Source organism: Rhea pennata, chromosome 25 (assembly GCF_028389875.1).
Source record: "Rhea pennata isolate bPtePen1 chromosome 25, bPtePen1.pri, whole genome shotgun sequence".
In the NCBI taxonomy this organism is placed as follows: Eukaryota; Metazoa; Chordata; class Aves; order Rheiformes; family Rheidae; genus Rhea; species Rhea pennata.
In genome coordinates this window covers 2484324-2548676 of record NC_084687.1, presented here as the reverse complement: position 1 = coordinate 2548676, position 64353 = coordinate 2484324, and the positions used below count along the sequence as shown (strand labels likewise).

Sequence of the window (64353 nt, the reverse complement as noted above, 5' to 3'; positions counted from 1 at the left end):
GCCCGAGGTCCCGCCGCCCCGGCCCCCACTCACGCCTGCCCTCGGCGGGCCGGAAGACACTCTCGGGCAGGATGACGGTGGTCTCCAGGTCGGGGGGCTTCTCCCCCCGCAGGGCCTCGTAGCGGGGCAGCCGGGCGCCCGCGAAGTTCCCCTTGTCCAGCCGCACCACCGACACCACTGCGGGGCGCGGGGCCGCTCAGCGCCCCGCTCGGCGCTGCCCTCCCATCCCCCTGCCGCCCCCCCTCGGTCCCCACCGATGTTGGGGGTGACGATGGTGAAGGGGCTCAGGTAGGTCTGGCGCATGTTCCGCGCCAGGGCGCTGGCGTAGTCCTCGAAGTGCTTCAGCAGCCAGGCGGTGCCCCCCTCCGTCTGCTGGATGAGCTCCCAGTGGCGCTTGTTGCTGGCGTCGAGCAGGGCGCTGCCCACCCGCAGCAGGTTCTGCGAGCGGCGGGCAGGGGTGGGCACGGGCACCCGCTGCTGCTGCCCCCCCCCCCCCCCCGCCTCTGCCCCAACAGCTTCACCGTTGGGGAAGCGGTGCCCGTCACCCCGGCGTCTGGGCAGCCCGCCGCTGGGGCCCCGCTCCGGTTCTCCCCGGTCTCATGCGCCCACGAGGCTCGGCGGACCGGGCAGGGGAGTGGGGGGGGGGGCAGCCCGTCACCCTGGCGTCTGGGCGCCTCGCAGCAGGGACCCCCCCCCCCAATCGAGCACCCGTGCGGCGCAGCCCTCGGCTCTGGGGGCGAGGAGGGAGGGGAGCGGGATGACGCAGGGGCGCCGGGCACGCCGCGTCCGGCTCCCGGGCGCCCGTCACCGTGGCGTCTGGGAGCCTCGCAGCAGGGACCCCCCCCCCCAATCGAGCACCCGTGCGGCGCAGCCCTCGGCTCTGGGGGCGAGGAGGGAGGGGAGCGGGATGACGCAGGGGCGCCGGGCACGCCGCGTCCGGCTCCCGGGCGCCCGTCACCGTGGCGTCGGGTCGGGGGGGAGGGCCGCGGTGTGTGTGTGTGTGTGCGTGGGGGGGGGGGGTCCCCGGCTCACCTCGGTGAAGTGGACGTCCTGGGTGGCGGCGAGGCGGAAGCCGCGCTGGGCGCTCTCGTGCTGCAGCAGGCGGGCGGCGAGCCGGTAGGCGAGGCGCACGTCGCTGCCGAAGTAGGCGGCCGTGCGGCGCGTGGCGTCGTGCAGCTGCAGGGCCACCCGCTGCGACTGCGCCGTGTCCAGCAGCGACTCGTTGCGCGCCAGCCGCTCCGCCTGGCGAGCGCCCCGCCGTCAGCGCCCGCTGCGGCGCCGGCGGTGGGGGGGACGCGGGGGGGACGCGGCGGTGCCCGGCCGACGCGCAGGGCGCACTTACGAAGCCCTTGAGGGCGGCGAAGGGCAGCGAGGTGCAGTTGAAGAGGTTGGGGGGCAGCCAGCCCCGGTGCTCGTCGCAGTGCCGCACGGCCGTGCCTGCGCCGGGGCGGGCAGCGGGCGGGCGTCGGGGGCGCTCCCGCGGGCATCAACCTCCCCGGGGGCATCAACCCCCCCCAGCCCCGAGGGCATCCCTCCCGCTGCCATCACCCCCCATGGGCATCGTTCCCATATGCATCACCCCAGCGGGCATCGCTCTCGTGGGCATCGCTCCTGCAGGCATCAACCCCCCTGCGGGCATCAACCCCCCCGGAGGCATCCCTCCCGCTGCCATCACCCCCACAGGCATCGTTTCTGCAGGCATCACCCCCCGTGGGCATCGCTCCTGCAGGCATCAACCCCCCCGAGGGCTTCCCTCCCGCTGCCATCGCCTCCACGGGCATCACTCCCGTGGGCATCACTCCCACTGCCATCACCCCCACAGGCATCGTTTCTGCAGGCATCACCCCCGTGGGCATCGCTCCCGCGGGCATCAACCCCCCTGCGGGCATCCCTCCCACTGCCATCACCCCTGCAGGCACCATTCCCACGGGCATCATCCCAGCGGGCATCATTCCCGCAGGCATCATCCCCGTGGGCATCGCTCCTGCAGGCATCAACCCCCCCGAGGGCTTCCCTCCCGCTGCCATCGCCCCCACATGCATCGTTCCCACGGGCATCACCCCCACGGGCATCGCTCCCGCGGGCATCAACCCGCCCGAGGGCTTCCCTCCCGCTGCCATCGCCCCCGCGGGCATCATCCCCACGGGCATCGCTTCCACGTGGATCGCTCCCATGGGCCCCGTTCCCACATGCATCACCCCCCAGGGGCACCCCCCCCCGCGGGCACCACCCCCACGGGCGCCGCTCCCCCGCCGCCTCACCGACGGAGCCCTTGGGGCACGGCGCGGCGGCGGGCAGCCCGAAGCGGGTCCGGGGCCACCAGATGTTGGCCTCGACGGCGCGGGGACAGCTGTCGTAGTTGACTGCGAGGCAAAGCGGGCATCGGAGCCGGGCCGCGGCGGGGGGGGGGGGGGCACCTGGCTGGCAGCGTCCGGGCGCCGGCAACCCACCTTCACAGCCGCTGGCCGTCACCTCGGCGAAGGGGTTGTCGCAGCGGTCGCAGCGGCGCCCGATGACGCCGGCTTTGCACTGGCACTGCCCGCTGGCGGCGGCGCACAGGCGGGACAGCGAGCCGGTGGGGTAGCAGTCGCAGAGCAGGCAGGCGTCGCTGCCCGCCGGCCGGTAGTGGTTCTCCTGCGGGCGGAGAGGTGCCCGTGGGAGGGCGGCACGCGCCGGTGGCACCACCGGCGGCACCGGCGGCGGCACCGGCGCCCGCGCGCTCACCTTGCAGCGACACTCGCCCGTGGTCTTGTTGCAATCGGGGTCGAAGCCTTTGGCGACGTCGCAGCTGCAGGGGCCGCACGTCGGCTGGCCCCACCAGCCCCGCGGGCACGGCTGGTCGAACCTGGGCGGGCGACACGGCATGGGGCACGGCCGCCGGCGCCGCCGGCGCCGCCGCGCGCCCGCCGCTGCCACTCACTTGTGCTCGCAGTAGGGCCCGAAGGAGCCGTGGGGGCACTCGCAGGCGTAGCCCCGCGCGGAGCCCGGCTTGCGGGCGCAGGCGGCCGGGTGCTCGCAGGGGTTGAGGGCGCAGGCGCTGACGCAGCCCTCGCCGTAGTAGCCTGCGCGGCGGCGGGCGTGGGAGAGCGGGCACGGCTCGGCACACGCGCCGGGCCCCCTCTCCGTCCCCCCGCCGGCTCCGTCATGGCCCCTCGGGCGTGGGGCACGGGGCAGGTGCCCGGCTGTGCAGCGTTGCTCAAGGGGTGGCAGTGCCCAGGTGACAGTCATGGCAGTGGGGGTGGCAGTGCCCAGGACAGTGGTGGCAGGGGGTGGCACTGGTGCCCGGTGCAGCGTTGCCCAAGGGGTGGCAGTGCCCAATACTGTGGCATTGCTGGGGGGGGGGGTTGGCAGTGCCCAGGTGACCGTGACAAGGGGGTGGCAGCGCCCAGCGCAGTGGTGGCAGGGGGTGGCAGTGCCCAGGGCAGCATTGCCCGAGCGGTGGCAGTGCCAGAGATGGTGACATTGCTGGGGGGGGCAGGGGGAGGAGGGTGCAAGTGCCCAGATGACTATGACAGTCAGGGGGGTGGCAGCGCCCTGGGGGCTCTGCCTGGGGGGGGGGCAGCGCCCAGGGTGGCAGGGGGTGGCAGCGCCCAGAGGGCGGCAGTGCCTGGTGCAGCAGCGCCCAAGCGCTGGCAGCACCGGCGGCGCCGTGGGCACCGCGCCGGCCAGGACAGCGGTGCCGGGGGGGGTGGCAGGGGAGGTGGCAGCGCCGGCGCCCTCACCCGGGTCGCAGCTGCAGGAGAAGCTGTCCCAGTCGTCGCTGCAGTAGCTGTTGCCCGGGCAGGGCCCGGAGTCGCAGGGGTCGGGCACGGCGCAGCCCCGCTCCACGTTCACCCGCGCCGCCTGGTCGGCGTTCAGCGCCACCGCGCTGGCCGCCGTCTCGCCCACGCGCACGCCCTGCCGCCGGGCGCCCGTCACCGCCGTGCCTCGGTTTCCCTCCCCGGCCGCAGGGTTCTGCCCCCGAGCCCGTACGTCCCGCGGCCCTGTGCCCGTACCCACGTCCCCACGCCTACGTCCCCACGCGTGCCCCTATGCCCGTGTCCCTGTGCCTGCGTCCCCTCACCCAGACGACCACATCCCCACGTGCTGTGCCCACACCCGTGTTCCTCTGCCCAAGTGCCATGCCTATGGGCCCAGGTCCGTGTCCTCTTGCCCACACCCATGTCCCCCTGCCCCATACTCTGTGCCCATGTCCCCGTGTCCCTGCACCCACATCCCTGGGCCCTTGCCCTATGCCTACACCCACGTCCCCACACCCACGTCCCTGTGCCCTGGCCCTATGCCCATGCCCACATCCCCACGTCCCCACATCGATGTCCCTGTGCCCTTGTCCTTTGCCCATGCCCAGTCCCCACATCCCCACACCCACGTCTCTGTGCCCTGGCCCTATGCCCATGCCCACGTCCCCACACCCACGTCCCTGTGCCCTGGCCCTATGCCCATGCCCACATCCCCACGTCCCCACATCGACGTCTCTGTGCCCTTGTCCTTTGCCCATGCCCAGTCCCCACATCCCCACACCCACGTCTCTGTGCCCTGGCCCTATGCCCATGCCCACGTCCCCACACCCACGTCTCTGTGCCCTGGCCCTATGCCCATGCCCACATCCCCACGTCCCCACATCGACGTCTCTGTGCCCTTGTCCTTTGCCCATGCCCAGTCCCCACATCCCCACACCCACGTCTCTGTGCCCTGGCCCTATGCCCATGCCCACGTCCCCACGTCCCCGTGCCCATGCCCACCTTCCTGCATCTACATCCCTGTGCCCTTGCCTTATGCCCATGTCCCTGTGCCACCGGCCACATCCCCACGTCCCCGCACCCACATCCCCCTGCCCTTGCGCTGCGCCCGTGCCCAGGTCCCCCCGGCGGAGCGCCCGCCCCGCCGCCGCGCGCCGGTACCTGGAGGCAGCCGCGGAAGCCTTGCTGCACCTCCCCGTCGTCGCCCGCCAGCCCGCCCACGCTCAGCGTCCGCAGCCGCAGCCCCCGCAGCTCGCCGGCCACGTCGGCCACCGCCTGCGGGCACAGCACCCCTGAGCCACCCGCCCCCCCCCCAAAATCCCCCCCCCCCCAGCCCGGCACCCGGCGCTGCCTTGGTTTCCCCAGCGGTTCTCGCTGCCCGCCGCGGGCACCTGGTGCCGGCCGTAGTCGAGGGCCAGGAGGAGCAGGGCGGCGGGCGGGGGGCGGCCGGGGGCCCCCCGCAGCTCCAGCTGGACGTGGTGCCAGTCGCCGTCGTTGACCTTGGCGTGGGGCAGCCGGAGCCAGGCCAGGCGGGTGCCCCCCTGCCACACGTCCGCCTCCGCCTGCCCCTCGCTCAGCTGCCGAGAGAGCCGTCAGGGTGCCCGCGCCCCCCCCTCCAGCCCCAAAACCCGCCCCCCAGGGCACCCTGCACCCACCTGCCAGCCACCCCTGGGGAAACAACCCCCCCCCCCGGGCTGCCTGCAGTGCCCCCCTCCCCCCAAGGAAAATACCCCCCCATAGCAACACCCCTGGGCCACTGCCCCCCACCCCCAGGGAATTACCCCCCCCAGCACTGCCCCCTGCCCCCCAACCCCATGCAACGTTCCACCCCGCCGCAGGTGATACCCCCCCCCCAGCACAGCCCCTGTCCCCCCCCACACACCCTGAGCAAGGCCCCCCACGCCGCGGGCAATGCCCCGGACCCCCATGGACGCTGCCCCATGCAATCCCCCCCCACACCCTGTGCCTGGCAATGCCGCCCCCCCCCCCCCCGTGCCCAGCAATGCCCCCACGCCACGCCGCATCCCCGAGCCCACCTGGAGGGTGACGGTGGCCAGGGCCCCGGCGGTGGCGGTGGCGGCGGTGGCGGCGGTGGCGCGGAGCAGGAGCCCGCGCGGCTGCCGCGTGCGGAACATGAGCGCCAGGTGCCCGGGCGGCGCCGGCGGCAGCGCCAGCCCGCTCCAGGCCGCCAGGCTGCTGCCCAGGAACCGCTGCGGCGTCGCCATCTCTGCGGGGAGCCGGAGCGTCGGCCGGGCGCCGGGACCCCCCCCACCCCCAATACCGCCCCCCTCGCCTCCCCCCCCCCCCCCCAGTACCTTCCTCGCAGGTCTGGCCGCCGAAGCCCAGCGGGCACCGGCAGCTGAAGCCGCCCCACTCGTGCACGCAGGTGCCCCCGTGGCGGCACGTGCCGGCGTCGCAGGCGTTCTTCTTGGCGGGGCAGCCTGGGGGGCGGCGGGGGGGGGCACAGCGAGGTGGGCCCAGCCCCACAGCCCCCAGCCCCACACCTGCCCTGCACAGCAGCACGGAGGCATCGCCCCCCCCCCCCCTCCTTGCAGGCACTGCCCTGGCCCCACATCCAGCCCCATGGACACCCCCCCCCGCCAAGACCCCTACCCAGCCCCACTGCCCTGGCACCTCCACGCACAGGGGCACAGAGACCCCTGGGCACTGCCCTGGCCCCACATCCAGCCCCATGGACACCCCCCCCCCCAAACCCACATCCAGCCCCACGGCTCAGCACTCCCCCAGACGCATATCCCCCAGCCCCACAACCTCATGCACAGAGGCACAGAGACCCTGGGGCACTGCCCTGGCCCCACATCCAGCCCCATGAACACCCCCCCTGCCAAGACCCCTACCCAGCCCCACTGCCCTGGCACCTCCACGCACAGGGGCACAGAGACCCCCGGGCACTGCTCTGGCCCCACATCCAGCCCCAAGAACACCCCTCCCCTCCAGACCCCTACCCAGCCCCACTGCCCTGGCACCTCCACGCACAGGGGCACAGAGACCCCCGGGCACTGCCCTGGCCCCACATCCAGCCCCACGAACACCCCCCCCTCCAGACCCCTACCCAGCCCCACTGCCCTGGCACCTCCATGCGCAGGGGTGCAGAGCCACGGGCCCCCCGCCCCGGGCACCGAGGCCGTGGGGCCGAGCCGCCCGCCCGCCCCGCACCTGGCACGGTGCCGTTGTTGGCGACGAAGGCGGCCAGGTCGACGGGGCGCTCGTCGACGTGCAGGTGCCGCATGCAGCCCACGAAGTGGCGGCTGCGGACGGGGAAGCTCTCGGGCAGGGTGGGCACGCCGCCCAGCAGCAGCGGCCCCGTCAGGTCCAGGGACCTGCGGGCAGGCGGCGTCACGGCGGCCCCCGACCCCCCCCCCCCACCCCACCCACCTCCGCCCGGCCTCACTTCTTGGTGCCCGACTGGGTGCCCTGCGCGGCGCACGAGTAGTTGCCCAGGACGGCGCCGAACTTGAGGGCCATGCCCGTGTCGCAGTCGTCCACCGTCACCACGGCCACCTTCTGCTCCGAGGGGCCCTGCGGCAGCCCCGACTTGCCCAGCACGGGCTGCGGGCGCCGGCGGGCAGGGCTGAGCCTCCGGCCGCTGTCCCCTCCGCGCCTTCGCTTCGCCCCGCCGGCGCCTCCCTCGACCATCCGTCCACCCCTGGGTTCCTCGTCCCAGCCGACCCTCATCCCTCCTTCCCACGCCTCCATGCCTCCCCCCATCCAGCGGCCACCCAACCCTCCATCCACCTGTTCCCCCTTGCTCCGTTCGATTCACGGCTCCATCCCTCCGTCCACACACCCCTCCATTCCTCCATCTACCCCCCCAACCCTCCTTCCAGCCCTCCCTCTGTTCTCCACCCAGACCTCCAACCTCGCTCCTCTCTGCCCCTCCTCTCTCCATCCACCTATCCTCCATCCATCCTTCCATTCCCCCCTTCCCTCCAACTCCCATCCACTCATACCTCCGTCCCTGCTCCTCTCCATGCCTCCTCTCCAGAGGACGCTCTCCCCGTCCCTCTATCCTCCATCCATCCATCCTTCCCTCCCTCCATCCCACATCCATTCACCCCTCCCTCTCTCCATCTACCTTCCCTCTCTCCATTCCCCTATCCTCTCTCCATCCAAACCTCCATCTCTGCTCCCCTCCATCTCTCTCTTCATCCATCTATCCTCCATCTTTCCACCTCTATCCATCCAGACCTCCATCCCTCCCTCTCTCCATCCATCCTCCCTCCATCCAAACCTCCTCCTCTGCTCCTCTCCATCCACGTACCTGTCCCCATTCCTCCCTCCTACTCCCTTCTCCATCCCTCTGCCCACCCACCCTACATCTACCATCTCCATCCCTCCCTGCACCCGTCGCTGCCCCATCCTTCACCTTGTTGTAGTAGTGCAGCTGCACCCGGTGCCACTGCCCGTCGCTCACGCCGCCCGGCACGAAGGGTGACACCGTGGTCGTGGACTCGCCTGCGGGCACCGCGCGCGTGAGGCCACGGCGCCGGCCACAGGGGGGGCCGGGGCAGGGGAGGGGAGCCGGGCGGGGGTACCTGCCGAGAAGGTGAGCTGGATCTGCTCGCCCACGATCTCCAGCGCCACAAAGTCGTGCTTCTCGTTGAAGCGCCCGTTGTAGAGCAGCAGCCCGTCCCGCTCCTTGGTGGCGAACCTGGGGGGCCGGGGCAGGGGGGTGAGGGCCAGCCCCATGGCCTGGTGCGTGGCTGCCCCGCCCCAACGCCCCCAACGCTCGGTTCCAGTTACTCCGTGCCCCGGTGCGCGGCGTCCCCAGGCTTGTCCTGTGCCCCAATACCTCACTGCCCACTGCCCTGTGCCCCCCAAGTGTGCCCTGCTACCCTGTGGCCCCCAAGGCATGCCCCATGCCTTGTAACCCCCCCCAGACTTGCCCCATTACCTCAAGCCCCCTGGGATGCCCCAACCCCCATCACCTCATGTCCCCAGGACACCCCATGGAGCATCACCCCACGCTCCCTGGGACGCCCCATGCCCTATTACCCTGTGCCCATCAGGACATCCCATTACCCCGAGCCCACTGGGATGCCCCGTGTCCCATTACCTTATGCCCCCTGGGATGCCCCGTGCCCACCGGGATGCCCCACGCTCCATTGCCTCAAGTCCCCTGGGATGCCCCACTGCCCCATCACCGTGAGCCCATCGGGATGCCCCGTGCCCCATTGCCTCAAGTCCCCTGGGATGCCCCACTGCCCCATCACCGTGAGCCCACCGGGATGCCCCGTGCCCCATTACCCTGTGCCCTCCAGGACGTCCCATGCCCCATTACCCTGCACCCCCTAGGATGCCCCAAGCCCCCCCAGACACCCTGTGCCCCATGGCCCCAAGCCCCCTGGGACACCCCAAGCCCCCTGGGACGCCCCATCGCTCCATCACCCTGAGCCCTCAGGGGTGCCCTGTGCCCCCTGGGACGCCCCGCGTCCCATCGCCCCAAGCCCCCCGGGCTGCGCCGTGCCCGGCGCCCATCACCGCAGCCCCGGCCGCGCGGGCACTCACGTGAGGCCGAGGGTGAAGTGGAAGCGCTGGCGCAGGCCCCGGAAGGTGACGAAGGAGTGCGGGGGGAAGCTGCGGGTGCTCATGGCGCAGAAGGGCTTCTCGTAGTGCCCGGGGGGGCACTCGCAGCGGAAGCCCCCCACCAGCAGGTTCACGCAGGTGCCCCCGTTGCGGCAGACGCCCGGCGCGCAGCGGCCCAGGCGGGCGCTCAGCTCGCAGTGCTCCCCTGCGCGAGGCATCGCCTGGCACCGGCCCCCGGCATGGGGGCATCCTGCCCCCCCCCCGAGGCATCTCCCCCCACATATTGTCTCCAAAGCTGCTTTATCCCTAGCTCCATCACCGTGGCAACCGCATCCCATTGCCATGGCAACCAAGAAACAACTCTCCTCTGCCCCCCCCCAAATCTGGGGGCCCCCCGAGGCATAAAGCTGAGCCCAGAGGGGCTCAGCGCCCCCCCCCCGGGACAAGGTACCAGGAGGCACCTGGTGTCCCTGCAGCTCCTCCATGGGGGAGCCAGGGCCCAGTGGGGCGTCCCAGTACCCCCCCAGCATCTCAGCACCCTAGGGTGTCCCAAGCCCCACCACAGGGTCTTCAGCACCCCAGGGTGTCCCCAGTCCCCCTGTGATGTCCTTGACACCTCCCAGCATCCTTGGCTCCCCAAGGCATCCCCAAGCTCCCTGGGGTGTCCATGACAGCCCAGGGTTTCCCCAGCACTCCCAGGGTATCTCCAGCCCCCTCAACATCCTCAGCACCCCAGGGTGCCTCCAATCCACCCCATGGTATCTTCAGCACACCAGGGTGTCCCTCAAGCTCTGCCCATACCAAGGTGCCCAATGGTGCCCACCTCTACCGAGACCAGGAGGACAGAGTGATGGGAGGAGACAGGATGGAAGGATGGCAGAGGGATGAAGAGCCAGGGGTGAAACGGATGTGAAGCTGGAAGGACAGAGAGAGAAAGGGACGGAGGGAGGAAGGGATGGGATCAGCAGAGGGATGAAGGGAGGGACAGATGGAGGATAAGGGACGGAGCGGGAAACAGATGGAGAAACGGCGGAGGGAAAGAGGGATAGCAGAGAGCTGGGTGAAGAGCTGATGAAGGAAGGTAGAGACAGAGGGAAGAACGAATGGAGGAAAATAAAAAGGGGAAGGGACGGAGGGAGCGAGAGCAGCAGGATGGGCAGCGGAGGGCCGACGGAGGTACAGCAGAGAGGGAGAGATGACGGAGGGCTGATGGGCTGGACGACGGAGGGACGGCAGAAGGAGGAACGGACGACGGAGAACGGAAGAGGAGCCGGATGAAGGGCTGACGGGAGGGATGGCGGAGGGACAGCACCGGGATGGATAGACGCCGGAGGACCAACAGGGAGCTGGAAGAAGGAAGCGCGGAGAAGGACGGCGCAGGGCCGGCGCGGGAGGGGACGGCCAGCGCCGGCCTCTCACCCGTGAAGTCCTCGTGGCACTCGCACGTGTAGCCGCCCTCGCGGCTCCGGCACCGGCCGTTGCTCCCGCAAGGGCTCGAGTAACAGAGGTCGATCTCGGTCTCGCAGTAGTCGCCGGTGAAGCCGGGCGGGCAGCGGCACCGCAGCCCCGTCACGGGGTGGATGGGCCGGAAGAGGATGGTGTCGGAGGCGAGGAAGGGCGCCGAGCTGTCGAACTTGAGCACGGAGACGCAGCGCATGTAGTTCTCGCAGGGCTCGCGCAGGCAGACGTTGTCGTCGAAGGGCAGCACCCGCTGCGCCGAGACGGCGGCCAGCAGCGAGCGGTTCAGGTAGAGGCGCTCCTGCAGCTCCTCGGAGGAGAAGAAGCGGGCGCCGCGCGCCGAGGCCGGCAGCAGCGCCGAGAGGCTCACGTTGAGGATGCGGGCGGCCCGCACGTCCGTGTCCGTCTGGATGTTGAAGAGGATGACGCGGTGGCGGGGGGCGCCCAGCACCGCCGCCACCCCCTCGAGGAAGAGGCTGAGCAGCGGCGAGAGGAAGCGCTCCTGGGACATGTCGGCCAGGCGCAGCGTGATGCTGTTGCTCAGCATCTCGTCCGTGATCACCGTCACCCGCAGCGTGCACTGGGCCGTCGCGCTGTGGACGCCGTCTGCGGGAGCCCGCGGCGCGTCAGGCGGGCCGGCGGCACCCGCCGCGCGGCCGGGGCGCCCGTCGTGGTCCCCGCCGCCGGGGGCCTCGGCGGGCGGAGGCCATGCCGGGGGACGATGGTGCAGGGAGGAGGAGGAGGAGGAGGAGGAGGAAGGGAGGGGGGGAGGTTGCCATGGTCGTGGGCGCGGGGGCCCGGCTATGGCCGGAGCTTTTGTTTGCCCTCCGGCTCCCTCCCGGCTGCCCCCCACGCTGGCGGGGCGGGTGGAGTGGGGTGGGGGGGGGTCACGCTCCCTCCCACCCTTTGCACCCGGACGCCTGGGCTCCCGCCTGCCCGCTGCGTGCCGGCACCGTCGGAGGGGTCGGGGAAGAGAGGGCTCCCGGCCCAGGGAGGGGGCCCAGGCATCCTGCCCCCTCCCTCCTCCAGCCCCCAGCTCTGCCCCGTGAGCCACGGGGACAGGATTTGAGGAGGGGGAACAGGAGCCCAAGCCTCCTCCCCCTCCCCCCGTCCCCGGTGGTCTCCTGCCAAGTGGGCGCCGCAGCCCCCCATGCCTCCGTTTCCCTCCATGCCCCCTGCTCCCATGTCACCCCCAGGGGCACCGAGAGGGGACGTGCCAATGACCCCCCCCCCAAAAAATAGCAGCGCTGGGTCCTGGGCCCTCCTGAACACATGCATTGGGGTGCCACCCCCCCCCCCAAAATGCACTGCAGTGGGTCCTCCCCCCCCTCGATCCAAGAAAAACACACACTGGGGTCTTGTCCTCCCCCCTACCCAACAAACGCCTCCAAGCCATGGATGGGGATGAGGAAGGAGAGGGGGCTGCTGGGGACCCCGATTATCCCCATCCAGGATTTCTAGGCTGGGGGGGGGCAGGAAGAGGGGTAAACGTCCCCATGGCCTTCCCAGATGGGCACCGACATGGGTGCCCCAAAGGGCTGAGCCCCCCACCCGTATCAGCACCACCGTATGGAGGTGGTGGGACCCCAAAATCAAGTATCTACCACACATGCACACCAGACCCATATGGAGCTCCCCACCCCCAAACCTTGGGGGCACCCCCTAACTCCCACCCCCACCTCAGGGCCGCACCTGACACCGAGACCTTCATGACTGCCTCCAGCGGGCGGTTGTTGTCCAGCGCCCGGCTGAGGCGCAGCTCGCCTGTGCCGGGGTCCAGCAGCACCAGGTTGAGCTCGTTGCCCTGCTCGAAGGCGTAGGTGAGGGTGTCGGAGACGTCGGGGTCATGGGCCGGGATGCGGCCGATGACGCCGTTGGGGAAGCTGCCCGAGCGGTTGGTGATGTAGTTGTTGAAGAGGATCTCGAAGTTCCTCAGCTGGGGACTGTTGTCGTTGGTGTCCCGCAGGCGGACGTGCACGGTGGCCCGGCTCACCAGCGGGGCCGAGGTGGCCTGCACCACGATGACGTACTCCGCCTTGGTCTCGTAGTCCAGGTCGGTCAGTGCCGTGAGCTCACCGGAGAAGATATCCAGTTGGAAGACCTCAGGGATGTTGCCCTCCACAATCTGGTACATGATCTGGGCATTGGTGCCCTCATCGGGATCGGTGGCCGTGATGCGGGCCACCACCAGCCCGATGGGGCTGTTCTCCTCCACGAAGATGTCGAACTCATCCTGCTCGAAGACAGGTGGGTTGTCATTGACATCCAGCACTGTCACCTGGATTTCTACAGGCATTCGCTTGGCTGGGACGCCCTTGTCCATGGCGTAGGCCCGCAGAGCGTAGAGCGGGACGTTCTCCCGGTCCAGGCGCCGCAGCGTGCGGACGATGCCCGAGGTGGACTCAATGATGAAGTCGCCCTCGCCATCATCGCCACCCTGGAAGGTGTAGAAGACCCTGCCATTGAGCCCCGAGTCACGGTCCGTGGCGGAGACCTGGAGGACGCTGGTGAAGGCCGGCACATCCTCGTACACAGAGCCTTGGTAGCTGTCACGGAGGAACTGAGGGGCGTTGTCGTTGACATCGCTCACCAGGATCTCCAGGTAGGTGGTGTCGGACTTCTGTGGGATGCCGTTGTCCCGTGCTGTGATGGCCAGGGTGTAGGACACCTGGTCCTCGTAGTCCAGCTCCATCTGGGTGGTGACAGCCCCCGTGTCGGGGTCAATCTTGAACTGGGGGATGCTGTCCTCCATCAAGTAGGTGATGCGGGCATTCTCGCCCGTGTCCTCGTCTGTGGCGCTGATGACCACCACCGTGGTGCCCACAGGTCGGTCCTCATTGATGTTGACAGTGTAGTGGGAGCTCTGGAAGACGGGTCGGTGCGTGTTGGCGTCCGTGACGTTGACGATGACCTGGGCCGTGTCCTGGCGGGTGCCGTCGGAGGCAGCGACGGTGAGCAGGTACTGGCGCTCCAGCTTGTAGTCCAGAGGCAGAGCGAGGGAGATGAGGCCACCGCCGCTCTGGCTGGTGATGGAGAAGCGGTTGCGGGTGTTGCCGCTGGAGATCTGGTAGGTGATGACGCTGTTGGCGTCACGGTCGATGGCAGAGACGGTGAGCACACTCGTGCCCACGGCCGCGTCCTCATTGAGGCGGGCGCCGTACTCCCGCTGCGTGAACTCGGGGCTGTTGTCGTTGACGTCGAGGACGGTGATGCTGACGCTGGCCGAGGACGCCATCGGGGGGCTGCCCTGGTCCTGCGCCTCCACCCCGAAGCTGTAGAAATCCACCACCTCCCGGTCCAGCTCGGAGGCCACCACGATCCACCCAGTGCTGTTGTTGATGGCGAAGGGAAAGCCGGCCCCGGTCTCCAGGAGGCTGTAGACCAGGCGGGCGTTATCGCCCGAGTCGGCGTCGATGGCTTGGATGTGGATGACGGAGTAGCCCACGGGCACGTTCTCCAGCACGGTGGCCTGGAACGGCGTGCTGACGAAGATGGGCGCGTTGTCGTTGACGTCCAGCACCTGGACCGTCACCAGCCCGCTGATGTTGGAGAGGGGCGGCCGGCCGCCGTCCTGCGCCCGGATGCGCAGGGTGTACTCCTTGCTGGCCTCGTAGTCCAGGGGGCTGACCACGTCGACGGCGCCCGTCTGCGCGTCGATGTAGAAGTGGCCCCGCGTGTTGCCGCTGACGATGCTGTAGTGCACCAGGGCGTTGCTGCCCTTGTCGCGGTCGGTGGCCGTCACCCGCAGCACGGCCGAGTTGGGCGCCACGTCCTCGGGCACCTGGGCCACGTAGCGCTTCTCGCTGAACTGCGGCGCGTTGTCGTTGTCGTCCTCCACGGCGATGCGCACCGTGGCCGTGGCGCTGCGGGGCCCCGGCTCCTGCCCTTGGTCGGCGGCCTCCACCAGCAGCTCGTAGGCCTCCACCGCCTCGCGGTCCACGGGGCCCCGGGTGCGGATGACGCCGGAGCGCGGGTCGATCTCGAAGACCTCGTTGGGGCCGCGGGCGTTGAGCAGGCGGTAGAGGATGTTGGCGTTGGGGCCGGCGTCGCCGTCGGTGGCCTGCACCGTCAGCACCTCGTAGCCCACCTCCAGGTTCTCCCGCACGCTCTCGCGGTACTCGGCCTGCTCGAACGTCGGGTCGTGGTCGTTGGCGTCGCTCACCGTCACCGTGAGCGTGGCCAGCGCCGTGCGCCGCGGCGTGCCGTGGTCCACCGCCGTCACCCGGAAGACGTGGGTGCTCTTGCTCTCGCGGTCCAGGGGGGCGGCGGTGGTGACGGCGCCGCTCGCGGGGTCCATGGCGAAGAGGGCGTCCGAGCGGCTGTCGAAGAGGGCGGCCATGGCGTAGCGCAGCCGCCCGGCCTCGCCGCCATCGGGGTCCAGCGCCGTCACCCGCGCCACCGCCGTGCCCGCCGGCCGGTTCTCCGCCACCGCCGCCTGGTAGCTCGCCGGCTGGAACTGCGGCGCCGTGTTGGCGCCGCGCCGGCGCCGCGCCGCAGCCCCGGGGCTCCCGCCGGTGCCGGTGCCGGTGCCTGCGGAGGGCCCGGAGCTGCCGCCGGTGCCGCCGCCGTTGTTGTTGCCGGTGCCGCCGCCGCCCGCGATGCTCGTGGAAGCGCCGCCGCTATTCGCGCTGCCGCCGGGGCGCAGGGGCGGCTGCGCCCGCCGCGGCGGCGCGGCCGGCGGGCAGGTGCCGGTGCCGGTGCCGGTGCCGGTGCTGGTGCCGGTGCCGGGCTGCGCCAGGGCGGGCAGCAGGAGGGCGAGCAGGAGCGCGGCGCCGCGGCCGGGCGCAGCGCCCATAGCGCCCGGTGCGGCCGGTGCCCCCGGTGCGGCCGGTGCCCCCGCGCCGCCGCCGCCGCCGCCGCCCGCGCGCGCCCGCCGGGGCGGGGCGCCTCATTTGCATAGACCTGCCGCGCTCTTAAAGGGGCCGCGGCGCCTCCCCCCTCCCCGAGCCGCGCGCCCCGCTCCCCCGTGGGAAGAACCTGGCGCGGGCGCGGCGCCCCCGCCCCGCGTGGGCCCGGGCCGCGCGCCCCGCCCACGCCCGCACATTGCACACACACGGCGCGGGCCCACGCGCGAGGGCTGGCACCCGCGCACACGCCTTGCACACGGGTGGGGTGGCCGCATGCGCACATGAAGCGCACCCAGGGGTGCGCTCACACACATGCACGCGCGCATTGCCCACGCGCAGGGGCAGGTGGGCGTGCACGCGTGGCGCACACAGGGTGTGCACACACGTACATACACACGTCAGCACACACCACGCACACAGCATGCGGGCACACCCACACGTAGGGCTTGCACGCACACGAAGCTCATGCACAGCGCACCAATGCAACGTGCACAGGGCACGTGCACCCGTGTTTGGGCAGCACACGTGGTGTACACAGCAGTGTGCGTTTTGCACGTGGGCAGCACACGCGCACACACACACACAAAGCATGCACACGCGGCATATGCACAGCCATGCATAGGGCATGCACAAACACACCATGAGCATGCACACACCCACATCTACCCACCCACGCACATGCATGCACACATACACGCTGTAACACCCCAGCACATCGGGGGCAGCCCTGCTGCACCCACCATTGCACCCACGGTTGCATCCACAGTTGCAGCCAGCATTGCACCCGTGGTTGCACCCACAGTTGCACCCAGCGTCAGGCCTGGGGCGGGGGTGCGCGGCAGGAAGGTGCGGAGCTGAGCCCCCGCGAGCAGAATGAGTCAGACGGGTGCGTGCGCAGCGTTGGGGGGGGCCCTGGGGCCCTGGGGTGGGTGCCGGGGAGCCGAGCAGGGACCCCCAGCGCTGGCAAAGGGGCCCTGGAGCTGCAGCTGACTCAGCCGGGGCCTCTCCCCTCCCTCGCTGGCGGCCCCGGCACCCTTCAAAGGGGAGCCGGGCTGGCACTGCCAGGCGGCAAAGCAGGGCGAGGGCGCGGAGAACCGGCTCATCCGGGTGCTGCGCCGCAGCAGGCCCGGGGGCTGGGGGTGGGGGCCCCCGGACGCCTGGGCCCTCTCCCCGCGGGGCCTTGGGTGCAGCCCTGGGTTTCCCATGTGCAGCTGGGCAGGGGGCTGCGGCACCCAAGGACTGGGTGCAAGGAGCATCCCGGCTTGGGACCGCGGTGCTGCATGAAGCCACCCAAGGGACCCCATTTCGCCAGGGGAAACCGAGGCACGCAGCAGCACGCCCCCCGCCTTCCCTAACCCCGCTCCGGGCAGCCTCTCCCCCAGGATAGCTGTATCCCCACACCCCAGCAGGACGCGGTACTGAGGCCGGGAGGTGCTGAGGCCGCGGCAGCAGCTGTGCCAAGCGGAGGCTGGTGCGGCCCCCCCCACCCCCCACCCCAGCGCGCGGAGGGGCCCCCGGCCCCTCTTTGAATTACAAATGGGAGCCGCGAGCGCGGCCTTTGTCCGGGCCATTGTGCGGGGCCGGCGGCGGCGCGGAGGCCCCCCGCCGCCCCCCGGGCCCAGCTGCTCCGGCAGGCAGGAAGAAAGGGAAGAAAAGGGTGGAAACACGCTGCCCCCCCCCCCCCCAGCTAGGCGGATAAAACCCTCCGTTCAGCAGCTCGTCCCCAGCTTGGTGGGAATCCAGTTAGCGCTTTGCTGGTTCCCAGCGACCGCCGAGGGCTCGGGGGTGCCGGGCCACCCTGGGGTGCCCTGGGCAGAGGCACCAAGCTGTGCCCACGGCCCTCGCCAGGATAACGCTGCGGAGTGAAGCAGGGCTGCAGCCCTTCCCTCCTTTTCATCCCCAAAGGAATAACCACCCTGCAGCGGCGCCCAGCGCCCCCCCCCCCAGCCCTCAGCCCAGCACCCGCAGCCCGAGCGGCTCATGGAGGCTTTCTTCGCTTTATTGTATTGACCAGGAGGGAAGTTTCCACCCGTAGGAAGAGCCTATGGTACAGTAAACCCCCAGGGGACAGGGGAGCCCAGACGCACGTTCCCCTCTCGCCCTCCCGGCCTGGCTCTGCGCAGGCGGCGGACGGGGGTGCTGGAGCCCAAATATCATCAGTTCTTCGTCCTGTCGGAGCACAATGGAGCGGAGTGGTGCTGAGCCGCCGGCTCAGCAACCGGCAGCCCCCCGAAGCGAAGGTGATGGGCGCAGCCAGAGGCAGAGCGAGCCAGAGACGAAGCTGAGATTATTCAGGAGGCCCCCAAGGGTCTCTGGTGGCCCTGGACACGGCAGAACCAGGGTCTAGGCGCTGTTCACGCCCATGTTCTTCATCCGCTCCTCCAGCACCCGCTCTCCTCCTGTCGACTTCTTCTTGCTGCCCTCTTGCTGTTTTTTCTGCTTCTTGGAGAGCTCCTGGTCGATGGGGGCTGGCTTCACAAATGGGATCATCTCTCGGAGATCTGAGGGAAGAACAGGCAGGACACATCACACTCAACTGCCCAGGGCTCTTCTTGCTCCTGGGGATCAGGGTTGGCCGCTCCCTCTTGCATCCCTGGTCCCTCAGCTCCTTCCACTGCCTGAAACCACAGCCCGGTGGGAGGGACAAGCCAGGGCTCCGGGTGCCCTGGGATCTAGGCTGCACTGGGAGAGACTGGAAGCAAGGGAGCGTGGGGAGGGCACGGCAGTCGGGCGCTACCTCGGGGCATGAAGTCCCGGAGCCTTTCTGGTATGAGGATGCCCTCCTCCGTCTGGTAGTTCTCCAGGATGGCGCAGATGGTCCGGGTCGTGGCGCACATCGTGGCGTTGAGCATGTGCACAAACTCCACCTGCAGCGGGGAACAGCGGGGGTGAGGCAGCCGCAGGGACACGAGCGGGCAGGCCCTGGGGACCGGCGTGCCCAAAAGGGGTGTGAGGCTCCTGTCCGGCCACTCCCCTCAGCACCCTGCAGAGTTTCAGGGTCTGTCTGGCACCAGAACGTCACTGGGCAGTCATATCCTTGTAAAAGCAGCCCTGGATTTGCCCAGAACTGTGGGGGAAATTCCCCCCCCCCCATACACACTCAAATTTCTGCAGAGGTGAGAGGAAAAAGCCAAGGAGTTCTGCAGTGCAGGAGCTTGTCCCTCACCTTGTCCATCATCTTCTTGGTCTGCCCATAGCGGATGCGCAAGCGGCGGGCCTGGTAGTCTGTGCAGTTGGAGCAGGACACGAGCTCACGGAAAGCGCCCGAACCGGGGAACCAAGCCTCCAGGTCCAGCTTCTTACTGGCAGCGTGGTTCAAGGAGCCTGAGAGACAGGAGGGCAGCGGTTAGTGGGGCATCTCTGAAGCTATCCCAAAGGCACCCGTTTGGTCTCATCTTCAATCTCCGAGGCTTGAAGCCTTCAGATGACTTCAGTGGTGCTGTGCTGGTATTTTGTGCTTGCCCCTGTGGAAATCACGTTCCTGCTCTGCAGAGAGGAGCCTGGAAAGGAGCTTTTAAATGGACCAGTTTCCCTGGGAGAGCTCCCAGGCTCAGCTCAGAGGAGCTGTTCAAACTGCTCTTCCCTTCCACAGGAACAGAGCAGGGACAGTCCTCGCACATCCATACCCCCTGTGATGCACGCTTCTCTCTGGTGGACCCCAAGCAACGCAGAAGATCTCTGGAGAAAAGTAATCGTTCCTTCCCTTTCTCCAAACCCTGAAGCCGCAATGTCTCCTCCCCCTTGCCAGGCCTGAGGACAGATACCGTGGGAACACGAGCCGGGGATGCTCTCGGACAAAGGAAGCCAAGCCGGGAAGTGGGTCACCGCCACGGCGACACCAGAGGTGCTGGCAATTGCAGCTGATCTCCTTGTAGGCTGCTGCAGTGCCAACGCGCAGAGACGTGGGCTGGGTGCTGGTCACATGCTCCCACATCGTCAAAAAGCCCCAACCCCAAAGGCCTTCCCAGTCTAAGCAAGCAGGAAGAGGGGAACCCCATGACACGCCACTCAGGGGCCGTGCTGACAGTGCAGCCCCGCCCGGAGCTCAGGTCCTACCCGAGACGATGTTGACGATGTGGTAGGGGATGCCCAAGGACTGGTAGAAGTCCTCCGCCGTGGCGATCATCTCATCAAACATCTCCCATGACTTGTTGTCATGCGGCGAGGCGTAGACGAACTGCTCGATCTGCAGAGAAAAGCCCTGGGTCCGCACGGGCCCTCGGAAGCGGCCCGGATTCCCCGGAGGACCTGTGTGGACTCCCTGTTCCCGCCCCTCTCACCTTTTCAAACTGGTGCACGCGGAAGATGCCCCGGGTGTCCCGGCCGTGCGAGCCGACCTCCTGGCGGAAGCAGGTTGACAGCCCTGCATACTTGATGGGGAGATCCTCTGGCTTCAGCCACTCGTCCCGGTGCAGGGCCGCGATGGGCTGCTCCGAGGTAGCGATGAGATACTTCTCGTCGATGGAGCTGTCATCGGCCTTCTCGCTGCCCTTGCCAATCACCTGGGGGAGCGAGGAGGGAACGTGGGGTCAGGAATGCCTGAGAGAGCAACCGTGCTCCATCCCCAGCTCTTCTTACACCTTTAGGGCCAAAGACCCTTGGGCTCGGCAGGTGCTAACAAGGAGCCAGCGCACGCACCCGCTCTCCCTGCCCGGTGCTGGCTGCACGCAGACAGGCAGAGGACTTCTGGGGCTGGCACTTAGGTGGGCAGGAGGGAGAGGACGGCTCAGAAATGGGTCACGGGAAGGGGAGCAGCTGCTGCTTGCTGCTTGTTTGGCCTCCTTAAGAGGCCTCGATGGCCTCCCGCCAGCTCCTGATGGCGAGGCTGGGGACGGAGCTGTCTCCCCGTCACGGCATCACCATGACAACCGACCGCGTTAGCAACCTCCCAGCAGGGACCGCACGTCTTTTCACGGCAAAAAGATAAACCCCAGAGATAGGGAGCAGAAGGGAGGCGACACGGGGGCATCCCGGGGCAGAGGGGATCTCAGCAGGCTTCCTTCCTGCAGCGCTTCCACACCTCATCCTGGGGGGGAGGCCGCATCGTGAAGGTTTAGTTTGAAAGCCTGATCCAGAGGCAATGGCCGGTGCCAGCCAGCGGGACGCATAAGCTCCGCAGCCGCTGAGCGCGCTCCGTCCTCATCGCTCACCTTGTACAGCTCCTCGTCGAACTGGCTCAGCTGGGCCACCTCCTGCATCACCTCCTTCCGCATGAAGAAGGGGGTGTAGACGGGGGTGTAGCCCTTGGCGCGGAGGGTCTGCAGGGCGTACTGGATCAGAGCCTGCTCCAGAAACACCAGGGGACCCTGCGGGACAAGGGAAGCCACCAACGGTCACACACACCTCGCTCCGCTGTCCCCACTCGCTCATCACGTTTGGGAACACACTGAGCATGGGAGAGGGCGCAAGCCAGCTCCAGCCCCAAGCCCCCAGTTTAACCCAGTGCAGCACTTGCTTCCCGCAGACCTGTGCTGCTCCGGGTCACAGATGGCCCTGTATCCTACAGCAGCACGAGCTGAGCACCGTGAGCTGCTCTGGGCATGCCGTCACCCTCTGACTGTGGCAAGATGTTTGAGTGAGTCTGCAGGGTGCCCGGGCCAACCACATCAGCAGCCCCATGTCGAGTCCGTCCCACGCAGCGAGCCAACCCAGCACAAGCTCATGCCTCCACAGAGGCTCCTGTCTCCACAGTAAGTTCAGCCCAGGGGATGAGAAGCCACGAACGCTCTGTCTCCCAGGTCGTGTTCCTTGTTTTCCACATCACACAACTTTCCCTCTGGCTCTGGTTGTTTCTTTCCCCTGCGCCCAGCAGAGGCGGCATCCTGGGCTCTCACCTTAAGGAAATATCCCCGGCTTCCAGCAACAATGGCTCCCTTCTCTCCCTCATAACCGTCCACCATCACCACCAGGTCCACATGGGAATACTTCTTCCTGCACGTGCAGTCCCCCCAGATCCGCTCTACCTTGTTGTCCGCATCCTGGATGGAAGGAAGAAGAAGGGGAGTCTATCATCTCTTCTCTCAGGCCTGCAACATCACCAGCCTGCTCCCACCTATGTCGCACTGGGCCCAGTTTGGGAGCGTCCCACACTACATCAAAGCACCTGACCTCCCTCCTTAACCTTCCCCAGCCCAGAGGAGCCTGTTCTCAGGCCTCCCCCAGCCTCCTCCAAGCCCCAACAGCCCCAGACCGAAGTGGGTTCCCCCTCCTGGACCAGGCTTTGCCATTTGGAAGTGACTGAATCCAGGTCCCAAGAGCCAGAGCCTGGAACCCCAATGCTGATCCCTGCTGGACACATATTACGTAGCCACTTGGCTGCCAGCCCAGCTTAATTGTGTTCCCCCAGCAAAATATCCCCGCTGGATGAATGAAGGCAGCAGAGAGAGATCCCAGCCTTTGGCTCCAAGCGAGTTTCCCATGTATTTCCCGAACAATGCCTGCACCCCACGTTGTCTGAGCTGCTCTTTGTGCGCTCCCGGCAGGAAACACTGTCTTGTCATGCAGATTTCATTCACCGCCTGCCGGATCTCGGTGGGGACCTCCCTCCAGCGAGCCTCGCTCAGCGGCACTTGTCTTGCTTTGATGAACCCGCACGCAGCTGGCCCGGAGCAGCCCTGCAGCTCCCCACACCTGCCCGGAGCATGGCCGGGGAGGGGGGCACGCTCCATCCCTACCTCGTCATTGCTGATGGGCACCGAGGGGTGGAGGAGGTTCCCGATCTCCCGGAGGCTCTCAAAACGCTCTGCCTCCAGCCTCACGCGCTCGGCATCACACTTGAGGATGGCTTCATCGATGAGGACACGGACTTTCTTGATCTGGGATACCTGGAGACCCTGTTACAGAGAGCTGGGTTACGGGAGGAAGGAAAGAAAACCTAAGTGGAGAGGAGGTTACCAGCTGAGTGTAGTTAATCACAGACCCTCACCCAACTGACACGGGCTCTGGAGCGAAACCATGAATTGAACACATCAAACAACAGCGAAAGAAGACAAAGGGCCAACATAAGTCAGGCACTGAAAGGCCCTGAGCAAGCTAAGGCGTCACATGGGGCCTGACAGCAACAGGGGGGTGCAGCCAGCTCCCATGGCAGCAAAAGCCGACCAGCTCCACGCTCATTAAACGTCTCAGTTGATGAACTGGGAAGGAGAACAGACAGGGGAAAAAAGGACTTGCGGAGGATACACAATTACTAAGGCCAGTCAAATCCCCAAGGAAATCACAGAACAACCTCCCAGGTGGGTGAACAGGCCAGGGAACTTGCTGCCACACACCAAGCCTAAAACAGTTTTCAGATGAACAACACTGAGTAAGGTCTGATTATTGCTGGCTCAGGACTGGGAGAAATAATCTCCCAGTGTAGAGTTTCAGGCAGTCATTTATCAGTTGGTGTTGGGGCTTTCAAACATCTTACATCGCCAGCTTGGGCGATTACAGCTGGAGCTCTGGATGGGTTGGTGGCACCCCGAAGGGTAGATGGAGTCAGCCTCACCCCTAAGATATCGGCTGTGAGCTCTTCAAGGTTCTGCACGCTCTCTGGTACAGACTCATCAGTTCCCACTGGCTCTTTTTTCTGCAGAGGAAGGAAAAAAAAGAAAAAGAAAAAAATGAAGAAAAGAAAAGAAACACCATCAGGGTCAAAGAGAAAACCCACAGGGTAAATACATTCTTGAATAATGCTAGGGAGAGGTGTGGAGAGCAAGGGGAGTCCATGTGGTCCCCAGCAGAGGCTTGGGAGAAACATCCCCACTTAGCAAGGTCCCACTGGTGGTAAACACCTGCCAGGGCCATCTGCCTGTGTGAAGGAGGCTCCACCACATCAGGTGTTTCAGGAGCCTGCTGTGAGTGAAGCCCTCCTCTCCCAGGCCAACAGCACTGCAGTGGGGCAGCCCAGCACCTCCTCCAGGCTGGGCACAGGCTCCCAGGATCGAAGCCGTTCTTGGCTCAGAGCTCTCCCTTACCTTCATTTTGTCTCCGATTGTTTTGCTGCAAAGGTTCTTCAGCTTGTTCAAGTTATCAGCACGAAACCTGCCTAGAAGCAACAGCAGAGAAAGCCATGAGCTGGCAGCACAAGTGGGAGGACACCAGGACACCCAGAGGCGCAGTCTGTGCCGGCCCTCCTGCCACGAAGCCTTGCACAGGAGCAGGAGAGATCAGCTTTTCCCCACCTCTGACTTACTGCACACATCCAGGCAGGTGAAACTCTCCCTTCGGAGGGGCACAGGGCGCTGTCCACAGATGCCCAACACCATCGACCATTTCAGAAGGGCAGGTCAAGCGTTTGTGCATGAGCACATTTTGGGCCTGGCTGCCGTTCAGGGCAGCCTTAAACAGAGCAGAAATCTCCCACACCGAGGTTTAATTAAAAAAACCCTGGGGTGACCTTGCACAAGGACATGGAGACAAGGCCTTGGCTGCACAGGGACTCCCACATGGGAGATGGGACTGTCTAGTCCCGGGCCTGTGGGCAGGAGCGGTCACAGCGATGAAATCTGGGCTATTCTCATTTCTCTGCTATTGCTTGGCAAAGCCCTGCAGCTTGGGTGAGGAGCTGCTCACTGGAGCGAGGCCTAAGGACAGTCAAGGGACCGGAGAGGACATCCTTAGTGACCCCAGGACACATCTGTCCCCTCCCGGGCAGCCCCAAGGCATGCAGGAGAGAGGGAGGCAGGGAAGGGGTGAGAGTGCAGCCCAGAACAGGAACTTGCTAACACCAGAGCTGCGTCACTCCAACATCAGAGCACGATCTCACATCTCCCAGGGTGCTGCCCTGCCTCATCACTGCTCATGCAGGAGCCCGGAAACAGCCCCAGGTGTGGGGACGTCTCTGCAAAGGGAAACCAGCAGATGCCCCGATGCGAGACGAGTAACGTCCCCATCTATGGGCAGTATGGGGCTCACAGCAGGGCGGGTTTGATTCAGGGAGTCAGAAAGGAAGGGGTTAAATCCCATAACGGTTGAAGGGGTTAAACTCAATCAGGGAACAGGGCACTGCAAACACAACCCTGGAAGCATCCCAGTGCCCTCCCCAAGGACGGCGCAGACCCCACCGGCACCGCGACAGACTTGCGACAGGATTGCATCAGCCGGCCGCTCACCGGCGTGTCCTGCCAGCCCCGCGCCTCCCGGTTACGCACCAGCACATCCCTCCGCAGCACCCACCACTGCGGGGACCAGAGAGATCCCCGCAGGGACGGGGACAGGGCTGCGGCCAGCCCCCACCGCTGGCCTTGAAAGCCTGCTGGTCCTGTGGGATGAAAGGACCTCTGCTAAAATTAATGCCGCGATGACGGCATGGCCGGAGCCGGGGAAACACCAGGCGTCATTAAGCTGGGCCGGGCTCTTTCACATCAAAGCAACTGAGTTAAGAACACGTTTAAAGCTCCCTTTTATCTGGCAGCTGCAAGGTGAATGGCTGTGCCCTGGGAATCATGTGGCTGCAGGTCTTGGGGGGCACCCACCTCTCCTCCCACCGCACCGGCACCCACGCCGACAGCACCCAAACCTGGGGCTCAACAGCAACTCCCAGCCCAGCAGCCCAGGCCAATTTCCTGCTCTCCCACCCAGGCTGAAGGGCCGGTCCACGGAGCACGAGGTGGCCCGCTTTGCTCCTGCCCCTCCAGACTGCCCAGACGTGGTTTTACCCCACAACCTCAGAGGTGGCATCACGCAGCGAGCGGGTCCTGCCCTGCCGGATCCCGCAGCAGCGTGAGGGTGGCGGGGAAAGGAGCTCCAGGGGCTGGATCACCCATGGGGATCCACATGTAGGGCAAAGGGGGGCTGCCTTGTGGGGGTGCTGAGGGTGGATCCACCTGCAGAGCCTGTGCCCAGTATGAGGGTGCTGGGGGAGAGGGATCCGGCTAGGGAGCCTGCGGGGAGAAGGGGCCAGGGGGCCCCAGATACGAGGTGGGTGGATGGATCCACCTGGGGGTCCCCCAGCCTGCGGGCTGAGGGGGTCCCCAGGAGGATGAGGCAGTCCCCAGGGTCCCCATCTCTGGGGGGTGGCAGAGAGGGTCCCCAGCCCAGCGAGGGCGTGAGGGGCTCCCCAAGGTCCCCAGCCTGAGGGGGGTGAGGGGCTCCCAAAGGCCCTCATCCCCGGGGGTGGGGTGAGTGGGTCCCCAGGGTCCTCATCTCGGGGGCCGTGAGGGCTATCCCAGCCCAGAGAGGTGGTGAGGGGCTCCCCGAGGTCCCCAGCGCGGGGTGGGTGAGGGGGTCCCCAGAGTCTCCATCCCGGGGGGGGGGCAGGTGAGGGGCTTCCGAGGTCCCCACCCCGAGGGGGGCGAGGTCCCTATCCCGGGGGGGTGGGAGGGTCCCCACCCTGGGGGGGGGGGCCGAGGTCCCCGGGGGGGGTCCCCAGGGTCCCCACGCCGGGGGTCCCCGCCCGCCCGCCCGCCCCGCAGGGGGCGCTGCCGCCCCGCACGTACACCTCCGCCAGGCGCCGTCGGCCCGCACCAGCGCGTCCACCAGCGCCGGGTCCTTGAAGCGCTTCCGCTGCGCGTCGCGCACCACGGCGGGGTCGCCGCCCTTGTCCACGCGGAATAGGTCCAGGTCCAGCACCATGATGATGGCGGCGGCGGCGGCTCCTGTCAGCCCGCAGCAGGAGGCGGCGGCGGCGGCTCGTCCGCACTGCGCATGCGCGGGCGCGGCGCCTGCGCAGAGCCGGCGGGGGGGGGGGGTGGGTGCTCTGGGCAAGCGCAGCAGGCAGCGCCGCCTTCGGCCGCCGGGGGGCGCGCTGGGCACGCGCGGCCCCGCCGCGGCAGCGCCCCCTCGTGGCGCGGCGGCGCGCTGCAGGGCCCGGGCGCCGCCGCCGGCCGGGACCCCCGTGCGTCCCGGGGACCCCCTGCGTCCCAGCGTCCCGGTGCCTGCCTGCATCCCGGGAATGCGGCATCATTGAGCATTCAGCATCCTCTGGTATCCCAGCATCGCCACGCATCCCTGCATCTCCCATCATCCCTGGACATCCCAGTATCCCTGAAGATCCCTGTATATCTCTGGATATGCTGGTATCCTCCTTCATTCTTGGACATCCCATCTTCCCCGGGCATCCCATTATCCCTGAGTGCCTCTACGTCCTGGGGCATCCTGGTGTCCCTGGGCATCCTGCCATCCCCCTGCATCTCCTTGCATCCCAGTATCCTGGAGATCCCGGTGGTCCCTAGCATTCACAGGCATCGCAGCATCCCTGGATCTCCCAGCCCTTCCAGCATCCTCGAGCTTCCCCACATCTCCTGGGCATCCCTGCATCGTCCTGCATCCCCACACCTCCTGGGCATCCCCAGCCCGGGGACCTGACCCAGCATGGCCTGGGCACGCAGGGCTCCCAGCTTCACCCACCCCGTGGCGGGGAGCCAGCCCCGTCCGCCCTACACCACCCCGCCAGACACCGAGCTGCCATCCGAGAGTCAGAAACATTCGTCTTTATTGCTCTGCCGGGGACATGCGGTTCCTCCCTGGCACAACCTAGAAAACGCTGAAAACGGTGTAAAAAGGGAGCCTGCGGGGTCAGAAACTGAGGCTGGGGCTCGTCCCCGAGCTGGACTGCGCGGAAACGCCCCGCCAGAGCCCCCGGGACGCTGAGCTTGCAGGCCTGGGACCGTGCCACGGCTGCGCGCGGTGTGCCAGGGACCCGGCCGAGCCGCCGGACGGGATGCCGGAGCTGCTGGGACCCTTGCTCCGGGCGGGCGGTCACGGCTCGTGCCAGGGCGACGGGGGCTGTGCCAGGCAGGGGGGCGGCAGCAGGGACCCTGGTGGGACGCTGGGTGCCCCACACAGCCCAAGCTGGGCGCTGCCGCTCGCTGGCACTGGGGGAACAGGCTTCGGCTGCGTTACGGCGGCCGTGCGCGGTGCGCGCCAGCTGGCAGCCTGGCTCGGGGCTCCGTGGACGCCCACCAACGGGCACCCAGTTTGGGGCAGGATCGCCCCAACTGGCAATTCCCCCGGTGCGGTGGTCAGACCGAGCTGAGACCTACGGAGCCCAAGGCTACGCAGCGCAGCGAGGGGCAGCCACAGCCAGGAACTCGCACACGCGTGTGCGCATGCACGCCTGGGTACGCATGCATGCAAATAAACACGTGTGTGCGCATGCACACACACAAACGGGGGGACACACCTATGCGTGCACGCGGACGCACGCACACGCTGCCGGCCCCTGCGTGCACGCACACGCAACGCCCTCATGCATGGACACGCACGCACACCATCAGCATGTGCACGCGACCTGCACACGCTTACACACACATGCACGTGCACACACGTGTGCCACCTCGCCCACAGCACGGGGTGGGGGGCAGAGGCGGGGGGGAGGGGGCCTGCCCTCCCTAGGGCACCCCAGCACTGGGGCAGCTATGTCGGGGGACATCGCCGCCACCCCATCCCCTCCGGCAGCGCCGGGATGGACGGGCAAATGCGGCATTTTTTTTTTTTTAAAAAAAAACCCACACCTGTATTTGGCATTTCTTGGCTTTTCTCTCTGTCTCGCTGGGCGGGGGAGGCTTTCCGGGCAGGGGTGTATAAAAGCGATACGAAGCTCCGGCTCGCCGTGTATCCGTAAGGCCACGTGGGAGGTTGGGGGCTCGGCGGGGGCGCCACGGGGCCTCTGCCCCCCCCTCACAGCTCCATGTCCGTGCTGCCGCACGACGTCTTCAGTGGGACCGAGTCGAAGCCGTCCGGCGTCCTCTGCGGAAAGCGCCGGCGAGAGTGGGGGCCCGAAAAACCGAGGTGGGAAGCGGGGGGGAGAGCCAGCGGTGGCATTGCGCGCCCACACCGGGGGTCGGCACCCGGCTGTGGCTTCTCCGGTGTCTACTCTAGGGTTGTGCTCAGCCTCCAGCCTGGTGAGTGGCTGGAAATAGGCACCCGCAGCTGGGCGGGACGCAGACGCGAGGTGGCCGGCGCCTACCTTGGACGTGAACGACTTGATCTTGCCGAAAAGGGACTTCTTGCTGGCGAAGATGAGGTCATCCTCGGCGTCTTCCCCCTCCATGATGGCGCAGCTGTCCGGGGCCGGCAGCTCGCTGTCTTTGGCCGTGGAGTTCATCACCAGCTTGGAGTATTTATACTCCAGCCTCGGGGACGGAGAGCGGAGGGTGAGCCCCGGTGCAGGGACCCGGGTGACGGCCCTGGGGCGCGCGCGCGGCCCTCACTCACTTCTGGTTCTTCTTCCAGAAGTAGCAGGCGAGGACGGCGAGCAGGACGGCGGCGCAGGTGCCCGCCGAGATGCCCACCTTGAGCCAGAAGTCCACGCTCCTGCAGACGCTGACTTGCTGCTGGGGCAGGGCGCTGCCGCCGCGGCACAGCCGGGGCTCCCGCCACACGTACGTGGTCCTCTGCGGGGAGCCCCAGGCTCAGCGGCGGATGTGTCCCCCCCCCTCCACCACCACCACCAGCACCCAAGCCGGGCGCCGCGGCTCAGCCCCCCGGCCGCGGGCTCCCCTCCCCGGCAGCCCTACCTGGACGCCGCCGAGGCAGGCGCCGACGATGGCGCGGTAGTCGCCGGCCGAGCAGAGCGGACAAGCCTCCGCCGTCTCCCAGAGGAAGTGGAAGGTGCAGCCGTCGCAGGTGCCGTCGGGGCATTTGCTGCAGGAAAAACCGCCGGCGCCGGTGGTTTGGGGGGGGGGGGGCAGGTCTTGGCCGGCCCCGGGGCGACGGGCAGCACGTGGCGAGCCCGGTGGGCGCCACGCGGTCCGGGGATGCTCTGGCCGCGCGGACTGGGGACAGGGGATGCGGCCATCCCCGGAGCAAGGTGACACCGAATGCCTCGGATTTGGGGATCTGCAAAGACTCCGCGGGAAGCGCCGGATGGAGCCGAGCCGGATCGGGCGCAGCTCTCACTGGGTGCTGCGAGAGCTGGGACACGGGCGAGCCCGGAGCGACATCCGCCCCCGTCTGAGCCCGCTCGCAGCTCGGCACGCGTACCGCGAGGCCGCGCGGGATCCTTCCGCGTCCCGAACGGCCCCCACGTGCCGCGCCGCGGCCGCCTACCTGGGCACGGCCAGCGTCCCGGTGCCCGGCCGCAGCGGGTTGCAGCGCAGGCGGACGGCGGTGGCCCGGCCGGCGCCGCAGGACTGCGTCACCTCGCTGGACCTGCGAGGGGGACGCCGGGAGGAGCGGGTTGGGGCGGAGGGGGGGGGGGGTTGGTCAGCAGGGTGCCGGCAGCCCCACCGCGGCCCCGCACCCACCTGTAGAAGAAGACGACGTCGGGCAGCTCGGCGCCGGCGGGGGCGAAGTGCTCGGGGGGCGAGACGATGCCGTCCAGCGTGGGGCTGGCGGCGACGCCTGTGACGAGAGCCGGCGTGAGCCCGGCGGCGCCGGCGCCGGGACGGGGAGCGAAGGGAGCCGAGCGAGGCGGCGCAGCGAGGAGCGGGGTTACGGCCGCGGGGGTCGCGGCGAGGCGCAGCGGGAGCCGCCGGCGCGCTCACCCACGAGGCGGTCGGCCAGGCTGACGGGCTGCGAGGACACGGCGCTCTTGTAGCCCACGACGTCGGAGGGCACCACGATGGACTGGCACACGTAGGACGCGACCGCCCTGGAGGAGCCGGGCTTGGCGGCGGGCGCGCGGGCGTCCGTCACGTTGTCGGCGCACGAGGCCATCTTCCTCCCCTGGCGGAGGGGCGCGGGCGGGTGACGCCGCACGCGCGTGTGCGCGCGTGTCCGCACGCGCGTGTGCGCGCCTGCTCGGGGACGTCGCCCCACACGCCCGGACTCACGTGGTTGCCGCAGAGGCTGATGTTGAAGTGATGGAAGTACTTGAGCCCCTTGGAGGTGAAGCTGGGCCCGCTGGCGAAGGCCGTGGGGGCGGAGAGCGCCGAGAAGTCGTAGCGCAGCGCGCGGCCCGGCAGCGCCAGGGAGAAGCTGCAGTTGTTGTAGCAGAGGGAGCGCGCCTGGGGACGGGGGACGTTGCCGTCGGCGCCGGCCGCCGCCTGGCCGCGCCCCTCCGGTGTAGAGTGTCACCCCTCTGGGGTGGCCAGGGGAGCTGGTGTCAACCCTCCGGGGCTGGAGACTGTCACCCATCTAAGGTGGCCAGGGGAACCGGTGTCACCCCCTTGGGGGTGGCCAGGAGGGGTTGGCATCACCCCTCAGGGGCTAGATGGTGTCACCAGTTCAGGAAGGCCAAGGGGATTGGTGTCACTCCTCTGGGCCTGGAAAGTATCAGCCATCCAGGATGGTTGGTGGGGGCTGGTGTCACCCCTCGGGGGTGGCCAGGAGAGGCTGGTGTCATCCTGCTGGGGCTGGATGGTGTCACCTACACAGGATGGCCGGGGGGTGGTGTCATCCCTCGGAGATGGCCAGGAGAGGCTGGGTTAATCCTGCTGGGGCTGGATGGTGTCACCTACACAGGATGGCCGGGGGTGGTATCACCTCCTCCGGCATGGCAGGGAGGGATTGGCATCACCATCACCTCCTTGGGGATCACAGTGAAGGGGGGAGCCACCCTCTGGGGCTGGACAGCACCACCCACGCGAGACAGCGGCACCCATGGCCAGAGCGACCAGCCCCACGGGCCGCCGCGCCGGGGGGCACCTTGTTGCTCTGGGTGCCGGGGCCGCAGGGGCCGCAGGCCTGGCTGCCGTCGGGCGGGCGGCCGCGCAGGTAGGTGCCGGGCGCGCAGGGCCGGCAGGCGCCCGAGCCCGGCTCCACGTAGTGGCCGGGGGGGCAGGCGGCGCAGGACGAGCCCGCCGGCTCCAGGGCGCAGCGGCGGCAGAAGGAGGCCACGCCGCCCAGCACGTTGGTCACGTTGACCGAGTAGAGCTTGGCCACGTCGCTGGTGTACCGCCGGCCCTGGGGGGGGGGGGGGGGGGGGAGAGCGGGCAGCCGCCGTGAGCGGCGCAGCGCGGCTCGCCGAACCCGCCTGCCCCCCCACCCGCCGGGGCCGTGCCGCCGCTCACCGCCTCGTGGTAGGGCGTGCGCTGGAAGGCCCAGGTGAAGCTCGTCGTGGCGTTCTTCTCCACCACGTAGGTGTAGGACCGCTTCTCCTTGGCGCCCGTCCAGGTCTCCACCGGCGTGTTGGTGCGCGAGTTGACGCCCTGCGTGGCGGGCGGTGGCGGTGGGACGGCGCCGTGGGTGCCTCCGCGGCCGCCCCGCCGCCCGCCGCCCCGCTCACCACCATGAAGTAGAGCTCGCAGCTGACGCTGCAGACCGTCTCGAAGACGAAGGTGATCCTGGCCACCTCCTTGCTCTCGGCGTCCTCCGGCGGCAGCGGCGGCGGGCTGCGGAGGCGGGCGGGGGCCGTGGGGACGCCGCCGATGCCGCCGCCGCCACCGCCGTCACCACCGCCCCGGCCGCCGGCGCTCACCTGAACCCCGGCACCACCAGCGTGAGGATCATGAAGTCGTTATCGGAGGCTCCCGCCACCGTGTAGACGTAGTCGCCGGCCACCTCCCAGCCTGCACGCACGGGGCGGGGGGCAGAGGCGCCCGCTGAGCCGGGCCGGCCGGCCGCCCCCCGCCGGTGGCCGGCCCCGCGGGGAGGCCGCCGCTACCTGCCATCCCCTTGTACTCAAAGTTGACGCCGCTGAGCACCGTGGTCTCCATGTTGGGGGGCAGCGTGTTCCACCACTTGTACTCCAAGCCCAGCGCCGGCTCGGTGCCGGCCGGGCAGCGCGCGCAGCCTGCCGACGAGAGGGGACGGCGCTGCACGGCGGCGGCGGCGGCGCCCCGGGGCGCCCCGAGGTGCCGCGGCGGCGGGGAGCTCCTTACCGGAGCCGTTGGAGTAGGAGCCGTAGGGACAGGGCTCGCAGGCGCTGCCGTTGCTTTTGAAGAAGCCGGGGTTGCAGGGGGGGCACTTGGTTTTTACCCCCGACGGGGGCAGCTTGGCCGCCTGCGGCAGCTCCTCGTTGCAGATCTTGGGCTCTGCCCACTTGAAAGTGAGCTGGGTCTGCGAAAGGCGGCAGCGAGGCTCCGAGCTCGGCGCCGCGGCGGCGGCACCCCCCCGCCGGCACCGCCGCCGGCCCGGGCACGCCGCCCGCGCCGTACCTCCTCGCTGCCGTCGCAGGCGCTGTGCGTGTAGAAGTAGTCCTCGGCCGTGCAGGGCGGGCGCAGCTTGCAGGCGGCCGAGCCGGGCTCTGCGGGCGGCGGCGGTGGAGGGGGGGGGGTGAGCGGTGCTGCCGGTGGGCTGGGGGGGGGGGACACCCACCGCGGCAGGCTCTCACCCGCGTAGGCGGCCGCCTCGCAGGGCTGGCACGCCGTGGCTCCCTTGCCGGAGAAGGTGTCGGCGGGGCAGAGCCGGCAGGAGGACGAGCCGGCGGCGGCGGCGAAGGTGCCCGGTTTGCAGGGGAAGCACTCGGAGGTGTAGGCGACGCCTGGGAGGGCGGCGGCGGCGGCGGGGGGGGGGCTCGGGACCCGGCGGGCGGCCCCGAGCGCCCCTGCACCGCGGCGGCGGCCCCCCTGCTCCCCGGCGCCCACCTACCTGTGATGCCCACGTTCCTCAGCAGCACGGGCTTGGGCACCTTGGCCCACACGGCGAAGGCGGTGGTGCGCCAGTAGAGCACGTTGTTGCCGCGGCTCAGCTCCACCTGGGCACGGGGACGGCGGCGGTGGCGGGGGCTCGGCGGGGCGGCGCGGGCGGCCCCGCCGCCGGCCCCCCCCCACTCACGCTGTGAAACTCCCAGCCCTTCTCCGTGGTGCGCATCCAGCGCGACTCCTCCGCCGCCGGCTGGCACTGGTCGTTCTGCACCTGCGGGGAGGGGGCCGGCCGGGCGGGAGGGGGGCACGGCCGCGGCCCCTCCGCGCCACCCTCGGCCCCGCCGTCGCCCCTCCCCGAGACACCGCCGTGGTCCCCCGTGCGCCACCCTCGGCCCCCCCCCGGCACTCCTTGGGGACGGCCGTGTCCCCCGCCACCCCCATCCCCGTGAGCCCCCAGGACAGCTATGTTCCCCCACCACCCTCATTCCCCGTCCCCTCCATCACCCCCGAGGACGGCTGTGTCCCCCTTCCACCCTCTTCCCCCCCCCAGGACGGCCTTGTCCCCCTGCCACCCCCATCCCCTCCCCAGGATGGCCGTATCCCCCTGCCACCCGCATCCCCTGTCCCCTCCGTCACCCCCAGGATGGATGTGTCCCCCTGCCACCCTCATCCCCCACCTCCATCACCCCCGGGACGGCCGTGTCCCCCTGCCACCCCGATCCCCCACCTCCATCACCCCCGGGACGGCCGCGTCCCCCCTGCCACCCCCATCCTCCATCTCCATCACCCCCGGGATGGTCGTGTCCCCCCTGCCACCCCCATCTCCCGCCTCCATCACCCCCGGGATGGTCGTGTCCCCCCTGCCACCCCCATCTCCCACCTCCATCACCCCCAGGATGGCCGTGTCCCCCCTGCCACCCCCTGGCACGGCCCTGGGGAACGTACGAAGAACTCGAAGACGATGCTGCTGTCGGGGTAGATGTACTCGAAGGAGACGGTGCCCGGCTGCTTGAGGCTGACGGCGTACATGAGGGTGGCCGTGCACTCGTCCGTGTTGGAGGCGATGTAGTCCCCCAGCGGCACCCACGTGGACCTGGGTCGGGCGGCAGCGCGGCCGTCGGCGCGGGATCCTGACGCGCCCACCGTGCCAGGGGACGCCGGGCACCGGAGCCCGCGCGGCAGGGAGAAACCGGAGTTTTTCCACGCGGGGCGGGGGGTGTGTGTGGGGGGGAGGCCGGTGCACTCACGCCGTGCAGTTCTCCACCGGGTCGCCGAAGCCGTCGTCGACCTCCAGGTTGGTGGCGACGTTGGCGAAGCCGCGGGGCACCTCGTCCCACTCGTCGAAGCGGACGCCGGTGCCCAGCGAGTAGGTGCCCTCGGCGCAGGGCTTGCACGCCTGTGCCCTCATGTCGAGGAACTCGCCCGCCTTGCAGGAGAAGGCTGCGGGAGCGGGCAGCGAGGGCGCTCAGCGGCGCGGGGCGGCGGGCGAACGACGAGCGAGACGGCGGCGGCTCCGATTTTACGCCCGCGGCCGGAAAGCCCCCGCGCCTTACAGCACTCGGTGCCCTTGACGGGGTCCGGCAGCCCGGTGCACAGCCCCGGCGTGTGCGGCACGGCCACTCTCCAGCGCGATCCCGAGCTGTCGCACGCCGTGTACTCGTAGTGGTACTCGGACTGCAAGGGAAGAGGGCGCGGGGGGAGCTGGTGGCGCCGGGGCCGCCCGAGCCCCCCTGCCCCAGGGACGCCAGCCTCACGCTCGGCCCCCACCGCTGCTTTTCCCTCCGGACGCGATGCCAAACGCGGCCCCCTGCTCCGCTGCGCGGACGGGGAAACTGAGGCACCGCGGCGCCTAGCCGCCAACTTGCTGCTGAAACTTGGTCCCGGTTTTATTATTTTTCCCCACTTCTGGAGGGGGAAAATAGGCTCTGGCACCCAGCTGCAACCCCGCCGGGTCACACGGGACCTCTCGCCAGGCTAAGCGCAGCCGCCGCCGGAGGGCACGGCTGGCTCAGCGGGAGCGGGACGCCCCGCGCCGGCCTCTCCGGAAGGGCGCTGCTCGCCGCGGGCGGCGCTCAGCCGACAGGTCTCCCGGCGCTCCCGGATGCGCGGTCCGGCTCGGCCCTGGGGCGCCGCCCGTGCCAGCCCGCGCTGTTTGCAGCTTGGCGAGGCCAGGACAGGCACCCGCCCGCACCCCGGGGTGGGGGCACAGCTCGTGCACAGGGGTGGGGGTTTCGCAAGCGGGGCACTGAGGACCGGGAGGGGAAGGGGGAGCAGCGGCGCAGCCCGTCCCATCGCCGGCCCCCTACACCACCGCTGCCTCGAAACCGGAGCCGGCTCAAGGCCGGCAGCGAAGGCGACGCCGCGTTTAATCCCCGCGCGCCCAGGCAAGGCCGGCGCGGCTTTCGGGCGCTCCCAGCACGCGGAGGCGAGGGAGCAGCCCCCACACCCCCCTTCCCCGACCCGGCTTCCTTCGCCGCGGCGTTTCTGGGGCGTCGGAGGCGCTCCCGGCTCGGGCGAGCGCGTCTCGCTCTTTCCTTTGGCAGCAGACGCGCGAGCGTTGCAGGTTCGCAGGAAAACAAGGCTTTGATGTTCCCCATCAGCGCGCGGAGCGGGAGGGGGCGGGGGGGGGAAACGTGGGAAACGGCGAGATGCAAAGTCTCTGCAAGAGCCCGGCACGGAGCGCAGGGCTCTGCGACGCCAAGGGCACGCTCGGCAAACACGAGGGAGGCGATAAGGAGCTCCGGCGCTGGAGCTGCCCCGGGCACGCGCGCGTCACGCTCGGCTCAGCCGGTGGCCCCCAGCGCGGGCGCCCGAGCCCGGCTGCGCCCCGCGCCGCCCAGCCCAAACGGTAACGCTCCCTCCAGCCTCTGCGGTGGTTTTTCACGCGGCGGCGCCGAGCGGCTAACACGGAAAGCCCGGAAGAGCTGCCTGCAGGTGCTGAGCATTTGTACGCTGCAAATTTTTTACATCTAAATACCTGCAACCTAACACATCCCCGGGGCGACTTTTATTAATGCCGCGGCTCTGCGGCAGGGAGACCCCGGGCCGCAGCCACAGCCCCTGCTCCGGCGGGTGATTGCAAGGCAAGGTGGGCACGGAGAGGTCTCCGTGCCCGGCTCCTGCGCGGAGCAAGAGGGTATATAACCTTTCTAGGAGCAAACCCTCTCCGAGGTCGGAGCCAGCCGCAGCCTATTGTTTCGAGCTCTAGACCGTGCAACGAAAAATTGGATCACGGCAAAAAGAAAAAAAAAAACATAATTATAATGCCCCAGATGAAAAGCGGCATCAAGGCCCTGAGAACGGGCAGGGAGCCGGCAGCCGGCGCGTGGGGACAGCAAAAAGCTGTCACCAGCCTGCGGGGGGGGTAACAAAACCCTGAGCAAACCAGCGAAACCTCTTGACCCGAGCTGCCGCGGTGCCCGATAAGCGGTAAAGCCCGAAGGTTTTTCCTTGCCGGAGGACGGTTCGTCCCCGGGACGGCGGCGGCCGCGCAGCCCTGGGGCCGCCGGCCCGAGCCCGTCGCTTATTAACGCCCGCAGCCGCCCGTGTTTACGGCTCTGAGGTTCGTAGGAAAATTAGAGAGGGATAAAAAGGTGCTACGGGCTGTCGGCAGCAGGGCGAATCCCAGCTCCGGGTGCCGTAGAGGAGCCCTGGATGTGGGTCCCGGCCGCTGCGTCGCCCCCGTCGCGCGGGGCGGGAGGGCAGAGTGACCCCCCCCTCCCCGAATGTGCAGGGACACAGCTGCAGCCTGCCCCCTCCATCCCTATAGGGGATCCAACCTGGACCCCCATGAGCGGTGCAGCCCAGGCCCTACATCCCCTATAGGGGAGGGCAGGCTCGGCCCCATGCCCTCCTCTGCGTCGGGAGGACAGCGCGATCCCTATATGCCCCTCGCTATAGGGTCCACCTGCGGGTGCTGGGCAGCTTCAGGCCTGCTATATGCCCCTTACAGGGGAGCCAGCCCCCTATTCCCCACCCATAGGGAACCAGCCCCACATCCCCTGTGCCATGGAGGTGCCCCAGTCCTCTCCATCCCCTAGGGGACCAGTCCCAGCTCCCCCACGCTATAGGGACCGAAGCTATCCCCACACGCCTGATGCTCTGGGAACACCACCAGCCCCCTAAATCCGATGGAGGGACCCCTGCCCTCTCCCCAGTCCTATAGGAACCCACCTTGGTGCCCCCTGTGCTATAGGGACCAGCCCCTCCCCACATCCTCTCTGCCACAGGGACCCCCCAGCCCTCGCTTCCCTATAGTAACCAGCCCTGGTCCCCCTTGCTATAGGGGCCATTCCCTTCCCGCAGTGCTAACCCATAGGGGTGCCTGGTGCTGCCTGCCCCATAGGGCACTGGCTTCATCCCCTATGCCATGGGGGCCCCATCCCGAGCCCTTCCCATAGGGGCAGCCCGGGGGCTCCCCGCGCTATAGGCGCCCCCCCCGCCGCCGGTACCTCCTTGCAGGCGTGCAGCCGCTCCTCGGCGGCCACCGCGGCCGCCACCCACAGCGCCAGCAGCACCCGCCGCGCCCCGGCCCCGGCCCCGGCCCCGGCCCCGGCCCCGGCCATGGCGCAGCGGCGGCGGCGGCAGCGCTCGGCCCCGCGCACCGGCGGCGGCGGCGGCCCCGCCCCGCCAACGGCCACGGCCCCGCGCGCGCACCTGCCGCCACCTGCCCGCCCCCGCCCCGCCCCCCCCCCGCTACAATGGCATCGCCCCCCTCTCCCCCCCCCCGCCATGCAATGGTACCGCCCCCCCTCCACCCCCCCCCCCCCCGCACCGGGCACGGCCCCCGCGGCTGCACGGTGGCCCCGAGCCCCTGGGCGCTGCACGGAGCGCGGCCCCGTTCACCGCCCCCCCACCGAGTGCAATGGCACTGCACGACCCCCCCCCCCCCGCGCCGGTGCACTGCACCTGCACCGCCCCTTGCCCCCCCCCGTGCAATGGCACCGTGTCCCCCCCCCGATGCAACCGCCCCTTGCCCCCCCACACTGCAACGGCACCGTGTCCCCCTCCCTGATGCAGTTGCCCCTTGCCCCCCTCCCCACCCAGGTGCAATGGCACCGTGTCCCCCCCACCCTCCCGATGCAACCGCCCCTCGCTCCCCTCCTTCCCTGGTGCAATGGCACCGTGCCCCCCCCCATGCAACCGCCCCTTGCCCCCCCTCCCCCCTCCCGGCGCAATGGCACCGTGTCCCCCATGCAACTGTCCTTTGCCCCGCCTCCCCCCAGTGCAACGGCACCGTGTCCCCCCCCCCCCCGATGCAATTGCCCCTTGCCCCACCCCGGTGCAATGGCACCGTCCCCCCCCCCCCCACCCCGCCCCGGCCGGCCCCGCCCGCGCCGCTTCCCGGCAACGGCGGCGCCGCGAGGTGCAGCGCCGAGCACCGAGCACCGGCGCGGCAGCGGATGGCGCCCCCCAGGGACCCGGCCCCGCGGAGCCCCCCCGGCCCGGCCCCCGCCCAGGTAGGAGGGTGGAAATTGGGGTGAAACAAGTCGGGTGGCGGCGGGGTGTCACCGCCTCCCCCCCCCAGCGGCCTGGCCCAGCCGGCCCGGCCCGGCCCGGCCCGGCCGTGGGTGTCACGAACTCTCCGTCCTCAGCCCGGCCAGGGCGCAGAGCCGGGGGGGGGGCCCTGGAGCCGCCTGCACGCCACGGCCACGCTGTGCAGCGCCGCCAAGGCCCGCCGGGCCCCCGCCGCCGGCCTGCCGCCACCCCGCGGGTGAGTGCTGGCCGTCCCGCCTGCCCCCCGCGCCGCGCTGCGCCCGCCGGGCCCGGGCACCGCAGCACCCGCACCCCCTCCACCCCGCACCCCGCGCTGTGCCGGCCGCAGGGTGCCCCGCGGGTCCCCCCCGATGGAGCAGCACCGGCCGCGGCCCCCCGCGCGCCGCTGGGTCAGCCCCACCAAGGCCTCCGTGCACAGCATCCAGGGCGCCATCGGTAGGGCACCGCGGCGGCCCCGGCACGCGGGGGCACGCGAGGGCACGCGGGCGCACGGCTGCGGCGACGCGGCTCCAGCCAGGGGGTTGCGGGGACACGGGTGACTCCATAGTGCCGTTGGGACAGGGCTGGGAGCACTGGGGCACAGCTGGGGCAATGGGGACACGGCTGGGACCGTGGGGGGCATGGCTGGGACCACAGGACCACGGGGACACGGCTGGGACCACGGGGGCACGGGGATGGGGCTATGGCTGTTGTGGGTGGACACGCTCCATCCAGGGTGGCGTGGGGACACAGCTAGGAGGGACCATGGGGACATGGCTGGGACCACAGGACCACGGGGACATGTCTGGGACCACGGGGACGCGACTGGGACCAAGGGGGCACAAGGACACGGCTGGGACCACGGGGACACGGCTGGGACCACAGGACCATGGGGACACGGCTGGGACCATGGGGACATGGCTGGGACCAAGGGGACATGGGGACGGGACTATGGCTGTGGTGCGGGGACACGCTCCATCCAGGGTGGCGTGGGGACACAGCTGGGACCACGGGGATGCGGCTGGGACTACAAGGATGTAGGGGCATGGCTGGGACCAAAGGGTTGTGGCTGGGACCAAGGGACCACGGGGACAGCGCTGGGACCGCTGGGACCATGCGCACAGGGCTTGGACCACAGGGACGTGCTGCCACCCATGGTGATGTGGGTGCAGGCTCCAGCATGGGGACATGGCTCCATCCATGGTGGCCCTGGGGACCCAGCCATGACCACTGACACAGGGGTCGCGGCTGCGCCCGCGGTGGCCTGGGGACCCGGCCGGAGCTCCCCACCGACCCCGTGTCCCCCGTCCGGCAGAGTGTCCCCACAGCGCCGCCACCAACAGCGGCTACTCCCGCAAGGAGAACGGCGGCTTCTTCTCCTGCTAGGAGCCCCCCGGCCCGCAGTAAAGAGCCGAGCGCGGTCCGAGCCCGCGTCCTTGCTCCCGTGCCCAGGGCGGAGCCACCCACGGGTGCTGCCCGGGGCAGGGGGACGTGGGGACATGGGCTGCATCGCCCCAGCCTCACGCCCCTGCAGAGCTCGTGTGCGTTGCACGGCCCCGTGTCTTGCACAAACCTCACGCATGTTGCTTGGAGCTTGCACGGACCCGTGCAAAGCTCCAGCACGTCGTACCCTTGTTCAAAGCTTGTGCGTGGGCCTTGCACGGCCCCGTGCAAAGCTCCTGTGTGTTGCAGGCCTGGTCAAAGCTTGTGCACGGGCTGCGCACAGCCCTGTGCGAAGCTCCTGCACGCTGCCCAGAGCTTGCGTGCCCCCCTGCAGACCTCGCACAGGGAGCTTGCGAGGCCCCGTGTCCCACAGAAACCTCCCACGCGGTGTGTGGCGCCCGCACGGCCCTGCGCACGACTCACGACGCGTTACACAACCCTGCGCAACGCTCTTGCGTATTGTGCAGCCCCCTACAGAGCTTGCACGGCCCTGCGCGTCATTCAAACTTTGCACAGACTGCACGGCCCTGTGCAAAGCTCCCACGTGCCGCACAGCCCCGCGCGAAGCTCCTGCGCGCTGTGCAGACCTTGCACGGCCCCCGGCAAGGCTCCTGCAGGTTGCACCTGGCTCTCAGGGCGCCGTGCAGAGCTCTTGCACAGCGCGTGGACCCTGCGCAGCCTTGTGCAAACCTCCTGCATGCTATACAGGGCTTGCACGGCCCCGTGCAAAGCTCACACGCACCGCCCAGAGCTTGCGCGGCCCCGTGCAAAGCCCCTGCACGCTGCACGGCCCCGTGCAAGGCCCCGGCCGCTGGAGCGGATCAGAATCGCCTCGTACTCAGGGGCCGGGCCCGGGCGGGCCGGGCTCCGGCCTCGTCTATCTGATCGACTCATCACGTCCGCGCCGCCGAGGCGGCCTCGCTGCACAGCGCCCGCGGGGGGCTTCGCAGGAGGGGTCTTCTCACGCCGGGGGGGGCGGCCCCCCCCGATCAAATAAGATCAATGTGTAGGGGAGGAGCGGCGCCCTCGCACGCCCTTGCACACGCACACGCGCCCCCTTCCACGCACACCACCCCCGCTTGCACACGCGCCCCCTTGCACACGCACCCGCGCGCCGCACTCGCGCCGCCGCTCCGCGCGCGCCCCGCCCCCCTCCCCCGCCTACAGCGCGCGCGGGGCCCGCCGGGAAGCGGCGGCCCCGCCCCCGCCGAGCGCGCCCCCCCGCGGCCGGAGGGCGCGCCCCGCGCTGCGCATGCGCGCCCGGCCTCAGCGGCCCGGCTGGTGGGGGCGGGAAGTCGCTCACACGCATGCGCGCCCCGCCTCAGGGGCCCTGCTGGTTGGGCGGGGCGCGAACTTGCTCACACGCATGCGCGCTCCGCCTCAGCGGGCCGGCCGGCGGGGTGGGGTGGGGGTCACTCACACGCATGCGCGTCCGGCCCCGGGCGCACGGGCACGCGCGTGTGCACGGACGCACGGGCACGCGCGCGCCCCGGCCCTTAGAAGGGCTGCCAGGATGGCTCACATGCACCCTGCCCTTGCACACCCACCCCTAGGGGTGCACACACGAGTGTATGCACACCTAACCTTTGCACACTCTTGGGCACACACACATCCAGCCCTTGCACACCCATCCCTAGGTGTCCATACACACATGCTCCCCCTGCCCTCGTGCAACACTCCTCTGGTTGCCCGGGTGCACACAGTCAGTCCTTACACACTATGCTTTGAGCACGCATGTGTGTGTGCAAATCCCTGGCACGCATACACAGCCCCAGGCTTGCACACATGCGAGCGTGCCCTCACTTCACCCATTCGTTCCCTTGGTGTGCACATGCCTCAGCCGCACGCTCCCACCCCCTGAGGGCGTGTACCCACAAGCCACAGCATGGCACACCTGCCAGGGCACCTGCGTGCTGGGCCTTGCACGCTCACTCCGGGCACGCGGAGTCTCCCTCACCTTACAGCCGCCCCCGAAGCCCGAGGGAAAACGCCCCTGGCAGCAGGGAAACCCCCCATTTTATTTGCACATTAGGGTCCAGAGTTCATAAACAGTTAAAAAAAAATCACAGCTACAGAGGGAGACGGGCACGTTTGCCCGCCGAGGGACGCAGCACAGTCCCAGCAGAGCAAAGAAATGCCGCATGCGGGACAACAGCGTCCCCCTGCGCCGCCCGGCCCTGCGCCGCGGAGGCGCCAAGGGCCCCGGCGCGCCGTGTGGGGCTGCAGCCGGGCCCAGAGGAGGCGCTCACCAGGCACAGGGCGATTCTCTCCCTCCTAGAGGAGCGGCAGGGCCCGGTGGGCTCCGGCCGCACAGCGGGGCCAAGCCCCCGGCCCACTGCCCCGTTGGGAAATTCCCTTTCCAAGAGCTGAAGCGTGGCCCGATGACATCAATCGCCGCGGGGCCCCATCGACGGGGACGAGACGGGCTCGAGCGCGGCGCTGGGCCACGGCGGCTACCGTGCAGAGCACCAACGCCGAGAGCTGCCGGGATCTGTACTGGAAGCTGCTCCGCGCTGCCAGGACGCTGCTCCCTGCAGCCGCTTCGAGATCACTTCACCACAAGGACGTAGAAAGCCATAAGGATGCAGGACACGGACACGGCCGCGTGGAGCCGGGTGCCGATGACGGCAGCTGCGGGGCCAAAGCAGAGGCGTTCGCGGTGGGGCAGCTTCGGACGCCTGGACCCCGCCCCCCGCCCGGTGTCCCCCCCCTGCCCTGGCTCACCCTTGTAGAAGACACCCCAGACGCCGCGCTTCTCCGAGAGCAGCCAGGCCTTGAGGCGCGGCACCTTCCGCAGGTAGGCGCAGGTGCACACGAAGAGCAGCCCGAACACCAGCAGCCCGTCCAGCGAGTACACTGCGGGCGGGCGTCAGCTGCACCCCCCGGGGGGGTCCAGGCGTCCGCAGCCTCCCTGCCCTTCCCCCACCCCAGGGGCGACCCAGGCGTCCGGGGCCTCCTGCCCTCCCTCCCCTGCCCGGGGAAGACCCAGTTGTCCAGGGCCTCCTGCCCCCCACCCCAACGGGGGGACCCGGGCATCCAGGACCTCCCTGCCCTCCCCTCCCCTAGGGAGACCCAGGCGTCCGGGGCCTCCTGCCCTCCCCCAACCCCCCCACCGCGGGGACCCAGGCGTCTGGGGCCTCCTGCCCTCCCCCACCCCCCACCGGGGGGGACCCAGGCGTCCTGGGCCTCCTGCCCTCCCCCACCCCTCACCAGGGGGACCCAGGCGTCCGGGGCCTCCTGCCCTCCCCCGGGGGGGGGGACCCAGGCGTCCGGGGCCTCCCTCCTCCCCTCTCCCGGGGGGTGGGGCCCAGGCGGCCGAGCTTTGCCATCTCCCCTCCGGAGGGGCCCGAGGGTCCGAGGTGCCGCTGCCCCAGCCCGGAAAGACCCTGTGTCCGGGCGGCCTGTCTGCCCCCTCCCTCCGAGCTGAGGCGCCCGGCGCCCCTCACCGTTGGTCATGGCGGCGGCGGCGGGGTCCCGTCAGCGCCCCGCGGCCCCGCGCGCCCGCCCCGCCCCGGCCAACGCGACAGCGGAAGCCCCAGGCGCAGCCTGCCGAGCGCCGATGGCGCTGGCCAGGCAGAGGCAGCCGAGGACCGAGCCGCACAGGCGTGCTCAGTCAAGCGCCTATGAAGAGATTCCCGCCCCCAGTAACCGCCAGTAGCGGCCAGTAGCGTGTGTCGTCCCCCCTCCCCCTAACCCACCCGGTCAGACCGCGGTGACACCAGTGACACCGGTTGAGCTGGTGGCGGCAGTGGGAGCCCAGTGGCTCTAGTGATCCCAGTGATAGGAGTAATCCCAGTGACACCAGTGGTACCAGTGATAGCAGCAGGAGCCCAGCGACACCAGTGATGCCGTTGGCACCAGTGATGCCAGGGACAGCAGCGATTGCAGTATTCCCAGTGATCCCAGTGGCACCAGTGATCCCAGTGACAGCAGCGGTCCCGGTGGCACTAGTGACACGAGTGACCCCAGTGAAAGTGTTGTCCAAAATCAGTGATCTCGGTGCTCCCAGTGCTCCCAGTGCCACCAGTCACCCCAGCGCTCCCAGTACTCCCACCAATCTCGGTGGCACCGGTAATTCCAGTGACTCCAGTGCTCCCAGTGGCACCAGTGAACCTAGTGACAGGAGCGGTCCCAGTGATTCCAGCGACCCCAGTGGCTCCAGTGGCACCGGTGCTCCCAGTGAGGGCAGGGTCCCGGTGAGCCAGGCTGGCGGCGGGGCTCTGGGCGCCGCGGTGGCGGCTGGCGGAGCGGTGCCGCCAGCCCGGCTGGGGCGGCTCCGCGTCCCCGCTGGACACGTGTCCCCGTCCCCGCCGCCCGGCCAGGCTAATCCTGCGGCTTAATGGCTTTCGCCGGAGGAGCAGGGGCCGCGCAGGCCGGTGGCGCCGCGAAAGCCGACGGGGGCGGCGTGCGGGGCCCCCCGCTCCCCCGGCCCCTGGCCCCGCTCTCGCCCGGGGGCGCGGGGACCGCCGGCGGCGGGCGCATGGGGCTGTCGCAGAGCAAGCGGGTGAGTGGCGGCAGGTCGCCGGGGCGGTCGGGGAGGGGGACACGCCGGGGGGGACGCTCGGAGGGGACAGCGTGGCGGGTCCCGTCTGGCCACCCCAGGACCTGTCCCCACGTACCACGCTGATGCTCCAGAGCCCAAAGTCCAGCTGTCCCCTCGTCATCCTTAGGTTCCAGAGTTACTGTGGGGGGGGGGGGGGGGCACGGGCAGACGGGCAGCATGGGCCTCCCCGGGGCTGGGGCAGTGGCAGTGGAGTGGGGCTGGCCGGTGGCAGCCGCAGCGGTGCCGCGTCCCTGCCCCGCACCAGCCCCAGCGGAGCTGGTTTCCCCCGGGGGAGCCAACGGCCATGTCCCGTCCTGGTCCTCCGGGGCAGGGGGTGATGGGCAGGGGTCCGGCCGCGTCCGTGTCCCCCCCCCCCAAACCTGCCGGGTTTCGCTCCCGTGCTTGACCCTGTGCTTTGCCTTCGCCAGGGTGGCTGCAAAGCCCCGAGGAGTGGCGCAGTGCTGGGTAAGTGCAGCTGGGGCAGGGGGACCCCAGGAGGGCCCTGGGGGACCCCAAGGTGACGAGGACCCCAAGGGGCAATGGGGACCTGAGGGCTGTGGGGACTCTGAGGGGTCATGAGGGCACAAGGACACATGGGGAGCAATGGGGACCCAGGCAGAAATGGGGCCAGAGAGGTCACAGGGACCTAAGATGATGGGGACATGAGGGGCGATGGAGACCTGAGGGGTGGTGGGACCTGAGGGGCAATGGAAACCCCAAGGGATGATGGAGACCTGCAGGGTTATGGGGACCCCAAGGGGCCATGGGGACCCCGAGGGACAAGGGGATCCCAAAGGATAAGGGGACCTGAAGGGACAATGAGGACCCAGAGGAGCGATGAAGACCTGGGGGGCAATGGGGACCTGAGGACCCAAAGGGTGATGGGAGCACAGAGTGGCCTGAGGAGAGGGACAGCACGTCTTGGGCCAGGTGAGGGGAACCTGGAGGGCACCTAAAGGTGTTTGGAGGGACCTGGGCTGTGACATCCGAGGTGCCAGCGAGGGGACAAGGGAGCTGATGCCCTGTGCCAGTGCGGGGCAGTGTGTCCCTGCGTGGGGAGGCTGGTGCCCTCTGGAGTGGGATCTGTACGCTGGGGGGGCCGTAAGCCCCCTCTGACCCTGGTCCTGCAGCTCCGGAGCTGATCCCACCCCTTGGTGACCATGTCCCCCCAGTGACCCCATCTCCAGTGATCCTGTCCCTCTAGTGACCCTGATGATGGGGTTCCCCAGTGACCTCATCTGTCAGTGACTCCATCTCCTAGTGACTCTGTCCCCAGAGACCCCGTCTCCTTGGTGACCCCATCCCCTTGCTGACCCCCATCTCTCATAATCCCATCCCCAGGAACTCCATCCCTCTGGTGACCCTGTCCCCCAGGTCACCCCATCCCCAGGGATGCCAGTCCTTGGTGAGCCCATCCCCTGGTGGCCCTGTCCCCTGGTGACCCCATAGCCCTGATGACCCTGTTCGCAGGGACCCTGTCCCTTGGTGACTCCTGCTTTCCACCCCAGAGGGTGACAGCAGCCATGGCCTCACCTTGGCCCCAGCCACCGATGGCCACAAGGGCCTCATCCAGCCGAGGAAGGTGCCAAACCCTGTGCGGGAGTCCAGGCGCCACCGGGAGCTGCACCGGGAGCTGCTCTTCAGCCACGGGAGGTGAGTGGGGCTAGGGCCAGGGTGTGGGGCTGCGGTGTGGGGCTGGGGTGTGGGACAGTCCCTGAGCAGGGCCAGCAGGGTGGCGGGGTTCGGCCACCACAGTGAGACCAGTCCCACTGTCCCCGCAGAGGGATCCTGCCTCGGCACATGGCTGAGCTCCCACGGGTGCTGGAGAGCCGGCGGCTGAGGCAGCGGCGGCAGGAGGAGCAGCAAGGATCCACCACGGACCTGGAGCAGCAGCTGAGGAAACGGCAGCAGAGGCTCGAGGAGGTCTGCACCGCCCCTCTGGCAGCTCCGTCTGGCCCTCCATCCACCCACACATTGCCTGGCCATCCCTCCTCCCTTCATCTCTCTGTACTCCATCCGCCTCCATCCATCCATCCCTCTAGGCCAGCTGTCCTTCCTCCATCCCTTCCTCCCTTTGTCCTTGCACAAATCTCTCCGTCCATCCCTCCATCCATCCCTTCTTCAGCCCTCTGTCCGTTCCTCATTGCCCCCAGGGATAGACCCAGGGGACAGCTGAAGGAGGGTGGGTATGGGTGTTGGCCCTCAGTTTGAGGGAAGGTCAAGGGAGGCTGGGTTGGGCAATGACCAAGAGAGGTCCGGTTGGAGGACAGTCAAGGGAAGCCAGGCTGGGAGATGGCTGAGGGGGCTGAGTCAGAGGACTGTCAAGGGAGGCTGGATCTGGAGAATGGCCGAGGGAGGCCGGGTCGGGGATGGCCGAGAGAAGCTGGATTTGGGGCTTGGCCCAGCGAGGCTGGTTTGAGCGAAGGCTGAGGGAGGCTGAGTTGGGGAATGGTCGAGGGAGGCCGGGTTGGGGGATGGATCCAGAGAATGGCCAAGGGAGGCTGGATCCGGGAGGACGGCGGAGGAGGACCAGGTCAGAGGACAATCAAGGGTGGCTGGTTTGGGGAATGGCCGAGGGAGGCCGGATCTGGGGAATGACCCCCCTTCACGCCGGCGACCCCTCTCCCGGCAGCACGAGCGGGAGGCAGCCCTGAGCCGCGAGCCGGAACGCCGACCCGAGTTCCTCCGCGTCCGGGAAAGCCTGAGGAGGATCGAGCTGTCTCCGGAGCCGGCCGTCAGGCAGACGTGAGCGGCGCCGGCGCCGGGACCTCGCCGCGGGACCCCTCGCCGCGCCGGACACCGGATGCCCCCCAGCCTGGAGCAGGGAAGGGGGCCGGGGATGGCGGGGGGCCGGGGGGGGGGGGATTACCTCCCGCAGCTGCATCCTGCCCACGCGCCCGCGCTTAACCACCTATAAATAAACCGGCCGCGCTTTTAAGTGGCTTAAGGCTGTCGGCCAGCGCCCGATGGAGGGGACGTCCCGTCCGTCCGTCCGCCCCCTCCCACCACCATCGCCGCGCCGCTGGCTGGCGGCCCACGCGGCCCGCCGCGATTTGCCCTCCCTCGCCTTCCGAAAATAAATCCCGGGGGAGGCGGTGGGGCTGCGGGAGAGCCGGGGGCAACTCCGAGGGCGGCACGGCGCGGATCCGGGCTGCGGGGGGTGGCGGGGGGGGGGGGAGGATTTCCAGCTTGCAAGGTGGACGCGGAGCGGGAGGTGGCCGGACAGCTTGAGTTTGGCCAGTTGTCCGAGCACCTCCGAGCTCTTTTTGGGGGAGAAACGGAGCTGGCGCGATGCCCGTCCCTGGGAGCCCCGCGAACGCCCCCGCCACGGGCTCTGGCAGCCGATCCAGCCCCGTAGCTCACCATCAAAATGGGAAAACTGGGAATCCCTGGGGGATTCAACACAGGGGAGCCTGCGGGGCCTGGGAGAGACCCAGGCTGGGACGGGTTCGGGACCACCTGGGGCATTTGGCCTTCACCTGCTGGTGAGGAGCCTTCCTCCACCCCCAGACCTTCCTCTCCCCCCTTCCTCTGGGGGTTTCTTTCCTCTCTCTGTTTTTCTTGTTGTTTTTCTGTTTCCAAAATTAAATGCGGCTCGCCTCGTGCCCTCCGGCACCCTTCCACCCTGCAGCCCTTGCCCCTGTACGAAAGGAAGTGCAAAACACTGTTTTGAGCAGATTGCGGATCAACAACCAAACCACTGAGTGAGGCGAGCACCGCCCATGGGCGGCTGGGGAGGGGGCACGGTGCCCCGGGGCCGAGCGCCGTCGTCTCTGCCCGCACTCGGGGCGAGACGCCGGGCATGCCGACATGGGTCCCGATGCGGCCGAGGAGCTCACAGCGTCCGCAGACTACGATTACCCAGCGGAGGTCAACTCCACGGGGACGGAGGAACATTTCTCCAGGTGGGAGTTGTCCTACATGACGATCTTCATCCCCATCCTCTACTCCTTCATTTTCCTCCTTGGCTTCGTGGGGAACCTCTTTGTCATCATGCTGATGGCCAAGAAGAGAGGCAACAAGAGGATGGTGGATACTTTTGTGCTGAACCTGGCCGTGGCTGACATGATCTTCGTCTGCACCCTGCCCTTCTGGGTCGTGGCAGGTGCCTGCGGCAACCGCTGGCAGCTCGGGGAAGGGCTCTGCAAGTTGAGCAGCTACGCCATCACCGTGAACCGCTGCTCCAGCATCCTCTTCCTCACTGCCTTGAGCGTAGAGCGCTACCTGGTCGTCAGGAAAGTGCTGGATACCAAGATGACGGGGTCCAAGAGGCACATCTTTGTCACCTGTGGGCTAATCTGGGTTGTGTCCCTCCTCATGGGTGCACCATCTCTGGAGTACCGGCGGCTAGATGGAGATGACTGTTGGGATGAAGATGGGGAGGATTTCAGCCTGGCCATGGTCTTCCTCACCTTCATCCTGCCCTTGGTGGTCATCTTGTTCTGCTACTGCTCCATCTACTACAGGCTGCACAGGCACATTAGGCTGGGGAAGGGGATGAGGAACTCCCACCGGATCATCTTCACCATCGTTGGAGCCTTCATCTGCTCCTGGCTGCCCTTGAATGTCTGCAAGGTGTTGCTCTTCTTCATCGCGAAGGGGATGCTGCTCCCCTCCGAGGCGGAGGAGGAGGCCTTGAGGTGGCTCGTCACCAGCAGCACGTGCTTGGCCTTCATGAATAGCTGCATCAACCCCATCATTTACACCCTCATGGATCGCCATTTCCGGCGCCAGCTGCTGCCCCCGCGTCTCCGGGTGCTCTGCCTTTCCCCGGCGGAGAAGGGGCACAGCGTGGCCACGACGTCCTCCGTGACCGAGTCCAGCCTCATGTTTGGCGTCAGGACCAAGCCGCCCGCGCCGCCGGGACAGCAGCCGGCGCCGTAAGAGGGGAAGAACCGGGGCGGGAGCGGCCGAACGAGCAGCTCCCTCGGGGACGGCTGAGCTTAAGGCAGCGCCCGCGCTCGTCTGCCTTCCTTCTCTCCTCAACGGGAGAGAGCTGCGGGGCCGGGCGAGCGCAGGATGAGCCCTCTCCGGCGCTCTCCCGCCTCCGGCACGGCCCCCGCGCCGCGGGGTCGGATGCATTTCCGAAGCTACCGCTAAGGTCTGTCCCCGCCGCCTTCCCAGGACCTCCCGGCGCGGCCGCGGGGTGACGGTTTCCCAGCGCCCAGCCCCGTCCCTCCGCAGCCACCGCGATTCCGGACCCACCGTGCGATTACGAGCTTCGTTAAGGAAAGCGGCCTCGGGTTAAAGCCGTCGCGGGCGGCCTGAGCCCCGGCGCGCCGTGCGGCTCCTCGCCCCGATGCCGCTCGCCGCTGCATTTGCGTCTCGCGAGCGTTAGCAAGTCAAAAGAAACGAGCTTGCAAGCAGCAATCTGCGTGCCCACTTCGAGCAGTGATATCGGTCTTACCAACAGCTATTTTTATAACCCGCCGGTGGAATAAATACGTTTCAATGCTCAGCTGTGGTTCAAAGCAAGCTTTGCCGATGCCGGGGCAGATGTCTGTGGGAGCTGCTGCTTTCGGTGGTGGCACTTGGCAGCTCCGGGCCGCTTATGGAAATTTTGAGGCACGGTTACTCGATTAGAAACCAGCGCTCCGGGCTTTTCGAGATGGCCTTTTTCTGCAGCTGTGCCCTTTCCGCCACGGCTTTCCTGCGCCCGGGCCGGCGCTGGACACCCATCTCCTAACGCTTGCCTCCATCTCCAGGAGCCACCTCCAACGCGCGGAGGAAGCCGAGACGTCCCGGCCACCCCGCGGAGGGGACGCGGCGGGAGCCCGTGCGTCCCCCGCACCCCCGGTGCATCCCCCTTGGCCCCGAGCGTGGGCATCGACGGGGAGGGCAGCGGCGCCGAGGTCTCGAGCGTTTTCCTTGCCTTCTCGCCCGAGTTTTCCCTGCTTGAACACCTCTTAAATCATTTCCCTTCGCGTTTGCTTTCTTTTCTACGCGGGCTCCCCCCTGCTACCGGGGTTTCCTGCCTTACGCCCTGCGGAGCTGCTCCGAGGGGAGTCAAATATCCATCGTCACGCCACTAAAATCTCGACATCCTCGAGACGCCCTGGGAAATGCCACCGCGCACCCAGGACGAGTGTCACCGCTGGCCTGCATTTACCGACCAAGCCGGGGAGCGGCGCGGGTCCACGCGGGACCCCGGGAGGGGACCAGCGCCGGGTGCGCTGGGGCCGCCCTGCACCGTCCTCCTTCCCCCCCCCCCGCCCCGTACTGACCCCCAAACGCGCTTTCTGGGTGCATTTCTGCCTTTTAAAGTGTTTCCCCCCCCCCCCGGGTTGTGCCATCAGAGGGTGGAAAAACCCAGCGGGGCGCAAGGACACACTGGCCAGGCAGGGTGCGAGCAAGCACCCGCGGTTTGGTTTCCGAAAAACAAACAGAAACGGTCTCTTCCCCCCCCCCCCCCCCGCAATCAGAAACCCCGGGCACCAACGGCCCCAGGTGACTCTCCCACGGGCGGGCGATGGGTGCTAAATACCCCCCGCCCCAGCTGGCCTCGGCCACCAGTTTCCTCCCCCGTCGCCGGGGCGTTACCTGTAGCACGGCTCGGTGGGGGCACCCCGGCCTCACGGGGGGGGGGGGGGGTGGCGAGCCGTGCGTGCGGTGTCCGGGTCTGGGACGGACCGGGGCAACGGGGAAGGGGAGTTGCGGTACGGTTCCCGAGGGATTCACCGGTGCCTCGAAGCAGCGAGCGGATAAGAAAACGTTGGCGATTTCTTGCGGCGGGAGTCTGCGGCCTTCGCAAGGCGCCTCTCCTGCCTGCACCCTGCCTGCACCCTCTCCCGCCTGCACAGCCTCTGTTTGCACCCTCGCCTGCACTTTGCGTGCACCCGCTTCCCCTGCCTGTACCCTTGCTTGCACCCCGGCCTGCACCCACTTCCCCTGCCTGCAGCCTTGCTTGCACCCCTGCCTGCACCCTGCCCCCTGCCTGCAGCCTCTCCTGCCTGCATGCTCTTACCTGCACCCTGCCTGCACCCTGCCTGCACCTCCTGTTTGCACCTTACCTGCACCCTGCCTGCACCCTGCCTGCACCCTGCCTGCACCTCCCATCTGCACCTTACCTGCACCCTGCCTGCACCCTGCCTGCACCTCCCCTGCCTGCACCTCCCATCTGCACCTTACCTGCACCCTGCCTGCACCTCCCCTGCCTGCACCTCCCATCTGCACCCTACCTGCACCCTGCCTGCACCTCCTGTTTGCACCTTACCTGCACCCTGCCTGCACCTCCCCTGCCTGCACCCTACCTGCACCCTGCCTGCACCTCCTGTTTGCACCTTACCTGCACCCTGCCTGCACCTCCCCTGCCTGCACCCCCTTAGCTGCACCCCCTTAGCTGCACCCTGCCTGCACCTCCTGCAGCTCTCCTGCCACCCGTCCCCTGCCTGCACCCCGTTACCTGCCCCTGCCCGCCCGCACGGCGCTGGGGGCCGCGAGGCGGCCCCGGGGCGGAAGCAGCCCGGCTCCGAGGCAGCGCCTGGGGCTGCCCTCGGAGCAGCCGTTCCCAGGGCACCCGCCAGCCCCCGCGGCACCGCGCTGCTCGCCGCCCCCGGCGTCGCGCCCGCAAACGGCTGGCACGTCCCAGCAGGCCCCGGTCACACAGGCTCAGCAGGAGAGGAACCTCCTTCCTCCTCCTTCCTCCTCCTCCTCCTCCTCCTCCTCCTCTGCAGGCAGCGAGCGGTGCCGGGAGACCCCCCACGGCTTCCCCTGGCGCCCTCCCGGCCGTGCCCACCGCCGGCCCGCCGCGTCCCTTTCCGGGATGCCCGCGGGCGCGCACGGGGATGCCCCAGGCCGCCGAGCCGGGCTGAGACAGACTTTCCATCACCTGCCCCGGCTCCCGGCGGCGCAGGATGTGGCCAGCGCGCCCGCCGCAGCCCGCCGTGATTCATCCCGCGCCAGCTGCCAGCCGGCGGCAGCGCCGTTCCCACGGCCCCGGGGCAGAGCCGCCGCTCGCCGCGCCTCAGGCTCTGCTTCGGCACGGTGGAGATGAGGGTCGACCCACCGGGACAACGGCCATCACCCGGCCTCCCGGCTGCTGCGGCCGCGCTGGGGCTGGCGGCGCTCGCTGGCACCGAAAGGGAGCCGGAGCTCGGCTTTGCGGCTCCCCGCCCCTTGCCAGGCGGGAGCGGATGCCCGGGACCGAGCGGCGAGCCGTGGGGACTGCAAGTGTCCGGCGTGCCGTGCCCAGGCTGCGCTACGCCATGCTGCGCTGTGCCGTGCCGTGCCATACCGTGCAATGCCATGCAATGCCATGCCATGTTGTGCAGTGCCGTGCTGTGCCATGCTGTGCAGTGCCGTGCCATGCCATGCCATGCCATGCCATGCCATGCCGTGCCATGCCACGCAACGCTGTGCAGTGCCATGCTGTGCAATGCCATGCCATGCCATACAGTGCTGTGCCGTGCCATTTGGTGCCATGCCCTGCCGTGCAATGCCATGTCATGCTGCGTGGTGCCACGCCATGCCATGCTGTGCTGTGCAATCCCATGCCATGCCATGCTATGCAATGCCGTGCTGTGCCACGCCATGCCGTGCGGTGCCATGCCCTGCTGTGCAATGCCATGCGATGCTGTGCCATGTGGTGCCGTGCCATGCGGGGCCGTGCCACGCCGTGCGATGCCATGCAATGCCGTGCTGCGCTGCGCCGTGGCGCGCCGTGCGATCTCATGCCATGCCGCTCCAAGCCATGCTATCCCATGCCAGGCCAGGCCACGCCGTGCCATGCTGCGGTGCACCACGCCGGGCCACGCAGCGCCGCGCCGGGCCAGCAGAGCCCTCGGCCGCCCGGGGCGGGCAGGGAGGTGCCGTGGCCCCGGCGGCGCGGCGAGCCGGCTCGGGAGGGACCTGGCCCGGGACAGCGTTGCTCACCTGCTCCTCCCCTCTGACTCAAGTCCAAACAAGTCGCCCGGTTTCCCAGGCGCAGGCAGAGCCGGGGAGCGGCGGCGAGCGGCAGGCGCCCGGCCGGGCCGGCAGCCCCAGGTGAGCCGTCGGCTGCAAACCCCGACTCTCCTCCCCCCGCCTCCCGCCCCCGCCAACGCCTCCGCCGCCGGAACCGGGATCGGCACCGACCCGCTTCCTCCCCGGAGTCCAAGCACCCGACGGGGCGAGCGGCCCGAGCCGCGGCCCGCGCCGAGCGAGCGCCCCGGAGGGCTCGGCGAGCCGCCGGCGCCAAACCCGGCGGCGATCCCGGCCGCCGGCGAGGGGGTGACGCCCGCGTCTCCTTCCCGCTGATCTCCCAGGCGGGGACGGGGGCCGGCTGCTCGCCGGGAGAGGAAATTGCCCCGCGACCCGCTGCAAGCGGGCGCCGCTGGGGAGCCCGGAGCGTCCTGCCGCGCCGCCCGCCGCCCGCGGGGAGGGAGCGGGCGGAAGCGGAGGGCGACGGGGTTTCGCCGGCCCGAGCTCAAGGAACACCAGGTATTCCCAACCTCGGGATTTCTGGCGATCCCGCAGGAGAAATAAGGCCGCTGCCGGCCCTGCGGCGGACTCGCTCTCTGCCCGACGCTGCCCTCCGGCTCGCGCGGTCCCGGCGGCGGGGTCGCGTGCGGGCGCCGGGGAGCTAGGGGTGCTGGGGGGGGGCACCCCGTGGGAAACGGGGCGTCCCGGGGGCAGCAGCTTTCCCACATCCCGCTCCGGGGACGGCGCGGGGAGGGGGGGGAGGAGAACCGGCCTCGCCCCGCGCGCGGGAGGCAGCCGGGCGCCCGCGCCAACCCCAGGCACAAACGAAATAAAAAACTGGGAGAGGCGCCCAGCGAAACCGGCCGGGCTGGGAAGGGCCCCGCGCGCCTCCCCCGGCCCGGCCGGGCCCCGCGCGCCTGCTGCAGCCCCTTCTCCCGGGCGGCCGGCGCCGGGAACGCCTTTGCACGCCTTTGCACGCCTTTGCACGCCTTTGTTTGTCGTAGGCCCTAGGAGCAGGCAAAGCAAACACGGAGTCGCCGGGCGCCGCGAAGGGGCTCGGCGGCCCCGGCGGAGACGAAGTCCGGCTGATAAAGAGCCAAAGCGAAGGGCAAAGGGTGTGCGAGGGGTTGCACACGCGCGTGCGAGGCTGGGCACAGTGAGTGCGTGGCAGGTTACGCGTGCAGGACTGGGCATGCTGGGTGCATGGGGGTTGCACGCGCATGTGCGGAGGCAGGCACTGCGGGGGCCAGGCAGGTTGCACACGCGTGTGTGTGGGTGCAACGGCAGGTGCTGGTTGCACGGGGGTGTGGGGGCTGTGCACACGTGTGTGAGCTTTAGCATGCTGGGTGCACTGAGGGTTGCATATGCACGTGTGAGTCTGAGCACACCGAGTGCGTGGGGGGTTGCACACGCGTGTGCAAGGCTGGGCACAGCGGGTGCCTGGGGGCGGGGGGGGAGAGGTTGCATCTGTGCATGCAGGGCCAGCACACGGGGTGCACCGGGGGTTGCACACATGCGTGCATGACCAGCACGCCGGGTGCCCCAGGGTGGGGGTGTGGGTTGCACACGCGCGTGCAAGGCTGGCCGACGGTCTCGCTGCTCCCGTGCAGGTGTCCCCGGTGCCGGCATGCAGGAGGTGACCGACACGGACAGCGGCATCACGCTGCACTCGGGTGAGCCGGGGTGCCCCCTCCAGTTGGGGGGTGGGGGGGGGAAGGAGGGGGGGGTGGAAATCACAGCTTCTCACTGCATCCGTCCGTCCGCCCGTCCGCAGGTGCCGGCGGCCCCGCGGCGTCAGCGGCGCAGGACGCGGCGCGGGCGGCGCGCCGGCGGCAGCGCGAGCTGGAGGCCCGGCTGGAGGCGCGCGTGCAGGAGCTGCGGCGCCTGTGCCTCCGCGAAGCGGTGAGCGGGCGCCGGTTTGGGGGGGTGTGTGTGTGTGGGGGGGGCGGTGGGTGCCAGCCGCCCGCCGCCGCCCCGCTGAGCCTCGCCGCGCCGCCGGCCCCCAGGAGCTGACGGGGGCTTTGCCCCCCGAGTTCCCGCTGAAAGGCGGCGAGAAGCCCCCCAGGGTGCGGCGCAGGATCGGAGCCGCCTTCAAGCTGGATGAGACCCTCGTCCTGCGCGGGGCGGTGAGAGCCCCCCCCCCCACCCCATCCCACCCCCCAACAACCCACCCTGCTTTCGCTCGGCCCCGGCGGGAGATGGGTGCCGGGTGGGTGGGATCCCCGGGGAACGGCCGCCGTTCCCGGAGCCCATCCCGTCTCCGTGCCCAGGACCCGCTGAGCGCCCTGGAGCGGGACCTGGCGCTGCAGCTGCAGATCGCCAGGGCCGCCCAGCGCCTCTGCCGGGAGGAGAACATCAGCAAGCAGCTGCGCAAGCGGAGGAAGAGCGCGGCGCGCCGCGAGGAGAGGAAGCTGAAGGAGCTGGAGGACACCCTGAACGAGTGTCGCCTGCTCGCCACCCGCCGGCCCCCGCCCGCCGGCGCCGAGGGTGAGCCCGCGGGTGCTCGCGCGGCGCCCGAGCCCGACTGCGGCGCTCGCGCTGCCAGCGCCGCTCCCGGCACCCGGCGGCCCCCTGGGTGGCTGCGCAAGGCCTGTCCGGGGCGCGCGGGGTTAATGTCCCTGGGGGGCGGCAGCCGGTGGGTGCACCGCGGGACGGGGTGGGGGGTGAACGCACCCCGATGCACCCTCTCGGGTGGGCGCACCACGGGACGGTGGGGTGAACGCACCCCGATGCACCCTCCCGGGTGGGCGCACCACGGGACGGCGGGGTGAACACACCCCGATGCACCCTCCCGGGTGGGTGCACCGCGGGACGGCGGGGTGAACACACCCCGATGCACCCTCCCGGGTGGGTGCACCACGGGACGGCGGGGTGAACGCACCCCGATGCACCCTCCCGGGTGGGCGCACCACGGGACGGCGGGGTGAACACACCCCGATGCACCCTCCCGGGTGGGTGCACCGCGGGACGGCGGGGTGAACACACCCCGATGCACCCTCCCGGGTGGGCGCACTGCGGGACGGCGGGGTGAACGCACCCCGGTGCACCCTCCCGGGTGGGCGCACTGCGGGACGGCGGGGTGAATGCACCCCGGTGCACCCTCCCGGGTGGGCGCACTGCGGGACGGCAGGGTGAATGCACCCCGGTGCACCGTCCCGGGTGGGCGCACCGCGGGACGGCAGGACGCGGGGGCACCCAAGCCGGCGACGGCAGCGCTCACCCCGGCCACTCTCGGCCCCGCAGAGCCCGCCGCCTCGGACGAGAGCTCCCTGTCGGACGCCGCGCCGCCGGAGGAGGGTAAGGGGGCGGCGAGGGGGGGGCCGGGGGGGGGGGACACCGGGGCCGGGGGCTGCCCCGCCACCCTCATCCCTCCCCGTCCCCCGCAGATGAGAGCCGCCCGCCCCGGGCCGCGCCACCGGCGCCCGCTGAGCCCCAGGACCGGCCGCCCTCGCCCGCCCGCGCCGGCGCCTGGCATGACACCGGCCTCGGGAAGCTCGACGCCGACGCCAGGTAAAGGCAGAAACCGGCTCTGGCGGCTCCGGCTCCGGCCCGGCCCCGGCTCAGCCCTGTTCTCCCGCAGCGGCGCCCCGGCGGCCTCGCCGGCGCCCCGGACCCCCCGCGCGGGCGAGGTGCCCCCCTACCGCTTCGTGCCCGTCAGGAGCCTGGCGCTGCGCCGGCGGCTCGGCTCCAGCGCCCCCGGCACGCCGGAGCCGCCGGGCCGGCGCGGACAGTCGCCGTCGCCGAGGTAGGACCGCCGGCGGCGTTTCGGCACCCGGCGCCGTGCCCCCGCCGCCCTTGGTTTCCCCCGGAATTACGGTGGCGACGGGGATTTTATCCGGCCTCTCGCCCAGGGCGGACGGGTGCTGGGAACCCGCCGAGCCGCGGGGCCGCGGCACCCTGCCCCGGCGGCGCCCGACCTACTACACCGTCACCGTGCCGGCGTACTGCTTCCCGGCGCCCGGCCCCGCGTCCCGCTCCGGCTCCGACGACAGCAATTCCGACGGCTCCGGCGTTTCCCGCGCCACCTCGCCCGGCAGCAGCAGCCCCGACGTCACCTGCCGCCGGCCGCCCGCCGCTTGCTGCTACCGCGGCGTCCCGGGGTTCCCGGCGCCCGCCGGGGTCCGCGCACCGGGCGCCAGGCGTTACGAGCAGGATTTGGCCCCGTTGCGCTACCAGCGCCTGGTGCCGTCGCACAGCCGCATCGTGCGCACGCCCTCGCTCAAGGACTCGGCGCCGGCCACCGGCCGCGGCCTCTCCAGAGCCGCCGTCTCGGAGGAGCTCCGGTCGTGGCACGAACGCGCCCGGCTGCGCGGCGCCCGGCCCCGCTCGCTCGACCGCCCGGGCGCTCTGCGGGTGCCCGGCGCGCCGCCTCGCCACCCCGGCCCGTGGCGCGGCAGCCAGCCCCGTGCTCAGGTAGGACGTGCTGCCGTGTGTCCCCCCGCCGCCGCCGCCACCACCACCTCCACCACCTCCACCACCACCACCGCCTCGCCGGCGGGGACGCTCGGGCACGGGATGCTCCCGGGATGCCCGCGGGAAACGCGCTGGCGCCTTGCGGCAGTTCGGGACCCGGAGGGTGCCGGTGCGTGAGGTTTCCCCCCCACCCCCACCCCATCGGTTACCCTCGCTCGTTAAAATCATCCCGTTCGGGTTGGGAATAGGATTGTCCAGGGGAGGTGGCCAGAGCGGGCCGGGAATGTCACCCACTGCCACTGTCACCGGAGGAAGGACTGGGGTCCCATGAGGGTCCCTGGGATAGGGGCAGGATCCTGAGGGGGTCCTTGGGGCAGGGTTTCAGGGTCCCTGGAGGGTCCCCAGGGCAGGATCAGGGTCCCATGAAGGTCCCTGGGGCAGGACAAGGGTCCCATGAGGGTCCCCAGGGCAGAATCAGAGTCCCGTGAAGGTCCCTGGGGCAGGATCAGGATACTGAGGAGGTCCCGTAAGGGTCCCTAGGGCAGAACTAGGGTCCCAGGATGGCCCTAGAGGTAGGACCAGGGTCCCGTGCAGGTCCCTGGGGCAGGACTAGGGTCCTGAAGGAGGTCCCCAGGGCAGACCCGGCATCCCATGAGGGTCCTCAGGGCAGAATCAGTGTCCTGTGAAGGTTCCTGGTCCTGGTCCTGGCAGGACCAGGGTCTCACGATGGCCTCTAGAGAGGCCTGGGGTCCGAAGAGGATCCTTGGGCCAGCAGTGGGATCCCACAAGGATCTCCAGGCAGGTCCCTGGGGCAAGACCAGGTTCCCGTGAAGGTCTCCAGGCAGCACTAGGGTCCCATGAAGGTCCCTGGGACAGGAGCAGGGTCCCATGTGGGTCCTTGCGACAGGACTGGGGACTCACCACGGTCCCTGCGGGCAGGTCCAGGGTCCCACGAGGGTCCCTGGAGCAGGACCGGGGACCTTCCGGGCAGGACCACGGTTGCTCCTGGCAGGAGGGCCTTGGCACGGCATTTCGGAAGAGGACGTGCTCGCTCCCCTGCAGGCCCCGACGCCGGGGAGCCGGGAGCTTGCGCAAAGCGGCCTCTCCGCCTGGCCGCATCCGCTCCGGCGTGCCAGGACGGCTCGGCGCCCGCGGCACAGCGCCGAAGCCCACGCGATGCAGGCCAGGACCTGCTACCACCGCCGCCCCCGCGCCCGCCGGCGGGCCGGAACGCACGGGCGCCCGGCGCGGCTCCCCTGCCCCCAGCCCGCCCCCGGGGGTGCTGCGCCCCGGGGTGCTGGGACCCTCCCTGAGCCTCGTGGGGCACCGGGGCGGCAGTTGGGGTGTTTCACCCCTCCCCCCGGCACCCACCGTTCATCTCCCCGCAGATGCCGCAGGTGCACGTGCTCAAGCGCGCCCCAGACGGGGGACCCGTGCAGGTCTACGTGTCTGAGAACGGCGAGATCATCACACAAGTGTGAGCGCGGCCCTGGCCAGGGGCACGCCGCCAACGCCGCGGGGGCAGCATCGCCCCCCGCTCCTGACTCCTCCGGCTTGGCCGCGGTGCCGAGCCGGCGCCGGACTGTCCCGCCGCGGAGGGCACCCGACAGCCGGACGCCGCGGCGGCCGGTCCCCGCGGTGCGCCCGGCCTGGCTGGCCCAGGGCGGGTGGGCGGACGGCGGGGGGGGGACGCGGCCATCCCCGGGCTTGGGATCGTCCCTCCGGCGCTGGAGGGTTTCTGGTGGCCGGGACGGGCCCCTGTCGCCCTGCCAGCTCCGGCAGCTCCAAGATGGGCGGAGGCGCCGGATAAAGGCCCCGGGATCTGGGATTCGGGGCTGGGCTCCCCCCCCCCATAATAAACATGGTCGTTTGGGTCTTTCCCCGCTGCTCCGAGCTGGACCTGGACTCATCGGCCCGGCTCTGCCCCCCGCCAGGGCACCGGCAGGGCACCGGGGCAGGATGTGGCCCTTTCCCGGGGCAGGCACCGCTCGCAGCCTGCGGGAAAGCTGCTCCCTTGGGCAAGGGGTTTGGGGGGGGGGGGAGATGAGCCAGGCTCAGATGGGGTGAGGGGTGCAGGGAGGGGGTGCGGGGGGGGGAGGGGAGAGGGTGGAGGAGGGAAGGGGTGCAGGGGAGCAGCAAGGGGAAGGGAAGGGGGGGTGCAGGGAAGGGAAAGGGTGAGCAGAAGGAGTTTTGGGGTGCAGAGAAGGGGAGGGGTGGCGGGAAAGGGGTGCAGGGAGGGGAAGGGGGTACATGGAAGGGGTGCAGCGGTGCAGGGAAAGAGTAGAGGGAGGAAAAGGGGTGCAGGGAAGGGGAAGGGGTGCAGGAAAGGGATGCAGGGAAGAGGCATGGGGGTGCAGGGAAGGCCTGCAGGGAGGCAAAGGGGGTGCAGGGAGGGGAAGGGGGGCAGCGGGGAGGTGGCTGCGGGGGGGGCAGGCAGGGGCAGGCGCTGCCGGCCGCAGCGGCGGCCCCGGCGGGGCGGCTCCGCCCGGGGGGGGCGGGCGGGGGCCGGGCCGGGGCCTGCGGCTGGAGGCGCCGCCGCCGCCGCCGCCGCCGCGGGCGGGTGCGGGGGGGGGCCCGGGCAGCCGCCGAGCGCCGCGGGGCTGCGGCGTCACTGCGGGCCTGCGCCGGCCCCGCCGCACCGGCCGCGGGATCGAGACCGGCACCACCGCACCGGCCCCGGCACCGCTGCACCGGGCCGACACCGCTGCACCGAGATCGAGACCGGCCCCATCGCACCAGCCCCGGGACCGCTGCACCGGGACCCGCCCTCCACCGAGGCCACCGCACCGGGACCGGGACCGGGATCGGGACCGGGACTGCCGCGCCGGCCCCGCCCTTAGCCCCGGGCGCCCCCCGGGCGCAGCGGAGCCCCCCGGGCGCAGCGGAGCCCCCGGCCGAGCCCAGCCCGGCCCCCCCCCACCCCCCGGGGCAGGCGGCGCTGCGGGCAGCGGCTCCCCACGACCCGCAGGCAGGATGGGTCCCGGCGGCCCCAGGACCGGCTGGCCCTTGGCCAGCACCGTGCTGGTGGCCGTGGCCACCTCGCTGGGTAAGAGACGGCCGGAGGGGGCGGTGGGGTCTCGTGTCTGCGGGGCGCCCGGCGGGGCTGGGCTGGGGGCCCGCTGCCACCCCTCGTGGCCGTGGGGCGCCCTGGGCGCCGTGGGATGGGGCCTGGCACAGCCGGTTGCACCCATGGGGCAGCCTGGACGATTGGGATCAGGGCCTGGCGCTGCTCGTCGCATTGGTGGGGCACCCTGGGCAGTCGGGATTGAGGCCCGACTCAATCTCGCCGCTCGTTGCGTCAGCGGGGCACCCTGGGCGGTTGGGTTGGGGGGCCTGGTGCCGCCCGCCGCCTCCATGGGGCACCCCGACGGCACCGGGACGGGGTCCTGCCCCAGTCACTGCCCTGGCTCGGCTGCTCCAGTCGCCTCCGGTACCGCTGATCCCGCTCACCAAGTGTGGGACTGTTTTCCTCCACCCGGGAATTACCCTTGGCCGGAGCAGTTTTCCGGGTGCTGAGGCATCGCAGCCCTGTGGCCGTGGCGGATCTGGGGCAGGGAGAGCGCTCGGAGGTTGTGCCGGCTGGGAGGTGCTTTCCCGTTTTTCCCGGGCTGCCCTGGCTGGGTTGTGCCGCTTCCAAGCCCGGCCGCTTGCTCCGGGGCTGCCTTTTCCCGAAGGACACTGGGGTGATGGTGGCTTTTCCGGTCGGTGCTGGTGATTTGGGGACCTGGCGGGCTGGCGGGATGCTCGAGGCCTGCAGGGCTCTCTGGGTGCTGGGGAGATGCTCTCTCCTTCCGGGACCCTGGTTGGTTTGGGATCCCCTAGGATATTCCCAGCCGCGTTTGCCAGCTTTGGGTGCTGCGAAACCAAAGGCCCGAGGGCCTCCCGCGCGCCGTGGTGTCCCTGCTCCCCAGGCGCCGCTTTTCCTCCTGCTGTTCCCGAAGTCCTCGTCCCCGAGGCTATTTCTGGGCCCGCAGGTGGCACGAGCCCGAAATAGAGCGGGGAGGCGTTCCCGTTCCCGTTCCCATTCCCGCATGGCACCCGGGGCAGGGCTGGGCACAGCGAGGCCGGAAGGGGCCACCCAGGGGGCAGGATGTGGTGGGGAATGGGGGGGGGGCGTGGGGCGGGATGCAGTGGGGTATAGGGAGCAGGGAGTGGGATGCAGTGGGAAATTGGGGGACAGGAGGTGGGATGCAGCAGGGAATTGGGGGAAGGGGAGTGGGATGCAGTGGGGAATGGGGGGGATCAGGATGCAGTGGGGTGGTTGGGCAGGGGGGCAGGATGCAGTGGGAATGAGCTGTAGGGGGCAGAATACAGTGGGAAATTAGGGGGCAGGAGGTAGGATGCAGTGGGGAATGGGGGGGGAGCAGGATGCGGGGGGGGGAGGCTGAGGGGGCGGGATGCAGTGGGAACGCGAGTGATGGGGCAGGATGCCGTGGGGGTGGGGAATGCCACAGGGCTGCTTTTGGCCCAAAGTCCCCGAGAGAGGCGGCAGCGGTGGGGCCGGGCTCCCAGCGTGCCCCGAGGCCCTGGTGACGGGCGCGTGTCCCCCAGTGGCGGGGGGCGAGGACTGCCTGTGGTACGTGGACAGGAACGGCTCGTGGCACCCCGGCTTCGACTGCGACTTCTTCACCTTCTGCTGCGGCACCTGCCACCAGCGGTACTGCTGCCGCGACCCGCTGCGCCTCATCACCGAGCGCCAGCAGCGGCACTGCCTGGCCTTCAGGTGGGTGCCGGGTGCTAGGCACCGCGTTTCGGGTGCTGGGTACCAAGTTTTGGGTGCTGGGTTGCACGGCTCTGCCCTCCTCCCTCCGGCGTGGGGCAGGTGCTCCCCGCTCGGTGCTGGGTGCACCGTGTGCCGGGTTGGGTGCTGGGCTGACCGGAGGTTCGGGGCGGGGGGGCTTCGCTGGGGGTGCCCCCTCGCCCGCTCCGACGGTGTCGCGCAGCCCCAAGACCATCGCGGGCATCGCCTCGGCCGTGGTGCTCTTCCTCGCCATCGTCACCACCATCGTCTGCTGCTTCATGTGCTCCTGCTGCTACCTGTACCAGCGCCGGCAGCACCTGCGGACGCCCCTGCAAGGTGCCGCGGGAGGGCGGCGCCGGGCTGGGGGGATATGGGGTGCAGGGTGTGTGTGGGGGAACTTGGGGTGCAAGGTGGGGGCGTGGCGGGCAGGGTGGGGGCTTGCAGGGCTTGGGCTGGGGACTTGGGGGTAGCAGGAGGAGGGATTTGGGGTGCAGGCTGGGGGACTGGGGTGCAAGGTGGGATCCTGCAGGGATTGAGGTGGGGGATTGGGGGTGCAGGGTGGGGTATTTGGGATGCACAATGGTATTTGGGGTGCAGGGTGGGGGATTGGGGTGCAGGGTGGGTATTTGGGATGCACAGTGGTATTTGGGGTGCAGGCTGGGGGACTGGGGGGCAAGGTGGGATCCTGCAGGGATTGAGGTGGGGGATTGGGGGTGCAGGGTGGGGTATTTGGGATGCACAATAGTATTTGGGGTGCAGGGTGGGGCATTGGGGTGCAGGGTGGGTATTTGGGATGCACGGTGGTATTTGGGGTGCAGGGTGGGGGATTGGGTGGGATCCTGCAGGGATTGAAGTGGGGGATTGGGGGTGCAGGGTGGTGTATTAGGGCTGCACAGGGGTAACTGGGGAGCAGGGTGGGGTATTTGGGGTGCAGGGAGGTATTTGGGGTGCAGGGTGGGGATATGGAGGTGCAAGGTGGGATCCTGCAGCAATTAGGGTGAAGCATTAGGGATGCAGGGGGCGATTTGGGGGGGGGTGCAAGGTGCACCCCTCGAGTGCCACTGGGACACGGCGGGGCCCGGGCCCGGGCGTCGCAGCACCCAGCCCTGCGTGTCCCCGTCCCCCCTCCCCGGCAGGCCCCGAGATCCCGCTGGCGAGCTACCCTGCTGCCCCCGCCGCCCCCTACGCCGCGGACCCCAAGGCCGGCCCGGCGCCCCCGCAGCCCGGCTTCGCCCCCGTGGCCGTGTACCCGCCGGCCGGCCCCGCCGCCCAGTACCCGCTTTACCCAGCCGGACCCCCCGTGTACAACCCCACGGGTGAGACCTCCCCCCTCCCCCCCCAAAAACCCCACTGCCCAGCTTTGGGGGGCTTCCCCCCCCCCCAGCCCAGCGCCGTGGGGTGACGGCGCGTCCCCGCTCTCTCCGCAGTGCCGCCGCCGCCCTACGTCCCGGCACAGCCCAGCTACCCGGGGGTCTGAGCATCCCCCCGTCGGACGCCCCCCTCCTGCCCGGACCCCCACGCTGCGAGCAAGGGGCGATGCCGCGGCGCGGGAACGGCCCCCCGCGTGCCGAGCCGGGGCCGGCGCCGGCGGCACAAAGCGGCTCTTGTGCGGGCGCCGGGACACTGGGTCCTTTGTGGGCGCCCCGGCGGCGGCGGCCCCGCGGCGCCGATGCCCCGGCCGGCGGGCGCCCCCGCTGCCGGTCTCCGAAGGTGGGGCGGCGGGGGGGCTCCCGCCCGCGCCCCCCGCCCGCGCCGCGGCCGCCCGACCCTCCTGCCGTCCCCGGTTTCTGCATCTGGCTCCTTCTGCGACCCACAGGCTCTTTGCTGGCATTAAAATGCCTGTGTCCGCGCCCTC

The 64353-nt window shown here is 69.7% G+C and overlaps 8 protein-coding genes and 1 non-coding gene across 10 annotated transcripts in view; 4 read left to right on the top strand and 5 right to left on the bottom strand.

Annotated features, from left to right (window-relative positions):
* CELSR2 (cadherin EGF LAG seven-pass G-type receptor 2) overlaps positions 1–15231 on the bottom strand; it is a 25334-nt gene extending 10103 nt beyond the window's left edge. The window contains 20 exon segments of the mRNA XM_062594787.1: positions 34–177; positions 255–438; positions 1033–1242; positions 1343–1437; positions 2262–2363; positions 2451–2634; positions 2725–2845; positions 2921–3062; positions 3723–3897; positions 4902–5015; positions 5132–5317; positions 5777–5967; positions 6056–6181; positions 6918–7081; positions 7153–7310; positions 8128–8216; positions 8297–8412; positions 9270–9492; positions 10707–11351; positions 12438–15231. Coding sequence (XP_062450771.1) covers positions 34–177; positions 255–438; positions 1033–1242; positions 1343–1437; positions 2262–2363; positions 2451–2634; positions 2725–2845; positions 2921–3062; positions 3723–3897; positions 4902–5015; positions 5132–5317; positions 5777–5967; positions 6056–6181; positions 6918–7081; positions 7153–7310; positions 8128–8216; positions 8297–8412; positions 9270–9492; positions 10707–11351; positions 12438–15084 — 6016 coding nt within the window. The 5' untranslated portion in view covers positions 15085–15231.
* Positions 15232–17573: 2342 nt separating this feature from the next.
* On the bottom strand, positions 17574–26209 carry SARS1 (seryl-tRNA synthetase 1). 2 transcript variants are annotated; one of them, XM_062594927.1, is made up of 11 exons: positions 26014–26209; positions 23551–23621; positions 23082–23162; positions 22267–22425; positions 21427–21570; positions 20743–20898; positions 19873–20094; positions 19649–19778; positions 18759–18916; positions 18330–18459; positions 17574–18093 (listed from the first exon to the last, which is right to left on the bottom strand). In XM_062594927.1, the coding sequence occupies exons 1-11, from the start codon at positions 26147–26149 to the stop codon at positions 17936–17938; spliced, it is 1545 nt and encodes a 514-aa protein (XP_062450911.1). In that variant the 5' UTR covers positions 26150–26209; the 3' UTR covers positions 17574–17935. The 2 variants fall into 2 exon arrangements, with proteins under 2 accessions (XP_062450911.1, XP_062450912.1); XM_062594928.1 differs by having other exon boundaries at positions 26042–26060.
* An 814-nt stretch (positions 26210–27023) lies between these two features.
* Positions 27024–41036, bottom strand: ELAPOR1 (endosome-lysosome associated apoptosis and autophagy regulator 1). The gene is made up of 22 exons (XM_062594926.1): positions 41011–41036; positions 34539–34659; positions 34233–34425; positions 33931–34078; positions 33176–33256; positions 32990–33095; positions 32733–32882; positions 32557–32645; positions 32281–32458; positions 32064–32192; positions 31878–31968; positions 31686–31791; positions 31471–31608; positions 31106–31363; positions 30292–30465; positions 30004–30184; positions 29764–29860; positions 29567–29668; positions 29035–29161; positions 28733–28911; positions 28485–28650; positions 27024–28264 (listed from the first exon to the last, which is right to left on the bottom strand). The coding sequence occupies exons 3-22, from the start codon at positions 34391–34393 to the stop codon at positions 28196–28198; spliced, it is 2730 nt and encodes a 909-aa protein (XP_062450910.1). The 5' UTR covers positions 34394–34425; positions 34539–34659; positions 41011–41036; the 3' UTR covers positions 27024–28195.
* On the bottom strand, positions 40720–41037 carry LOC134151039 (small Cajal body-specific RNA 2). The gene has a single exon (XR_009960793.1). It is a non-coding gene; the product is annotated as a small Cajal body-specific RNA 2 (non-coding RNA).
* Positions 41038–41901: 864 nt separating this feature from the next.
* On the bottom strand, positions 41902–43426 carry TMEM167B (transmembrane protein 167B). The gene is made up of 3 exons (XM_062595078.1): positions 43350–43426; positions 42628–42759; positions 41902–42534 (listed from the first exon to the last, which is right to left on the bottom strand). The coding sequence occupies exons 1-3, from the start codon at positions 43357–43359 to the stop codon at positions 42452–42454; spliced, it is 225 nt and encodes a 74-aa protein (XP_062451062.1). The 5' UTR covers positions 43360–43426; the 3' UTR covers positions 41902–42451.
* Positions 43427–44242: 816 nt separating this feature from the next.
* On the top strand, positions 44243–47195 carry LOC134150738 (protein FAM107B-like). Its single transcript, XM_062594786.1, has 5 exons — positions 44243–44407; positions 44875–44911; positions 45955–46099; positions 46228–46369; positions 47079–47195. Exons 1-5 carry the CDS (start codon positions 44243–44245, stop codon positions 47193–47195), a joined length of 606 nt encoding a protein of 201 aa, XP_062450770.1.
* A 1061-nt stretch (positions 47196–48256) lies between these two features.
* On the top strand, positions 48257–49346 carry LOC134150737 (probable G-protein coupled receptor 25). Its single transcript, XM_062594785.1, has one exon. The coding sequence runs from the start codon at positions 48257–48259 to the stop codon at positions 49328–49330; it is 1074 nt and encodes a 357-aa protein (XP_062450769.1). The 3' UTR covers positions 49331–49346.
* Positions 49347–54971: 5625 nt separating this feature from the next.
* Positions 54972–59296, top strand: INAVA (innate immunity activator). Its single transcript, XM_062594784.1, has 9 exons — positions 54972–55017; positions 55119–55246; positions 55351–55470; positions 55615–55831; positions 56588–56641; positions 56731–56854; positions 56925–57089; positions 57196–57757; positions 59146–59296. The coding sequence occupies exons 1-9, from the start codon at positions 54972–54974 to the stop codon at positions 59236–59238; spliced, it is 1509 nt and encodes a 502-aa protein (XP_062450768.1). The 3' UTR covers positions 59239–59296.
* A 1355-nt stretch (positions 59297–60651) lies between these two features.
* On the top strand, positions 60652–64061 carry SHISA4 (shisa family member 4). The gene is made up of 5 exons (XM_062595016.1): positions 60652–60803; positions 62309–62480; positions 62701–62834; positions 63635–63814; positions 63926–64061. The coding sequence occupies exons 1-5, from the start codon at positions 60731–60733 to the stop codon at positions 63973–63975; spliced, it is 609 nt and encodes a 202-aa protein (XP_062451000.1). The 5' UTR covers positions 60652–60730; the 3' UTR covers positions 63976–64061.
* The last annotated feature ends 292 nt before the right edge of the window (positions 64062–64353 follow it).

Bases quoted from the DNA above. Each gene is read 5' to 3' on its own strand.
- SARS1 (XM_062594927.1), bottom strand. From the start codon at position 26,149: ATGGTGCTGGACCTGGACCTATTCCGCGTGGACAAGGGCGGCGACCCC. The intron at 23,622-26,013 runs GTACGTGCGGGG...TGTTGCTTCTAG, and splicing joins CGACGGCGCCTGGCGGAGGT to GCAGGTTTCGTGCTGATAAC. The intron at 18,917-19,648 runs GTAGGACCTGAG...CCTGTCTCTCAG, and splicing joins CATCGTCAACATCGTCTCGG to GCTCCTTGAACCACGCTGCC.
- ELAPOR1 (XM_062594926.1), bottom strand. From the start codon at position 34,393: ATGAGGGCACAGGCGTGCAAGCCCTGCGCCGAGGGCACCTACTCGCTG. The intron at 34,079-34,232 runs GTGAGTGCACCG...CGCCCGACCCAG, and splicing joins CCGGTGGAGAACTGCACGGC to GTCCACGTGGGTGCCGCTGG. The intron at 29,861-30,003 runs GTGAGCGCGCCG...CTCTCGTCACAG, and splicing joins CCTGGCCGACCGCCTCGTGG to GCGTCGCCGCCAGCCCCACG.
- TMEM167B (XM_062595078.1), bottom strand. The intron at 42,535-42,627 runs GTGAGCCAGGGC...TTGGCCCCGCAG, and splicing joins CTGGGGTGTCTTCTACAAGG to CTGCCGTCATCGGCACCCGG.
- LOC134150738 (XM_062594786.1), top strand. From the start codon at position 44,243: ATGGCTTTCGCCGGAGGAGCAGGGGCCGCGCAGGCCGGTGGCGCCGCG. The intron at 46,100-46,227 runs GTGAGTGGGGCT...CTGTCCCCGCAG, and splicing joins CTGCTCTTCAGCCACGGGAG to AGGGATCCTGCCTCGGCACA. The intron at 46,370-47,078 runs GTCTGCACCGCC...CTCTCCCGGCAG, and splicing joins GGCAGCAGAGGCTCGAGGAG to CACGAGCGGGAGGCAGCCCT.
- LOC134150737 (XM_062594785.1), top strand. From the start codon at position 48,257: ATGGGTCCCGATGCGGCCGAGGAGCTCACAGCGTCCGCAGACTACGAT.
- INAVA (XM_062594784.1), top strand. From the start codon at position 54,972: ATGCAGGAGGTGACCGACACGGACAGCGGCATCACGCTGCACTCGG. The intron at 56,642-56,730 runs GTAAGGGGGCGG...CGTCCCCCGCAG, and splicing joins CGCCGCGCCGCCGGAGGAGG to ATGAGAGCCGCCCGCCCCGG. The intron at 56,855-56,924 runs GTAAAGGCAGAA...GTTCTCCCGCAG, and splicing joins AAGCTCGACGCCGACGCCAG to CGGCGCCCCGGCGGCCTCGC.
- SHISA4 (XM_062595016.1), top strand. From the start codon at position 60,731: ATGGGTCCCGGCGGCCCCAGGACCGGCTGGCCCTTGGCCAGCACCGTG. The intron at 60,804-62,308 runs GTAAGAGACGGC...CGTGTCCCCCAG, and splicing joins GGCCGTGGCCACCTCGCTGG to TGGCGGGGGGCGAGGACTGC. The intron at 63,815-63,925 runs GTGAGACCTCCC...CTCTCTCCGCAG, and splicing joins CCCCGTGTACAACCCCACGG to TGCCGCCGCCGCCCTACGTC.